At 35.6% G+C, this 72,089-nt stretch overlaps 2 long non-coding RNA genes across 6 annotated transcripts; one reads left to right on the forward strand and one right to left on the reverse strand.

Moving 5' to 3' along the window:
- Positions 1 to 5,860: 5,860 nt before the first annotated feature.
- LOC131934730 (uncharacterized) lies at positions 5,861 to 24,912 on the reverse strand. 3 transcript variants are annotated; one of them, XR_009385828.1, is made up of 5 exons: positions 24,854 to 24,903; positions 11,911 to 11,938; positions 9,354 to 9,461; positions 7,423 to 7,491; positions 5,861 to 6,009 (listed from the first exon to the last, which is right to left on the reverse strand). It is a non-coding gene; the product is annotated as an uncharacterized LOC131934730 (long non-coding RNA). The 3 variants fall into 3 exon arrangements; XR_009385829.1 differs by lacking the exon at positions 11,911 to 11,938 and having other exon boundaries at positions 24,854 to 24,912; XR_009385830.1 differs by lacking the exon at positions 11,911 to 11,938 and having other exon boundaries at positions 9,354 to 9,465; positions 24,854 to 24,895.
- A 29,846-nt stretch (positions 24,913 to 54,758) lies between these two features.
- Positions 54,759 to 66,867, forward strand: LOC131934727 (uncharacterized). Of its 3 annotated transcripts, none has more exons than XR_009385822.1 (5): positions 54,759 to 54,797; positions 60,280 to 60,359; positions 61,299 to 61,388; positions 64,675 to 64,703; positions 66,755 to 66,867. It is a non-coding gene; the product is annotated as an uncharacterized LOC131934727 (long non-coding RNA). The 3 variants fall into 3 exon arrangements; XR_009385823.1 differs by lacking the exon at positions 54,759 to 54,797 and adding an exon at positions 58,367 to 58,409; XR_009385821.1 differs by lacking the exon at positions 54,759 to 54,797 and having other exon boundaries at positions 60,206 to 60,359.
- Positions 66,868 to 72,089: the final 5,222 nt, after the last annotated feature.

A 72,089-nucleotide genomic window follows, 5' to 3' on the forward strand; every position in this document is an offset into this window, starting at 1 on the left:
AAACAAAGCTTCCATGAAAATTTCAGCGTGCTAGCTAACTGGGAAGTGCCCGAAATTTCGATCGCAAGATTTGATTGGAAAAACAGACGCGAAAGCAATTTAAAGAAACGTGGGTACCGCCCGGAGATTTATGGCTTTTCTCGTGCTGAGGAGTAGAGGGGGAGTGGTGGTGGTGGTGGTGGCCACAGGTAAGGGTCACCCGGTAAGTTGGTACGCGAGCGCGTCTCTGGAATTTCGAGTAGAGGGTGAGTGGTGGTGGTGGTGGTGGTGGTGGTGGTGGCCGCAGGTAAAGGTCACTTAGTTCATTGGTACGTGAGCACGTCTCTGGAATTTCGGCCTCGTATTTTATCGGTCATAAAACTAATTACGTTTTATCGCCGTAGAATGTCTATGTGTGGTAAACTAAGTGCTTCTCCGCGAAGTTCAGACGGCGTTTATTTGAATACCACCTGGCGAGTACGAGACATGCTGGCGCCACACTTAACGGATGCTCTAGGGCTTTTTTCAAAGTCATAACATTTATTGTCCATGATAAATATGGACAAGGTGATCCAAGAAAACAAAATGGCGAACAAGGAAATATTTTCAGTTCGATTCAGGCTTTCAAAATTCGTTTGTATCCCTTTTCATTATAGTTGGCTTATTTTGTTATGACTGTTATGCTCAGATTACTAATATCTAACATTATTCTTATTAATTGTTACCAATGTTTTTGTAGAATGTTGTTAACGCACGTTTCATTATTTTTGTTAGGCCTGTGACACACTCAGTGACTACTCACTGTGACTAGGGTTGCCAGGTGTCCAGTTTTGAACTGGGCAGTCCAGTATTAAAGCAGACTGTCCAGGATAAAATAAATATAAATACTGGACAAGTATATGAATAATACTCTGTTACCCCCCCCCCCCCCTCTTCTGCTTTGCGACATACCTGAGAAGGGAAGGATGGAAAGGTGTCCAGTATTTTCGGAAAAGATATCGGCAACCCTAACTGTGACTGTGAGTTCTGTGAGTGCTCTAAGCTAGAGATCTAGCTATAAGTTTCTAGATCTAGACTAGATCTAATCTAGACCTAGATTATCTAGATTAGATATATTTATATCGAGAATCAAGAATCTAGTTTTAGATTCTAGAAGGAGTACTATAGAGATCTAGATTCTAGATCTAGAATCTGTATTATCTAGATCTAGTCTACAATGTAGATCAGAGTTTCTTCCAGGCATCTCTTCGGGGGGGGGGGGGGGGGGGGAAAACCCCCCCCCCCCCCCCGAAATTTTTTTACCGCCCCCCCCCCCTCGAACGAAATGAAATTTATATCGTTTATATAGAAAATATATACTTTTCAAAGTGTCCGCCCCCCAAAGAAAATCTACCGCTCCCCCCCCCCCCACGAAAATTTCAAGTGCCCCCCCCCCCCCTCCCCGGAGAAAAAAGTCTGGAAGAAACACTGATCTAGATTTCTAGATCTAGATCTAGATTCAAAGATTCTAGACGTCTAGATCTAGATCTAGTCTAGTAGTAGATCTGGTATTTTACGGCTTTTTAATATGTTTAATTATTTTTTATTAAATATTAAAATACTAGATCTAGATCTAGATCTATTCTAATTTATAAACTTAATACTCAATAATTAAATAATACTAATACTAACTACTAACTAGATCTATAGATCTTATAGTTAGTTAAGTAACTTTATTTGTAAGACAGTAGAAGTATTAAGTATAAGTCAAGTAGTAGAGATCTACTCTAGTCTAGATCTAGAAGTTACATATTTTATAAAAATCTATATTAAATAATTCAATAAGTAGATCTAGGCCTATATTCTATAATGATTGTACTAATAAATATTAGTAAATAGTAGTAAATATATTTACTATAGTAGTAGTATTAGTAAGTATATAGTTACTAGGTATATTTTAATACACACAACCTCATAATTGCAAAATCATGACATTAGTGAATAAATTATTTAGTAGGCCAAAAATTTCTATATTAATTTAATTTTAATAGTTAATACTTACGAAATTACTAGATCTTTACAAAATACATTTTATTTAGGATAATATAGGCTATGGTACAGATGACAGTCCTAATACTTCAATTACATTGTTATTATGATAAGGGCCTAGTTAGAGGTAATTACTAATTAGACTTATGATGACTTATGTTAGTCTAATAACTTATAGATTCATATTTAATAGCAGTAGGTCTATAGGCTTAAAATAGTATTGTAAAAAAATAAAGTATGCTTAATTATTACAGTTGTCATATTAGTTTTAGTTACAGTAGGCTTATCTAGACTGTAGATTTAGATGTAGTAGCTTAGTAGTAGTGTAGTAGGCCTGTGATAGCGTAGGTAGTTAGTTTTAGTATGTAAGTTAAACAAAGTCAACTAGGCTTAATAAGGCTACAATTTTAAACTGTAAAAATTACATGTAGCCGAAATAAAAGGTTACAGACTAGTACATTAAATAATATCCAAAATTTAAGTTTAATCTAGATTAGTAGTCTAACAGTAATTTTAATTTTAGACCTCTAATAATAATTGTAAAAAATTACTGAATAGAAGAGTAGGCGTACTAGTAAAGAGCTTATTTTAGTTCTACTTTATTTACTTAATATATGACTTAGTCTACTCTTAGTCTTATGTAGTGATCTTTAGAACTTAAAATGCAGAATAGTTGATAAAGCCAACAGGTGTCAATTGTCATAGATGGATTAACTTACTAATCAAATTAATATAATTATCCTAATATTTATTCTAGTATGTGCATGAATTAATGATAGTTATAGTAACCTAGTTTGAATATCAATTTTCAACTAATTCCTGAGGTGGCTAAACATAAGTGGTAGATCTTTATTGATACCTTTTTCTCTTTTTTAATGATATATACATGACGTTTGGACTTTAATGACAAACTCCTTACATTAAAATATTAAACGTAAACTATTAGACCTATATTTTTAATGAATGGTAATGGTTAGATAGCCCATACAATCCAATACATAAATACACATCATTGCTTTAAGATCTTTATAAGACAGACACATATTTTTATTTATAACATTTTAAGAGTTGAAAGTATGTAAACATAATGAGTTTAATATAACAGTTTATGACATTTATTTATGTTTTTTTAGATACTGTGGATCATACAACTGCATACAGAGAAGACAAAAGTCAAGATGAAGTTCAATTTAAAAACTGATCCAAGGATACATGTTGGACCCAAGAAAACTTGTTCATATTGAACAACTATTTTTTATATTAGTTCTGAATGAATATGGTAATTAAAAAAAGAAAATTATAAACTTTGTTATGTTTATTTTTTTTTCAGCACTGCTTGTGTGTGCTATGTTTGTGGAAAGTAATTATTGCTACCTTAATTCAATAAACTTAAACTGGTGAACTATAAATAGTTTTTAAAAATATGGTGCTGAAGTAGATTTCAAATAGTTTCTATATATTAATAAATTGTATGATCAGCAAAATGTCAAGCAGCTTTTACTGTCCATAACCAGTCAGGTTCCAGTTAAAGCTGCTTTCAATTTGAATCAGAGACAACCTAAAGGATTGAAATTTTAACTCAAGAGCTTTTGCTTTAGCAAATGTGTTCAAAAATATGTAGTCCCACTATAAGTCTTACATTTGCATATATCTATCATAGCTGTAAAACATAATGATAAGGGAAGAATCAAGAATATGGGTTTTTGTCAATTCTAGCCATACCAGCATATACATGTAGACCAGGCTTAGTGAAGCATTGCTGATAACTCACAATCAACCACAAATACAACAAACTATAATCACTGCCTGTTTCCTGGTAATGTGTTGTTATTGGCCATGCAAGTTTATGAACATGTTGTAATTGTTTATATATCACAAAAGAAAAACAAACTATAATCACTGCCTGTTTCCTGGTAATGTGTTGTTATTGGCCATGCAAGTTTATGAACATGTTGTAATTGTTTATATATCATAAAAGAAAAAGACTGTTGCTGATCAGATGCATTCCAGATTTTGAGGAAAAGATGTTTTCTATAAGGATAGGCAGCTATAGCAAATGAGGTTAGGGGAAATATTGAGTTAAAATAAATTATTTAATAATTGTAATGACAGAGATATCATCACAACAACAAATGTAATTAGGTTTGTATGACTAATTAATGAATATCCTATAAATAATAGCAAAATGCTGTAGTGGTCGTCCATCAGACTTTGAGGTGGTGGGGGAGATTTGGACCTTTGTGTCAAGGGGGGGGGGGGGGTCCAGAAAGTAAGATGACACTTTTCCATGTTCAACAAACACTCATTTTAAGAAACTGAATTTAAACGTTTATTTGCATCATTAAAAGTCGTTTTATAAAATGTTATAAAATAATTCATCAATAGGCCTACATTGAATGTTGGAAAAGCCCATAGGTCTAAATATTTTATGAAAATCGCAGCAATAGGGGGGGGGGGTTGGATTAGGTTTACTTTTTTGGGGAAGGGGGAGGTCTGGCATCGTTGTGACATCGTTAATAGATGACCCCATAGTCAGAGGTCGATCTAGGTTGATTAGGTGTATATTAAACGTTGATATTAATTACGCTTTAGTTATTATTACAATTTAATAATAGCCTAGTAGTTTATTTATATTAAATAATATAACATCCACTTGCACCACAACACCCTGACTATACTAATCCAAATTAAAATAAAAATGTTTTGTAAATTGCTATTATAATATTAGTAATTTTGTGTTCAATATTTTTAGCCTCAGTAAAACCGGAAGAGACTTTGTACTTATTTCACAAATGTTACAAATTATTCAATTTTGATTCAAAAATATGCTTTCTGGCAACACAAAGTGGAACCACTTTTGGAACCAATTTTCCATTCTATTACTTAAGTAGGGTCTATTTATATGACGAATTAGGTCTACAATTTTTGATTGATGGCAAAGTTTTTATTCTTTATTGCATTTTTCAAGGAACGGACTTGAAGAAAATATTATATACACTCACATTTAAATCATATTAAAAGGATTAATATAAAATAATATGTTCGCTTATGTGACTAGGAAAATTAATTCATTTTGGGTAGAATAAAAGTAATCAGTTCAAATATTTAATAAAATATTGTTTTCTTTTGTGTTTGCCTTTGCGTAGTTTTTGTGATTGTTTTTTTCTTTGTCGTTGTGTTTGAGTTTTGCGTCTGCGATAACGTTTGTTTTTGTGCATTCCTTTGTGGGTTTTTTTACGTTTATGTTTGCATCGTGTTTGTGTGCTTGTTTTAGTTGTGTTTATTTTTTCTTTTGTGTTTGTGGTTAGTTTTGTCCTGTTCCAACTTGGTAGGCCTACACTTAAAATCAATCCATTTTTTTTCTAGGCATATAAGCAAATGTATTATTTTACATTGATCCGTTTATTAATATGTTTTAGTACTGTGCATGTATTTAATATTGTATTCACGTTCTTTTGTTTACGTATGCAAAAGAGTTAAAATAACAGTATTAATATGACGACAATAAAATAATAAACCCTTTTCCAAAACTTATAATGAGACAATGCGATACAATGCGCAACGTAAAATTACGGCATGAGTTAATGTTTACTTTGATGGTTCTAAAATCTATAGCAATGAAGGAATAACAGGCAGAAGGAAGGACATAAAGGATCGGACCAGTCTTCTCGCAGAGGACTGAAGTGGATGGCGGAAAATTTATGTGTCCACTGTGGCGCTCCAAAGGACTGTAGTAAGGTTAAAGTGAAGATGAGGATGATTTGAAAAATATATAGCGTAATTATCGCAAATAAACATACAAAATTGATTTTCAATTTTTTATTAGATGAATTAACAAACAAAATTATCCATAAGTTTTTTCTTTTGACAGGACTCCGGGGTCATCCACAAATGACGTCACGTTTTTTTTTACCTCCACCTCTACCCTCAGTCACACGATGTCACTCATCGCCAGTCCCGTATAATCGACACTTGAATTCTGTTGAATTGGGAGCTCCGACCCTATTAAACAGAAAATGTTTTAAACATCCAGATAGGATGACCTTTGCAATATATATATATATATATATATATATATATATATATATATATATATATATATATATATATATATATATATATATATATATATATATGTATGTATTGCAAAGGTCATGTGAATGTCGAGTTGCATTATCAACAAGTTTTTGAAAGCCGCACATTCACGGTAACGCCAGGGGCGGAACAACAGTGCCGCCAGACCCCGCAATGCGGGGGAAGGGGGGGGGGCACGCCATTTAGGGGCCCAGAGCCGACCATAATAAAAAAAAATTATAGTTAAAAAAAAAGTAATTAATTTTCTTTCATTTTTGACTTGATGGTTGTTTTGTAAAAATATTACTGTAACTGCGGTTGGATTATCTTTATTCTATAGACACCACCCCACGCTCTTGTATCTTCTTTTTCCCTTTGTTTTTAACCAACTGTGAAAGACTAGTCTTTCTCCTACAATTAAACTCATCAAACATAAGCACATGTTCAAACCACTTCCATGACTTATTTCCCTTTTATTAAAAATAGTCAAATAGGGGTGATCATAAGCTCCTTTTAATAGATTTGTACTAAACAAATTCAAAAGCATTTACTTCTCTTTATTATTATTTTTTTTAAAGTAATTACTATAGAGTAATATTGTATAAAAAGGAAATGCATTGAAATATATTAAATCAACAATATTTAAAACATTAATAATATAAATCCAGAAAAATAAATAAAAATAAACATAACACTAGACACCATTACTTATACAAAGCTTTCATGTTTTATATTATTTTGACCGACATGATCCTAAGAGTAGGGCATCTATAAAAATTAATTAAAACTGATTTTCACCTAACAAACTAATGCATTTACACACATGACATGATGTTGAAAAAAAAAATTATTTGATGTTTTTCAAACCGAACAGGCCAGCAACTAGCATCCTATGTTCGTAATTTGTGATTGTTATTTTGTGATTGTATATATATATATATATATATATATATATATATATATATATATATATATATATATATACATATATATATATATATATATATATATATATATATATATATATATATATATATATATATATATATATATACATATTAATATATATATATATATATATATATATATATATGGGGGGGGGGGCCTAAAAATTTTTTTTTGCGGGGTGGTCATTTTTTTCTAATTCCGCCACTGGGTGACGCTCTCTAACTAACACATAATTTGGACAAATAGGTGCATTCAAATATTACACGAACCATAAAACACAAACAACCAATTTTACACATAAATACATTGTTCATTTGTTTTTTTAAACATATATGTTAACTAAAATGCTAATTTTATTTATGCATCAGCATACCATTAAGGATGACCTTTTACCTGCATACTCGACGATAACTCATACAGCATGGTCTTCTGGGAGAACATGATTTATGGTATCGACGGCAGCTATAACAAACACATTTTTTTTTAGAAAAACAATTTATGTAGGTATCTATAATATAAGGCTGGTGGTTGTGTTTCACTCCTTCCTTCTGCCTGTTTTCCTTCATTGCTATTGATTTTAGAACCATCAAAGTAAACATTAACTCATGCCGTGATTTTACGTAGCGCATTGTATCGCATTGTCTCATTATAAGTTTTGGAAAAGGGTTTATTTTTTATTGTTGTCATATTAATACTATTATCTTAACTCTTTTGCATACGTAAACAAAAGAACGTGAATACAATATTAAATACATGCACAGTGCTAAAACATATTAATAAACGGATCAATGTAAAATAATACATTTGCTTATATGCCTAGAAAAAAATGGATTGATTTTAAGTGAAGGCCTACCAAGTTGGAACAGGACAAAACTAACCACAAACACAAAAGAAAAATTAAACACAACTAAAACAAGCACACAAACACGATGCAAACATAAACGTAAAAACCCCACAAAGGAATGCACAAAAACAAACGTTATCGTAGACGCAAAACGCAAACACAACGACCAAAAAAAAAACAATCGCAAAAACTACGCAAAGGTAAACACAAAAGAAAAAATAAACACAACTAAAACAAGCACACAAACACGATGCAAACATAAACGTAAAAAACAAAAAACAAAGTATGCACAAAAACAAACGTTTTCGCAGACGCAAAACGCAAACACAACGACAAAAAAAAAAACAATCGCAAAGCAAAAACTACGCAAAGGCAAACACAAAAGAAAACAATATTTTACTAACTATTTGAATTGATTACTTTTATTCGACCCTAAAATGAATTAATTTTCCTAGTCACATAAGCGAAAATATTATTTGATATTAATCCTTTTAATATGTTTTAATGTGAGTGTATTTAATATTTTCTTCTAGTCCGTTTCTTGAAAAATGCAATAAAGAATAAAAACTTTGCCATCAATAAAAAACATGTAGACCTAATTCGTCATATAAATAGACCCTACTAAAGTAATTGTATAAGACAAGGCGATGCTAGTAAAGTCAAGGCATATATTGATGTTTTCTTATATGGCGCTGGATCTATAGCAGTGACGGAAAGATGGAATGACGGAAAGAAGGACTGACACACTAACAACAGCCTTGTATAATAATATAATAATATAATATATTAATAGACGTTTCTAATTCGACCCAATAGTAAACAGCTCATCAGACGGATGGGGGTGGGGGTGATTGCGATATGGTCTGTTGAGCTTACGTCTTGGTGGTGTCTCGCATGGTCCCCATTAAGATAGTTATATGGATTGAAAGATTGCTACCTAATTATGAAAATACACTTGTAAGTATGGTTTAGATAAGTTTTAAGTTGTTAAATGCACGTTTAGATTTCATCATCATTCCAGTTTGAGCCCTAGACACATGTGGCAGATGAAGTAGGGTTCATCTGCATCAGAGACCTCAGCATATGAAGCGATAACTGGCGGTCACAACATTACATATAATTTCTAAGAGCCGACTACACTAAAATGCTATCAAAAGGTCATGCAATATTATTCGAATTGATGTGAAAGCTTAGAGGTTCTCAAGACATCGCTATACACATTTAATTATGACAAACTTATTATATTTTTATTGATAATAAAATCTAAAATTAGCTGTTATTCCTAGGATAAATGGATTTAAAAATTAGTAGAGACTATGTCTAAAATTAACTGTGTTTACATGTTTGGGCCTCTACTTATGCTCACTACCACTATTACCAAACAATTTTAAAATTTACCATAACATTTTCTGTTTCTAATCTAAACTCTAAACACCAAGGTAATAAAAAAAACAAAAATATATGGCTAATAAAAACATACGCTCTTTTCTCAAAGGTTTCTGTTAAGTTACATGCCACCAAAGAAACTGTGCATAATAGCAACAACAGTAAGATCAAATTGCTCATCCTGAGTTAGGTCTCGATCTGTCTATCTCATGAGAAAATTTGTTCATAATAAAAGCAACACATTTGTTTGTTTTTTAAATTCATGACAAGCGTTTTAATAACAATATTTTATATAATAATGCATTTAAAAAAATAAAAGATTTTCTTGAAATATATAATAATACACTAACTTTAAAATTAATATAAACAAAAGCGTTGGTCACTATAATTTCGATTTGATACCTTTACTTATATTTAGGAAGAGACCCACACTTTTATTTAAAGGATTTTAAATATTAGTTTATCATTATATATTTCATTAAACTCCGATTTCAGCCTGCTTTTCTTTTTGGATTTTGCTTCCATAGCCTTTGTCCAACCAAGAACACACTACAAGGTAGCAGTAGTGTAATTTTGGAGTTGTTCTACTAGAAGAGTAGCTGTCCCCAGCTAACGAGCCTCATCTGCCAGATGGTTCGAACTCGAGACTTTTCGGCAATTTTTTTTTTAAAATGGTCATTTCTTCATATTCTAAAATTAGAAGATGACGCCATTAGTTTTGTGCACTTTCCGTATTTTAAGCTCGTGAAATGTGAAGTCATTGTTTTCTGTGTTCTTGTCACAACAATAAACACTTTTCCGGTTGGATAATTAAAAGTGTGTTTCTTTATTCGAGTGTGCCTTCATTTTTATTTTCTTTCTTTAAATAAAATATAGTTTCCACATTTAAAGCACCCAGTATATTATTTTCAAGAAAAGTCCATATCAAATTCTCCATATATCGATTAAGATACTGATCTGATATCCTGTGAAAATATTTTGCGGACAGAGAGAGAAGTGCGCGAATGGGCTTTTCTATATTAGCACTAGCCGTTGGTACCCATTACACGAGAATTATCGGTCTATATATATTTTAATGGTATACATATTTTAGAAGAATATTTTATAAAATAGTTATTGGTCAAAACGCAATGTGCTTTACTACAGGTTTAAGGATATTAGTGACAAAGCAAAGAGATAACTAAATAGCTAAAAGTCCGACACATTTAAAATAACATGGGCTACTTATACTTATTAGAAAAAATAAAACCAAATTATATACATAATTAGTCAACACAAAACCATATTAAATGCACACAAGTAGTATATAAGGTCCCTTTTGGGTCGCATGGTAGAGCAGGTAGGGGCGAAGGCGCAGCCTGGTACAACGAGATATAGTAAAATACTCCACCACCTGGTGGAGGGTGGTGGAGCAGGTGGCGCAGCCTGGTACAACGAGATATAGTAAAATACTCCACCACCTGGTGGAGAGTGGAGCAGGTGGAGGTGGCGGATGCGGAGTAGGTCAGTAGGTCACCAACGGTGACCTTGTGACGTAATCACCATCGGTGACCTAGTGACGTAATCACCATCGGTGACCTAGTTACATGTACTTACGTTGGGGAAAGTAAACTCGGTTGATTTAAAAAAATGTATTTAAATATATAGAGTTATAGAACCTTAAAGTTAACAGATAATGAAAAAAAAATTAAAATTAAAATTAACATCCACCTCCTCACCCACCTCACTTAGGTGGTGGAATCTGTTACTATATATCCTTTACTCCTACTCCTGTCCCCCCTCCCTTCACCTACCTGCTCCCCCCTTCACCCAACTGTTCACCTTTCGCCCACCTGCTCACCCACCTCACCCATGTTACTATAATCGAGTATGTATTGATCGATTGTTAAGTTTACAGCATGATATTTTAAAAGCCTTTGATGTCTTGGAAAAACGTTAATAAATAAATAAATATAAGAAGACTTTTGTTCTAATTTTAGTGTGCGTTTGAATGTGTATACGTGTATCTCAAAAATGGTGTAGACTCGTAGTACCAGAAAACCTAAAAACAAGGTAATGAAAAAAGCCCTGGAGCATCCGTTAAGTGAGGCGCCAGCATGTCTCGTACTCGCCAGGTGGTCTTCAAATAAACGCCGTCTGAACTTCGCGGAGAAGCACTTAGTTTATCCCACAAAGACATTCTACGGCGATGAAACGTAATTGGTTTTATGACCGATAAAATACGAGGCCGAAACTCCAGAGACGTGCTCACGTACCAATGCACTAAGCGACCTTTACCTGCGGCCACCACCACCACCACCACCACCACCACCACCATCACTCCCCCTTTAATCGAAATTCCAGAGACGCGCTCACGTACCATCGTACAAGGTGACCCTTACCTGCGGCCACCACCACCACCACCACCACCACCACTCCCCCTCTACTCCTCAGCACAAGAAAAGCCGTAAATCTCCGGGCGGTACCTGTCAAAAGGAAAACTTCGCTGGCGGATTGATGCGTGCTAGTAGAAGGTGTGGCGCCAGACTGTCTCGCGCTGGCCAGGTCATAAAAAAAGCACGCCTGTGAACGCCGGGTGGCAATGAGTATATTCCCATTAATCAGCATACCACCTATCGTGTTCGCGTTTCACACGCACTAAGTGAACTCACCTGTCGCCTATAAATCTCTGGGCGGTACCTGTCAAAAGGAAAGCTTCGCTGGCGGATTGATGCGTGGGATAATTTGAAACAGGTGTCGTTAATGGTTGTTGGAAGTCGAGAAAAAGAACTTTCTATTTTTGAACACGTTAGCGTTAGTCAGTTATTTAAAAAAACAACAAATAAAATGAAATAAACCGAACAAATAAACAACAAATAAACAACAATTAAACAAATTAAAAATTAAAAATTAAAAAAAAATAAAAATTTTCAAATTTTAAATATTAAAATCAAATTAATTAAAAAATCAAAATTAAAGTAATTAAATTTAAATTTAAAAAATAATAATTAAACTAATTAATAATTAACAAACAAAATATAAACAAAGAAATTAAAATAAAATTAGAATCAAATTAATTAAAAACAAACTAACTTAAAAAAATCAAATTTAAATTAAAAAATAATAATTAAACTAATTAAAAAAAAAAAAACAACAAATATAAACAAATATTTAAAATCAAATTAATTAAAATCAAAATAATTAAAAAATCAAATCAAATTTAAATTAAAAAATAATAATTAAACTAATTAAAAAATAAACAAATTAAATATAAACAAATTAATTAACATTAAAATTAATTAAAATCAAACAAATTAAAAACTAATTTAAAAATCAAATTTAAATTAAAAAATAATAATTAAACTAATTAAAAATTAAACTTATTAAAAATTAAAATCAAATTAATTAAAATCAAACAAATAATCAAAACTCCCGTTTTATTTTATTAACAACTAGCGTACCCGACCCCCGCGCGTTGCCGCGGGAATAGACGAAAGTTTGACGAAATATATTAGGATTTCACCAACGCGTTATCAATTATAATTATATGTTCTTAGACGCGTGAACTTCTTTTCTAAAAATGAGTTATGTACATGTAATTAATGCCTGTTCTTGGATCATAAATATTGGGAAAACCGCATGAAAACCTTGAGTGTATATTAATCACTCACCGAAATAATATGGTAGAACACACTTCGGTGACCGCTTCTATGTCAGAGACGTAGAGGGGCGCTCTCAGGGCCCCCAACCCCCGATTACACTACGTCATAGGCGCGGCCTACGACCCCTGGCTCATTGAAACTAACAGGCGCCATCGGCCAAATCGCATCCTGTTAATAATGATGCAGATTTTGTCATTCGCTAAAGTGACACAAATCGCAGCCCCCCCCCCCCCTGGCGCCGCCCTTGCGAAATTAAAAAAGGAATTTTTTTACAGAACCCTTTCCTGAATTGTTCTAATCAACTCCCCCAAAGTCTCATGGCTATCGGATAACGGTGTCACAACAAAATCGACTTATTTTTATAAACCGTATATAGAGAAAAATCCGTAAATGTAGAAAAATCGGACCCTCCCGTGGCGCCGCCCTTGCGAAATTAAAAATTATTTTTTTATAAAACCCTTCCCTAGAGTGGTTTAATGAACTCCCCAAAGTCTCATGGCTTTCGGATGAACGATGCTAAACCAAAATCGACTTTTATTTTTATATACCGTATATGGAAAAAAATAATCGCGCCGTGTCGGGGCGCCACCCCTGCGAATTTGAAATATTTTGTTTTCGCAGAAACCTCCCCAGGAGTATTCTCAACAACTTCCTAAAGTTTCATTGCGATCATGGGAACGGTGTCACGGCAATTCACTTTTATTATTTTTATATACCGTATATTGAGAACAATCGCACCCTCCCGTGGCGCCGCCCTTGCGAAATTAAAAATGCTTTTTGTACAGAACCCTTCCCTATAGTGTTTTAATCAAACCTCCCCAGGAATATTCTCAACAACTTCCCAAAGTTTCACGGCGATGTGTTAAGAGGTGTGGTAATGCATAAAAGACACACACACACAGACACACACATACATTGCTTTTTATATATATAGATAGAGTTGCATGACTAAAAACTAATTTAGACAACATTTTCATTAATTCATTAAAAAAATAATTTGGCATCCAATTAAGTCAAATTTAATGTTAGATTGCATTGTCTTCATGTCTTGACCAATGTGCCAATTTTTCGCACCCCAGTTTCGATCCCTGATGAGGACGGTATACAAACTGTCGACAGGAAGCAAGTTAAATAAGAGCTTGTAAATACGTTTTCTTACCGAAGTATATTTTTTGAACATTTTGAGTTTAAATTTTCACCGGAAATAAACGTTCTAAAATGGCAAAATATATAGAACTAGCGAAAGAGCTAGACATTAAAAAGGAAGACAGGTTGGCATTTGCAAAACAAAAGAAAGCTGAAGACGATATAAGAAAAGAAAAAGAAGAGAAGGCTAGAAAAGAAGAAGAGAAGTCTAAAAAGGAAGTAGATGACAAGTAAAGGACTAAATGGTTAGAATATAGAAATTGGGAAAAATAAGCATTTGAAAGAAAGGAAAAAGAAGATGCAAGACAGCTAAAAGCAGAATCTGAGAAAATACGGCTTCAGAGAGAAGCAGAAGAAGCAAAGCTTAAGCTAGAAATAGAGCTCAATAGATCTGAAATTACTACAGGCAGTGTTGTTGTTTACTTAAGTGCATCAGAGAATGGCAGTCTACGTAAATCTAGTCCATCGAAGAATGGCAGTAATCAGGATAAAATAATACTATCGGATGATAGCAAACCAATTATGATGAACAAGTCGGTAAACGAAATAAGCAACACTGGAGATAACATACCTATATAAAAACTATTACGAAAGTTGAAGTCAAACGATAAAGATGATATACTGGACCTTAAGAATAAATTTGACAGAGAATAGGAGAACTTAACAAAGAAATTTTTGAATGAATTGGAATTAATAAAGAACAACTAGTTAGTCAAGAAATATGAGACAAGAACTAGAAGCTACAATGTAAGTAAAGCACAAACTAAAAGTAGAAGACGTGTATACATTTGTGGATACAGTAACCATAATTATAAAAAACCCAAAATCTAATAGATGTTTTTACATCGGAAACACAGTTCACTACCAAGACCACTGCTAATGTAGATTGGCAGATCAAACAAGAAAAAGTCATGTACAAGAAACTACATATCATTCAAAATACTGCACTAACAATAATTTAAGAAATAACGTATCTTATTAGGCCAACAAAGACCTAGATGACAGGTATCCCCTACATGGTCTTAGTGAGCTGTAGTTCACGCTATATTTACCTTCGTGGAGTCGGGTTTAGTGACGGCTATTAGCGGCAGATAATTTAGTTTGAAACGATTTTAAACGTTGGGGGGGGGGGGGTGGAGGGAAGGAAGGGGGGGGGGGGGTTATGGTCCTTAACGAGCTACTTATAGTGTTTTAAAGAAATATTTTCAGTGTCAGCGTTGGTACTGTCGAATTCACAAATTATGAATTACTGAAAAGTAGAAAAAACAACAACTAAATAGCGGCGTATGTTATACGAGCGGGCCGGCTCGTAGTGAGAAAAATACTAAAGTAGATCAGAAGCTAGATAAGCAAGAAATAATACAGATACCCAAATAGAAGAAAGATAATGGTCAAGAAAACCTAATAGTAATACAAATTAAAATAAATCAAGGGAATTATTATAGTAGCAAAGCTAGAAGCCACACCCACAATTTAAGGAAGAGATGTCAGACAGGTGATCAACTATATAAAGGTTAAAACAAACATGATTTAATGAATTTATTGTTACACATTATGCCAAGTATAGTATGTTATTATGTTATATAGTGTTTAATGTACAATGTCTATGGTGGACAAATAAAAGTTAAGGACTATATATACATCACATGATTATAAGCAGGACGTCTAAATCATGACTCATGTATTGGTCAGATCTTACTGAAGGCAGGAATGTTATTGATGTGCCGTGACCTAGATGTAACTTAAATGGGTCAACTAGGGGAGACAACAAGAAAATTACGCAAGCGTGGTAAGAAAATGCCTTGTGGATAAGGAAGGCTACCACTGAATATAATGCAAAATGTAATTTATGAGTTTATTTTACTCTTGAGTATTAAAATTGTGTGATATACAAATGCAGATAAGTCGTATAACAAATATGTTTCTTGATATTCTTACTCAGTTGATGTAATGGGTTTAGTACCAGGGTCACTCAATGATTAAAATGTTTTTTTTCTATTTAGACATATGTATGTACTAACTATTAAACATAATGCTTATACATGTCAAAGCTTTTTTCAAACACTGACACTGTATATTAAAATGTATGAACATTTTCTACACACTTATTGATCTAAATATATTGTCATAATATTTTGCAATTTTTATAATCTAAAAATTATCTTTTGAGTGATATAATCCCCACACATTGTGGTCTATTCTGCTTGTAAACTTGTGACTACGAATGTTTAGTCTATATTGAATTTATTTTCACTCTACTTTTTTGTGTCTGGCACATCATCCTGCAATACTAGCATTGTACTTACAAAATTTTGTTGCACAGAGTTTTATTTGAAAGGGGGACGTGTAACAGACTGTATTTTTGGTATCGTTTATCTATATTGTATTTACCATGAACTTGTACAAAAGGAGAATACCTGGCCAACAGAAGGACTATGTGAGCGAATAATCATGTTTGTCTATACTTTTGTAAGATCGTTCACAGACTTTAGGGGAGAGAATGAAGGATACAAAAGGGGAGCATAAGGTGGGGGATCCCGTGTCATGTTGTTGAAGCTACATATATTCTATGTAATGATTGAAACAACCACATATGTCCTCTAAATGGTGGAACTAGAGCTCTGTTTTCCATCACAAATAGTAGTGCTTGGTTATATATTTATAATAGCTACTGATGAGAAGAGATGGGCAATGCTAAATGTGATGATGAGAGATTTGTAGAATAAACCAAGAACCAACAATACCTTGTCGGATGGACATTTATAACAGAGCAAACGGTTAAAATTAGTTGAATGTCAGTTGTTTGAAATAAAGTTGTGTGTCAGTAAAACTACATGATTTAATATGTGAACTAATTGGGATTTGAAAATATAAGGACATTTCATGTATATATGATCTAGTTGATTTTGGGTAAGTTGAATAATATACTCGAGTATGGTATAATATAAGCTAGAAGGTAGTAGTGGAGGGGGCGATGTTATGATACATGTTCCATGTATAGATTGGCGGGAGTGAATGTTGGTGCCAAGGGTAATGTTGAACACATTGGAATGATGATGCGGAGGGAGAGACAGTGACGTTTTTGGGGTAGAAATTTGGTTGCTGAGCATTATGTGTGAGTTAGTGCTATCTCGATTATCTAGGTTAAAGGGTGGATACTGACCGGTGTGACTCAGAAATGAAGTACTCTGTATACGAGAAAGTAAAAATTAAGGCACTATATAATAGACCGCAATCTTTAACTTGTATTAGTAAGCTAAGTTGCTATACCGATGACGGAAAAGAGGAAAGACGGAAGAGCGAAATGACAATGTCGCTCTCTCTCTCTCTCTCTCTCTCTCTCTCTCTCTCTCTCTCTCTCTCTCTCTCTCTCTCTCTCTCTCTCTTTGTCTCTCTCTCTTACTAGAAATAGCTAAAAAGTTGATATAAAACTACACAATTCATATTACTATTGTTTAGGAAATTCGGTCAGTTTTTGGTTGGTCGTTCGGTCTGTTAGTGGGTAGGTATGTAGGTCGGTCGATCGGTCGATATGTCGGTCCATCAATGTGTCCGTCTATTCGTCGGACGTTTGTTTGGTCAGTATGTCCGCCAGTCTGTTAGGCCATCCGCTGGTCGGTCGATCGGTATGTCGTTTCATGTCTTTAGTTTCTCAGTCGGTCTTACTGTCGGTCGGTCGGTCAGTCTGTTGGTCGGTCGGTCGGTTGGTCGGTCGGTCGGTCTGTCGGTCGGTTGGTCGGTCGGTCGGTCAGTCGGTCGGTCGGTCGGTCGGTCGGTCGGTCGGTCGGTCGGTCGGTCGGTCGGTCGGTCGGTCGGTCGGTCGGTCGGTCGGTCGGTCGGTCGGTCGGTCGGTCGGTCAGTCGGTCGGTCGGTCGGTCAGTCGGTCGGTCGGTTGGTAGGTCGTTCGGTCGGTCGATCAGTCGGTCGGTCGGTCGGTCGGTCGGTCGGTCTTTCGGTCGGTCGGTCAGTCGGTCGGTCGGTTGGTCGGTCGTTCGGTCGGTCGGTCAGTCGGTCGGTCGGTCTTTCGGTCGTTCGGTCGGTGGGTGGGTCGATTGGTCGGTCATTAGGTCTTTCGGTCGGTCGGTGGTTTATTCTGACAGTCTGTCGGGCGGTCGGTCGGTTAGTCAGTCAGTTAGTTTGTCCATCGGTCAGTCGGTCGATCAGTTGGTCAGTCGTTCAATCGGTAGGTCGGTCGATCGGTCGATATATCGGTCCGTCATATAATCCATCAATTCGTCGGACGTTTGTTAGGTTGGTATATCCGTCTGTCTGTTAGGACATCAGTATGTCGGTCGAGCGGCATGTCGTTTCATCTGTTTTTAGTTTCTCAGTCGGTCTTTCTGTCGGTCGGTCGGTCTGTCGATTGATCTATTGGTCGGTCGGTCGGTCAGTAGGTCGATCGATTAAGAGGTCGGTCGGTAAGTTTGTCTTTCGGTCGGTCAGTCGGTGGGTCCTTCGTCGGTTGTTCTGTCTGTCGGTCTGACGGTCTGTCTATTGGTTCGTCAGTCGGTCGGTCGATTGTTCGGTCGGTTGGTCTTTTGAACTGTCGGTTGGTCGGTGGGTTGGCCTGTCGGTCGATCAGTCTGTCGATCTTTCGGTCGGTCGGTAGTTCTCACAATCTGTCGATTGGTCGATTGTTCGGTCGGTCAGTAGGTCAGTCGGCCGGAAGATGTTTGGTCGGTCGGTCGGTCAGTAAGTCGGTCTGTCCTTCAATATGTACGGCGATCCATCAGTTTGTTCTTCGAGCGATGGGTACAATAAGTCTTTTTATATCTTTGTCTCTCAATCTCTCTCTTGCTATCACTATCTCTTTTCTGTTGATCTATCCTGTCTCTGTGTCGCTCACTGTCTCTATGTATCGTTTTTATATTTGTCTCTCTGTAGGTCTGTCTATCTGTCGGATTCTGTGTCTATATAATTCTCGATTTATCGGTCTCCTTTTCAACCCACTGCTATTGTAGAGCTTGTATACAGTAGTCAACACAACTAAATATAAATTTCAATGTAATTCAATCTTAAACTATCTATCTATATACTACTAAAAATCAAATGTTTGTATATTTTTTAATTGATTTTTTGTTTTCATTTTTTTTATTTGTTTGTCTCTTTTTTTAGCTGAGAGCATCTGCTCTTTGTGTAGAAATGTAAAATACGAATTTGTATAGAGATTTTTTTTTCTCGAAAAATATACACAAATGTAAAAACGGTACATAATTTATTAATATGTTTGTTTGTAGAAATACCCCTTTAATTATAAAAGTTCAGAACAAATACTTTATTAACAACAAACATGGCGACGTTCATTGAAGACCATGGTACCCATTAAAAACGCATTATAAAGCTTAATGATCTAGCAAATATATTTTAGAATAGGCATATTAACACTTTTACTAATTTAAATTAACAGTTCTTCTAATTTGAGTATGCAATCAATGTATCTAGATCTATCTATAAGCTGTCAAAAGAAACGTATTCAAAGTAGGTAGAAACAAAAATTAATTAGTTAAAATGAAAAACAAGCATGCAAACACAATAAATAAATTCGACAAAACAAGGAATTCATCTGGAGTTACCACTAATTAGATTAGAGCAATTTTTCGTCTGTCTTTAAATTCTATCTAGATCTAGATCGAGATTCTAGATATACAATCTAATTTAGGCCAAATAACACAGTGAATAATTTAGTTTCCTCACTAAACTATTTGAGGCCTTAATTATTATATTTAAATCTTTGTATTTTAACAAAGGACTCGTCTAAAGTAGGATATGAGCTGGCTTAAGTAAAATAACCACATATATATTTTGACCAAATGATAACTGCCTAACTGGACACGATGATAGCGTAATAGACACCATGTAGGTGGTACAGGTACAAAACACATCGCGTCAGTGTTAAGTTTTTAGGTTTGAAATTTCCCTAATTGAAAATGCAACGTACGTGATCACAACGCTCGCGATTGGTTCTAATGCGTGTGGACAATTGAATGCGGTGTCAAATATTTTAAGTGCATTATAAACTTTTTACCCCTAACTGTAACTTTTTTAACTTTCGTACTGCAACTTAATTTTTTCCTGTACAAACCGGCTTTACAGTAAACAAAAAAAAAGTGAACATTAGTCCAACTGATTCTGGTTCTTTACCAAATGAAGTGATAGTGTGACCAACATAGTGCCCAGACTCCTTGTACCCTTGAGACCCCGGTGACCCAGAGGCAGAGTTTCTTCCAGGCGTCTCTTCGAAAAAATTTTATCGCCCCCCCCCCCCCCCGAACGAAATGAAATTTATATAATTTATATAGAAAATATATACTTTTAACGGTGTCCGCCCCCCCCCCGAAAATTTCAAGTGCCCCTTCCACCACCCCCCCCCCCCCCGGAGAAAAAAGTCTGGAAGAAACACTGCCCAGAGGGCGTCCTATAGAAACAGGTCCGAGCTACGAACTCACTTGGGTTTGCAGTCAAGCGCGCTACAGTCCGTTCATTCAACCCATACATAAAAATAAATCAAATACATTAAATTAAGTAGGAAATTTCATGAGCGACAGAGGCGTATCCAGGTTTTCGTTGTAGGGGGAGCGAAAAAAGCAAAAAAAGGCGCCGAATTTTTAACACGTTCTATTTACATGTATTATATATATATATATATATATATATATATATATATATATATATATATATATATATATATATATATATATATAAAGCTCATTTCTGTAACGTGTGGCAAACAAAAAGTTTGTCGTTGACAGTTCTATGGATTTAAGTGTTAGATTTTTTATCGTGCTCACAGTCTAAATGTACGAGTCAAAAAATTACCATTGAAAGTCTTTAAAAACAATTTTCATTCTATTTACTTAGAAGAATAATTTTCAATTATGAACGCGACATAAAATTTTTAAAAAGTGTATCGACGTTTATAAAATTTCTAAAATTGTGTCGGAAATGTATTGACTGCACAGTTACTTCCCTTTAATAAAAAAAAATTCTTAAAAAGAAAGAATTTACATTTTATTACTTTGTTTTTGGTGTTAAGAAATAAAAAAAAAAATTACATAATTAGCGGGGATTGATTAAGTGCAATGTCGTTAGGTATTTTTAACACTGCCTTTTATTTATTCTATAATACTGTTCAATAATTTTTTTTTTTTAAATCAATAACATTTAATAAGCCAGGTCCTACAAATCATATATGTTTATTTCTTTCCATTTACGGATAAGCTTGGAGTATTATCATTTTTGTTCACTAAATTGAAACAGGCGCGTCCGCCGGCGCCCTTGCACGGTTCGATTTGGCACCCTGGGCTATCATGTGAGCGCTATGCTGCATAATTTTGTTTTTAACAGTGCGATAGACTATGGGTAAGAAAGGTTACTATAGTCTTTAAGTGAATCAAATCCGGGCGTCCTCCGGCACCCCGACAGGGTGCTATTTGGCGCCCCGGGCCTTCCGGTGTACGCTATGGTATCTACGTTCGCGTGAGTTCAAAAGACTATGAATAAGTTATGTACTATAGTCGTTTACTAAGTTCAATCAGGCGGTGACGTCATGGTGCGTCCTCTGGCGCCCAGACAGGGTGCTATTTGGGGTCCCGGGCCTCCCGTGTTCGGTTTCGCGCCTACGTTCATTAAAGTGAGTGCAAAAGACTATGAATAAGTTGGGGTACTATAGTCGTTTATTAAGCTGAAACAGGAGATTCTGCCCCGGGCTAGACTCTGAGCACTGTGCGTTTATGTTCGCGTTAGTGTTTTCTTTGTGTTTAGGTTGGGTTTGCGTTAGTGGTTGCGTTTTGATTTGGTTCGTTTTTGTTCTTTCTTTTTTCGTTTTCGTTTGTGTTTTATTTTCATTGGGTTTGTGTTTGTATTTGTGTTTGAGGTTGGTTTTGCGTTTGGATTTGGTTTGTTTTCGTTTGTTTTTTTCTTTTGTGTTTTTTTCTTTGGGTTTGTGGTTGGTTTTGCGTTTGGATTTGGTTTGTTTTCGTTTGCTTTTTTCTTTGTGTTCGTATTGGTGTTTGTGGTTGTGGTTGGTTTGTTGTAAGTTTTTGTTTTCGTTTGTATTTGTAATTGTGTTAGCGTTATGTTTGCGTTTTGTTGTTTTGGTTTTGGTTGGTTGTGGTTTGGGTGGGCAATGCCGGGTTTATGATGATTACTAAACACACAGGTGATGGTCTTTAACAGAAAGGTTTTTCACAGAAGCCAGAGCAGGGCCTGGCCGGGACGGCTAGTATATATATATATATATATATATATATATATATATATATATATATATATATATATATATATATATATATATATATATATAATTACTAGCTGTATGTCATTACTTCGCTATGATGTAAAATAAATTGAAAGTAGCACTCTGAAGAAATAAGAAAAAACACAATGTAGGCCGACAAAACAAAAATTGTATCAATCTAAACAAAAAAAAATATACACACACTACAACCAAAAACAATGAACGTAACACAATCTGTTTTGTAATTCTTGTAAAAAAAATTTCTTACATAATAATTCCTGGAAAATTATTTAAGACAAGTGAAATAGGGGAAATAATCACTCTCTTAATATAAATATGTATATATCTACACATTTAATTATAAATGTCAACACAAATAAATAATTACTTTAGAATATAATGAAATTGTTTAACACTATTCGTGTAAACAAAATGTTTTTGTCTATAATCAATATTTAATATATAGTCATCATAAATGCTAAAGTATTACAGCATAATGAAAGTTTTTAAAATCAGAGTTAGTATAAAACCACGCTTTTCGATAGAATGGAAAACATGCGGAATAACAGTCTACACTTAACTCATTAGCGGTCATTTAGTTCAGATCATATATTTTTAATTAACTACTGCTTCTTTGTGTTCTTAAGGATCATTTTAACATAGTGATAGGTATGGGTTAGATCACTGTATTGATCACACACTTTTTTTACTGGTAATTGCAAAAACAATATTCACAGAGTTTTACATTTAAAAAGCTAGTTTTCTGGCGGCATGGTACTTTGGTACATCATTACGCGTTTTTCTACATGTACTTAACAGATCAGTTTGGGGTGGGTTGGGGGGGGGGGTTCAACTTCATTCACCACTGTCCGATCACTTTAGGTCAATTATCCAACCCAGCGTATACCTAGGTGTGACATTAATGTCGCTCTACACAATTGTGGTGGTGAGGTGTGTGGGGGGGGGGGGATAACCAACTCAGAGTGAACATAGCGTCAGTTTTTAGATGACTGTTCTAAACATACATATATATATATATTACACAAATATATATTACAGAAATAGATTTAAATAAGTAGCAGTGGTATTATGACAATATTTTTTTTACAGAGGGGTCCATGGGGGAGGGGGTTGTAACTGTTTCATATAATTTGTAATCGTAATCACTATCGCCCAAACTGTTATACTACTAATTCATCGTGAGACGTTGAAGACCTTGTCAAAATTTCCCCACCACTACGCACTTTGCTCATAAGTAAATTTAAATAGAGGTGCCACGTCAGTTGTATTTGTTTCTGTATTGTAATTTTTTTTAAATTAATCACACGATTCAAACTGTATATATAAAGTAATTATGTGTGAAGTTTTATGTATAACATTTTCTAATTCAATTATTCGTAAGCAAATACATTATACAGTTACCTTAAACTTAACACCGCTCTTACCAAGTGGTACTACCGGTAGAGGTTTTTTAAACATTGCAATGCATCGTAATTGTTATTTTTAGAATGGCAAACTGATGCAGCTGTTAATACGTATTGTAAACGTAGACACTACTAGACTAGTACAAAAATGCTTGATTGCTGAAGGAGAAGAAATCTTGTGATTTACGTAGATGTGCCGACCAAAAATATTTTTTAACAAATATTGTTTAAAACTTTGACTTTAAAAAGTTTCCAAAATGGCGCCACTTTGCTGAAAATGGCCAGAGGGGGAGCGGCCGCTCCCCCTGCTCCCCCCCTGCGTACGCTACTGATGAGCGACCAATGTTTTAGTAAAAAAGCACATTTTTTCTTGTTTAATTTATTTTATTTTCTGGTTTTTAAATTATTTTTGTTTAATTCCCTTTTGTTTTTTATTTTAGTAATTTTTTAATTAAGATTTAATCAGACATCTAATGTATAGTAAGATACAAAATTAAATATATTCTTGCAATTTCATCAGAGAAAATTGTAAACATAACAACTCGTAATTATATTATATATTTCTAATTAACCATAAAGCATAATACACGTAATAAGCTATTTTTTAAAAAAAATTATAATGATATTTGTTTTCAGTCAAACTTTTAATGGCTTTTGCTTTCATAACATTTAGCTTTATCAAGTGCAAACTGTACATTTGAGAGTGCAGCCTTCGCTACTTGCCCAAAGCATTTGCTAAACATTAGAATCATATATATCCATGCCGATACAATATACATTGATTTAATGAAACTCCTAATAAAGGCACATGCTCTACATTCTTATCTTACACATCTGAATCCTATATTGGTTTTTTGCATTTTATTGTAAAATCTTTCTATCTCATTAATAAAATAAATATAAAATATAAAGTAAAATATAAAAAAATATGAAATAAAATATAAAATAAAATATAAAATAAGATATAAAATAAAATAAAATATAAAATAAAATATAAAATAAAATATGAAATAAAATATAAAATAAAATATAAAATAAAATAAAATATAAAATAAATATAAAATAAAATAAAATAAAATAAATAAACACCCTTCATTAGTTAGCAATTTAAAACTCACGATAAAACACGAACATATTACGAACTTACAATTTGCAACGTTGGTTCTGTGTAAATTTACTGCAATCAATCAACGGTCGCCTCTGAGAGTAGCTAGGTGTGGCCAAACGAATGTTTTATAGAATATCACAGACAACCTAGGAGGCTGGGCGTGTTGGATCCTCATCCAATAGAAATGTCTCATTAATCCATTAACGAATAAACCGATCGCTACACTGTAAGACACGTACACTGTAGGCGTATCATGGCTGTTAGATATATTTTTTGGTAAACCTATCAAAAAAAGAATAAATGTATGTTAACTTTACAAGTATTTGCTATACCATATTCTTAAAGTGGACTATTAATTGGATGTTATAGGTTGGGGGTCATCCATAAATGATGTCACTCTTTTTTTGACGATTTTTACCTCCCCCCTCCCCTCCGTCACACGTCATCAAAAAAAAGCCAGACCCCCCCCCTAAAATGACGTCACACCTCAGCCTACAACCCCCCCCCTCAAAATTGAAGTTGAATTTTTTAAAACAGCTATACTTTTCCAAAATCTTGTCTGAACTCTGTCAAAATAGAGTATTTTAATCCATTTTTATTAAAATTTGTTAAAACAGTTTTCGAAAACGCAAAATAACGTCTAAAAATCGTTTTCTAACATTGCTTTTCTATAATGCAAAAGTGTGACGTCGCACCATCTAAGCCTCCCCCTCATCACACACCGTCACAAACTTGCAGACCCCCCTCCCCCTACAAGTTTGACGTCATTTATGAACGACCCCTTGGTGGTAAATGATAGTATTGTATAAAATGGTAGTTTGAGGATAACGTTATTCATAGTTCAAGTTTTAAACAACCGAAAATGTATGTGTTTGGAGTGGAGACTTGGAGGACAAAAAGGTGACCATTGACAAAGTTCAGACATAAACATACACATAAGCATAAGCATAAACATAAGCATAAGCATTAACATAAGCATAAGCATAAGCAAAAGCATGAGCATGAGCATGAGCATGAGCATGAGCATGAGCATGAGCATGAGCATGAGCAAGAGCATGAGCATGAGCACGAGCACGAGCACGAGCACGAGCACGAGCATGAGCACGAGCATGAGCATGAGCATGAGCATGAGCATGAGCATGAGCATGAGCATGAGCATGAGCATGAGCATGAGCATGAGAATGAGCATGAGCATGAGCATGAGCATGAGCATGAGCAAGAGCATGGGCATGAGCACGAGCACGAGCACGAGCACGAGCACGAGCACATGCACGAGCACGAGCACGAGCACGCACGAGCATGAGCATGAGCATGAGCATGAGCATGAGCATGAGCATGAGCATGAGCATGAGCATGAGCATGAGCATGAGCATGAGTATGAGCATGAGCATGAGCATGAGCATGGGCATGGGCATGGGCATGGGCATGGGCATGGGCATGGGCATGTGCATGAGCATGAGCATGAGCATGAGCATGAGCATGAGCATGAGCATGAGCATGAGCATGAGCATGAGCATGAGCATGAGCATGAGCATGAGCATGAGCAGGAGCAGGAGCAGGAGCATGAGCATGAGCATGAGCATGAGCATGAGCATGAGCATGAGCATGAGCTTGAGCTTGAGCTTGAGCTTAAACAGATCCGTATACTGTGTCTTAAACCTTAAAACCGCTATGGTGTTTTACGTGTGCGTGTGTGAGCATGCGATTGTGTTCACAATTCATTTCATTATGAATTTTTAAATCATCGTAAGTTCTTAAGGGATTAAATTAGTAAACTTTTAAATTCTTTGTTTATTACCCACATACCAGTGCATGGGATTAATACAGGCCTTAATTGTTTGTAGCAACGTGCTATCATCCACTGTTTTCAGTGGTTATCGACCAGGCCAACCGTTTTATTAAAAATTCCTACCACTTCCACAGACAATTGGTAAAACTAGTTCAAGTATTTGTTAATACAATAACTAATAGTTCAAAACATGCGGTAGAAATTTTGTTATGGCGTGCGGCGTCAAATGGCCAATGAAAAAACGGCCCAATCTAAACGACTTTTTCAAAACGGCTCCGACATAAAAGCCACGCCCAATCGACCGAGTCAAAATGCCCATCGACAAATGAACCCCGTAATATAAGCTTCAGATAAATAGGCTCCTGTCATTTTGGCTCCGGACAAAAAAGCCCCTGTCTATACGGTTTCCGTAGGGATTAAGTCTTCCGGCGAAACGTCGTTTTTGAATATGACAAAAGCCCGTGGGATCCATTCATCAATAATCATATCGTATGCATCTCATGTTCAGCAGCCCTTAATTGCATATTTTATCTAGTATCAGAAAGAGTGCTTTTTTTATTTAAAGTCATCTGTGAGTCGGTTGTGGGCTACTCCAACTCAGTGTGCGGGAAGAGAGAGGTCCACGTTGTACATTACTACCTGCAGGATGCCTGTAAGCTAGCAAAAGAAAATGTTGTTTTCCTGTAAACATTATGAATATGAACAGATCTTTACAGGTGTAGATTAAACATTATCAAATGTAAGGTTTTTTTAACTTTAGCTGTTAAGGGCTCGATTTGTTTGTGAATTGCTGTTGATTCATTAAAAAAATATCATTTATGAATTTAAAAGAGGTATTATGGTAGTAGAGTTAGGACAAAATGGTTACTATTATGCCAGTAGTGGTCATATGATTTATATGTCTATAGCCAATAAGTCGGGAGTCATTTTCTCGGGAGACAAAATGGCGGGAGCCCCTTTATCGGCAGAAATTATGCCAAAATGACGGGGCGGTTTTAACGGGCCGTTTTGTTCTGGGCCGTTTTGTTTTGGGCCGTTTTGACGGCGCACCGGGTTATGTCTAAGGTTGGGTTTAGGTTAAAGTGAATTTTTAGATGTAAGAGTAAAGAAGTTGATATTTTCTCCACCTAACTCATAGTGAAACCCATCAATGTTGTTTCAGCGACAGTGTCCCTTCTTGTGGTGTTTCTGGGTTGACTTCTTCTGCACCTCAATTTCTGCCTGGTGATATTGGTTGGCGGTGTGCACATTGTGTGCCTTATCAAACTCCATCTTCTTCTCCCAATTTCTAATTCAGCGTCAAGTTGACCTGACGTTTCCCATAAGTAAACGTTGGTGATGGAATCTGGCCATCGCATCCCAAGAATTCGTCTATAACAGCTGTTTACAAATGCCTTACTTTATCAATGGTCGCCTTTTGTCGTCCAAGTCTCCGCTCCATACACCTACAATGGTTTTACGCTCGAGTTCAACAGACACCCCTTGGTGGTCAAGAAAACTCATGAAACTCCAGATATTCTTTAGCTGTGTTAAAGCTGCTCTTGTTTTACCTATCTTTGTTTAACACCTGTCTCTTTCCTCCCCGGTGGTATATAATAGGGTGTTGCAGTAATATTTTGCTATATAACATGCTATTTTTCAAAAAATTATATAAATTAATTGGCAAGCGCTAAAATTATGTTTTAGCTGTCAAAAATTAAAACAAAATATTAAGTATCGATTTTTACGTGTTTTGAATTTTTTAATTCAAGGTAAACTATTGAAAATAATGTTTGAATTAATTAATAGTATTAATTCATTAATCCATTCAAAGTTTTGGAAAAACTTCCGCCTGGGAGAGATAAAATTTTTCAAACTAAATGAATTTTTGTGATCGTGATTCCAATTGATAAAAAAAACATGGCGGCTGCTTGTTTCTTGACTTCGCTTCAAGATTTTAAACTCATCATGAACTCCCAATATGCAACAAATATACAAAATTTCAAGTCTATTGTGTACGTACGGTTGGGAAGTAATGTATTTGCATTCAATTCTGACAGAAAAGTTTTGTGGCGGTAAGTAAATTAATTATTTTTAAAAGTTAAATGTAAGACCTAGCAAGCCTAACCCCAGGGGACATTACTCCTACTAACGATTTGGTAAACAGTAAACAAACGCTCATCAAGTTCGACTTTACATTTTACTTCAGCATATTGCAACTAGTCTAGATCTACTAATCTAGATATCTAATAGTAATTAGTAATAGATCTAGATCTCAATCTACCTGATCCTAAATCTGTTCTTTATACTTCCTTAACTAGATTCTAGATCTATACTGATCCCTCTAAATAAAAAATGACAGGGATTAGATTTAGTTGTGTGTTTGTTTGTAGAGATCTGATTGTAAGTACTTAGTAAATAGTATTACTATTTACTAGTAAGTACTACTAAGTAGGCTACTTCTAAGTAGTGACTACGACTAGTCTAAGTGCAGACTGTAGACTACTGAGGATGTTAGTGTAGTTCAGTTGAGCATAGTTACTGAAGTAGAGAGTGAATGCAACATTGTGAGTGTAATAAATTAAAATATTAATAATATTAAAAAAAAATTAGGTAGGCCCCCTATAGGACCTAATGATAATTATTAATTAATAACGAAGTGACTAGTCGGAATAAGATTTTTCTATAATTCTAGATCCAGTGAGTAGGTCTCTGAGTCTATATATTTTTTTTCTAGATGTAGCTAGTTAACAACAGTGCTAAATCTAGTTAGTAACTTGTCTAGAGAAATTTAGATCTAGAATTATTTAGTAATTTAGTAGGCAATAATTATAAATAATATTAATAAAATTAAAATGTTGACATCTGTTGCTACTGCGAACCTATCTAGATTTGATTTAAGAAGTAGATTTAAAGTTTAGTTGACTGCTAAAGATTAAGAAAGTCTGCTACTAACTAGAGTAGTAGGCATATGCTTACTTAGAAATCTAGATGTAGGAAGTATATGTGTAAATCTAGCAAGACCCAGTTCTTTTAGTAGGCATTGAATTATGGTTATTAGATCTAGAGTTTAGATTTAGTAATAGATTTGTCAATATTGACCTGAAGTTATAGATTTAATTGCTAGTTTTAATTGCAATTTTATTTATATTTTTGATACACTTATCATGTATAAAAATGTAAACTATGATTATAAGGCAAAATTTTAAGTATACATATTGTGTGTATTTTTCAGAATACCTGAATTAAATCAGTGCAAATAGACCTGTAGTAAACACAGAAGAAAGTACCCTACACATGTTCCAGACAACCTTACCTAAGACTATCAACAAAACATAGGAAATCAAAATGTGTTCTAGAATGAAGACTTCATCTGAGTCTGCAATTTGTGAATAACAATATTTGATGCAAGAAAAACATTAAATTCCCTGAAATTATGGGACAAATATTACATTAAATAAAATGCCTTTATCTTTAAATACTTAATAAATTATTAATTTATTTAATAAAAATTGAACTTGTCTTAATCATTGAATTTGTTTATTGATTGTAGTTGTTAATGTTATTGTTAGTGTAAGAAAATATTGTAAACAACAGTGAGAGTTGTAAAGTTCCTGTTTCTAGCCTGTTTGTCCATGGATCAGACTGCAAAGAGTTGAACTGTTTCTGTGAACTAGGCAGTCGAAGCCATGATGTGGTCAGCACTATGACAATGCCATTACTTTCACTGATGTGAGTTTGGTACCCCTCATTGCTGGGTGCACTCAGGGACTTTTTACTGACTTAAACCTCAATTCAACTTGAGACTGGGTTAGTAGTAATGGCAGTCTAGCGCCAGTGTGTTTTGCTTTAAATAAAATTTGCAAGTTAAACACTGTTTAGTTTCCTCAATCACTACAGCTTTCCAAAATCACTGAACTAACACACACAAACACAAAGAACGTATTAAAACAAAACTCAATACAAATAACATAAATCTTAACACTTGATAAAAGATTTATTTAGGATATATCAATATATATTTTTACAATGACCTACAAATACTAAATTGGGATTCATTTGTCAAGCAGTAGAGCACACAATTGATAATCCAGAGAAGTGGTTTGAGGGCTTGAGTACATTACGGGTAACTGGCTTTAGATACTGACTTTAAGTGTAAACCACACAACTGTTTTATTAGCCTAAGTCAAAAAAAAAAACAAGACATTATTATTAAAAGTGGAACATGCTTCATATGTGGAATAATACTTTCATTAACAGTAAAAATAAATATTAAATAGTGTACACAGACACTAAAAATACATGCTTACTGTAAAGCAAAAGTAATTCTTCTAAAACAATGTAATATACATTAGGCCTATTTAGTCATATCTGTTAATTCTGAGTGATATAGTCAAAATTCTGTAATTACAGCATATTTAATTTCTACTAAGTAGGCATTGTACAACAGTATGAATATCTAGTATCCAGCTATATAGATTAATTGAAGTTGCTGATTTTTTTTTTAAATCTTGGAATTAAATTTTCAATGTTAAATTAAAAGCTCAATGACAGTAACACAAAGCCAAACAAAGCTTATTACAATTAAACTAATTAGGCCCTAATGTTAGTAATTATTAGATTAATCCAATTTTTAGGCCCACTTTGGGCTCAAATCAAATTTGGAATTTCTAGAGCTATTACTAGATATAGAATTTTATCAAGATCTAGTAATACTGGTACACTATAACTTGTCTATATATATAACTATAACTATCTCTATTGAGGACTAACTACTAAGCAGACGACTAATTAGTAATTACGGTTTTTAGGTCTAGCCTACTGTCACCGTGTAATATCTAGTTTATCTACTTCTAGATCTAGATCTAGTACTAAAAGAAAAAGTACTAGGAAAAGGAATTATTTTTAAAAATATTGCATTGATTTAAAATATGGGCCTATTTATTAAAATTAATAAAGGCAAAGTCTTTATTACTAAAGTAAATAGGCCTAATTTAAATTATGGGCCTATAATTAACTATAATATGATTAATACATAGGGCCTAATTACTAAGTTAATCAGGCCTAAACTTTCTAAGCAAAAGAAAGTCTAAAGAAAAATTTATAGGCCTAAATTCAAAAGTTAGGTCTAAAGGCCAAAGGTTTCTGTTTTACAAAATGTTTGTAGATCTGTTATAGTTATAGAGACTTGTCACTAGTGACTAAAAGTACAGCACTAGTCTAGCCAATCATAAATCTAGCAAATTATTCTATTATTACTAAATCTAGCTTAAATACTAGCTAGCTATTAAGTACTAAACTAATACTAACACCTATTATATTAATAAAAGTATTCATATAGATCTAGGCCTAGTTCACTATAAAAGAAAATACTCTAGTCTATATACTACTACAGTATTATACAGGCCTGTACTTAGGGGCCTAATACTATTTATTTAGATTTAGATCTAGGTCTAACTAAAATAAGGCAGAGATCTAGATCTAGATCTAAATATTTACTAAATAATAAAATACTTAGGCCCTAGATCTAGTAATACTATTTGACAATTTGTTACTGTTATAATATATTATTATATATAGTATTATATTATAGGCCCTATATCTACTGTTTAGTGTTTATTGTTTATAACTTAGACTTTTTACTTAAGTCATTACACTACACTGTATGATCATAGTATGATGAGTCAGTGAGTGTATGACGGATCATTAATATTAATTAGTACTTACTACTTACTTAGTACTAGGTAACTAGGTTAGTACACTAAAGTAGAATCTAATTACTAAAGTTCTTTAATCTTTAATTCTTTAGACTTGGTCACTTGACTTTACGTCTTCTTTACACTTACTTAATCTTTAGACTACGGTCCCTAGAGTAGATCTAGAATCTGGATCTAGACTTCTACTTCTACCTCTAAAAACTAAATCTAACGAGTCGGTTGTATTCTAAATAAAATTCTAGATCTAGAATCTAGATTCTATATTAAAATCTGAAAAGTCAATTCTTTATCTAGATATAGATTCAGGATCTAGATTAGATTTTATCTCGATTTCTAGATCTAAATTCATGAAATTCTGATTCTAAATTCTTGAATTTGTTTTGAAGCCAAAAGCGAAAGTAGCTTTCCTAACTTAAAAAAAAAGATTTAATAAAAATATTCAGATTTGGTTTAAAAAAACGCCAACCGGCAGGACTCCATTTGGACTCCACTGCAACACCCTATAGAATAGTACCTACATATTTAAATGACTAGCATTCTTGTTAGGTGACCTCATCAAGTGTGACCCGTGCAGTGCAGGCAGCGATACTTTTTTAGTACTTTTGTCTAGTGAATGTTAAGTCCAACCTGCGGGGACTTTTTCTTAAACAATGTCTGTTTTCTCCTGTATCTGCTGTTTTGTTCTGGTAGAGGAGTGCGAGGTCGCCTGCAAAGCCCAAGTCGTCAAGTTTTTTTCCACAGAGATAATGAATCCGATTTTTACGTTCTCTGGCTGCTGTTTTCATTATCCAGTCGATGGTAAGAAAAAAGTGGATAGGTGACAACAGGAATCCATTACAGACTCCTATTCGCACCTAAAACAAATTGTAATTAGCAAGCTTGCGTCGGAGAGGTCAGATAGATAGCAGAAACAGGCTAAAGCTAGTTGGTTGGAGAGACCAATGAAAGTACTGGAACTAAACGGTCTCGTGTGACGGTCAGCTGACCAAGGAAAATTGGGTCTGCAGTTGAAACAGAAGTTGGTGATATGTCGTATTAGGGAGCAGACGTAATTATTCCGAACTAGGTAGAAAGTTAGAATGTAGCATGTTAAGATGTGTCAAGGGAGCGCGTAGTTGGTAGTAGTAGTAGTTGTAGTAATAAAGATTAGTTATGTTAGATAGGAGGTTGATTTTGTAAATTTTAATAAATAACGTTATATTTTGACATTAACCTGTGTTTTGGATATTTCATCATTGTCTAATTCATTCCCCCCCCCCCCCTCACAGGCTCCATAGACTAAACAATAACAGTAACGAAAAAGGTAGTTCAAAATCACATGTAATTACAACTTCCATACTGGTAACTTGCTTCACAAAGATTTGAAGGGATTAAAATACAGCATTGTCTGAGCGTGATGTGTCTAATATAAAAGCTGACTTAAAATATGTAGCGATGTATCAAGTCACCGGTGTTGTATTGAAATTATTATTATTGAATACGTCGGCAATGAGTACAATGCCTGAAATGGGTTGTTAAAGTATACAATACTTCAATATTTCTATCATATATAATACATTTCCTAATTCTTATTATAGAATACCCAGTAACAAACTGACAAAGATTAAAATACTCTTTGTTGCCAGAGTTATGTTTAGATATAGTTTTTGGGGTAGAGGTAGGGATAGCGCTAAGGTTAGGTTAAGGGTTAGGGATTAGTTAGGGTACGGGTTAGAAAGAAAATAAAGGGCTACTCAAAATGCCATTCTAGCCTTCAATGCTGCATCAAATATCACGTGATAGCATTTCTAATATACTTGTTCATAAAAAAAAATATTTGCTATTGTTGATTTTGCATTTAGCAACTCACTCAGGATCTATAGCTAAATGTGAAGTAATGTACGGCCGTTGTACTTAGACAAATAAGTAAGGTAGTAGACAGCCATCACAACTAGATTAGTTTGTGAGACTACTGCGTCATAATTAAAATATATTATTTTAGGCACATACGCTTTGAATAAACCACATGCAAGCTGAAAATAATTACATCTTGTTTGTTTTTAAATGTTCTATGATTTTAGGTGATTTTTGGTTTGTAATTTTTTTAAATTGCTTTTACCTTTCCATGACCATTTACCTTGTAAAAACAGATTACATTATACTCATTTTATTTATTATAATCTAAAATAGAAATTGTGGGACCCCAAAATAATCGGGGTCTCAGGGCTGCTGATTTATTAGAGCCACTCCCCCCCCTGCCACACACACAATATCCTTTAATCCATCGTTTGCATTTGTGTTTGATTGCAAGTGTGACTGAGGAAAATATTGCAGTATGATTTTCCGTATCAGTGAGGTGTAAAAGGTCGAGATTTGTAAAAATCTCGATTTTTGTTTTTTTGCACGATTACAAGACTTTCTCTATACTTCGTATATACGAGAAAGTAAAAAGGAACACCTTAACATAACGCTCTTTCTAACAATAAACTGGTTTATATGTAATGCTGCTCACTAGCACATTAGCAATGTAGCTATAAGCCAAAAGAGTTAAGTTATGAAAAATATTGAAATTTAATAAAAACACTGCACTGGAATTTATTTAATAATATTTTATTAGAACAAATGGAGGTATTACTGTTATTTCGCAAATTACAAAACAAATATTATTTTCAAGGATTTACAAGCAACAATAATTATTTACTTGATAACCTAGGAATAAAGGTCATTTATTACGGCACTGATTTAAATAGCTCTAACGGCCGTCCATTTCGCCACTTAGCAGAAAAGCTATAACGGCCGTCCATTTCGTCATTTGGTAATAAAGGCCGTCCACTATTTCTATAGTGAACCTAGTAGTAAAAACCGTCCATTACGGCACTGTTTAAATTAGAAATATCAGCCGTCTACTACGTCACTTGTTAAAACTAGCAACGACGGCCATCTACTACGTCACTAGTGAACCTGGCTGTAATGGCCGTCCAACACGTCAAAATATAACCTACCTAAACTGGTCGTCCACTTCGTTATTTGCAAATAACAGTTAATAAATCTTCTGTGTAATATAGTATTATAGGATGTAACATTAAAAAAAGGACAATTAATCCACATATTTAATTAAACTACTGAGTAATTAATTAAAGTTCAAGAGCGAGAAAATATCAAAATGAGCAAGTATTACAAAGTTCTAACCCGTCAATACATGATACGTGTCGTACTACCATTGGTATCTTTTAAATGTAAGTTTGAGATACATAGGCGGATCCAAATGATAAGTAAGTGGGTGTCTTGGCGAATAACCGTCTCCATGTGCTCGCCCGGTATGACCCATACACACATGCAGACAGACAGAGTAAGCAAGTTAAATAAAAGATTGTAAAAGTACCCTGTTAAAACAAAAAACTCTTCGGGTAGGGGCGAAGCCCCCTCCGCCTCCATAATAGAAAGTCTTGCCCTTCCCCCCTCAAACTAAATATAATTTGTATAGAAAATATATAATTTTACCAGTGTCGGCCTCCCCCGCCCCGGAGAACTGTATTCAAGTGCCACATACCGAAAAAAGGTCTGAAAGAAACACTTTCTGCGTGAGTGAGGCTTATCGGTCATAAGTAGGAAACAGGTCTATATTATAGAAGTAGGCTCTACCTTTAGTCTGTATAATCTAGAAATGCGATCAGACTTTTACCTCCCCGGAGGGAGGGGGGTACTTGAAATATTCGGGGGTGGGGTGGACTAAATTTTTGGGAGGGTTTGTACCGTGGTAAAAATATATATTTTATATATACGTTGTATTTCATTGAAGGGGACTTGCTTCAGGGTGGGTGGTGGTGGTGGGGGGGGGGGGGGGTAATGTAAGAGGGTTGATGTGGTGATTTTCGTTTTGGTTTAGATAAAAAGACATCACTATCCAACTAGTGCCCGTTCTATCTCTCCCTCAACGGGCCATTTATCTCGTCTATACTAATAGTTTCGCTGTCTGTTTATCTATATATCTATGTATCTTTCTGTTGAGAACGCTTTTACTATAGAGAAAACAAAAGGAAAGTAAAAACATGTACATTAATACGAAAAACGAAACATGACCTCACATAGAGCATATAGTAGGAAATAGTCTAAAGCCGGGAAAGTACACTCAGTAAAATGACGTCATTAATTCTCGAGTAAACAATGAATATAAAAGCCAATTTATTCTAATTTTAAAAATGGTTTATGTGAAGAGTTTCTTTCATGCATTTTTCGGATAGAGGTGTAGCCCCACCCCGGAAGAACGTCTAAGCCGTCACCCCCTCAAAAGAAATGAAGTCATCGATACCCTTGTTATAAAAAATACCGGCATTACAGCTTAATACATGTGTCTAAATCTTAAACGAGGTTTGCGTGACGAATTTCTTTCGTGCATCTCTTAGGTAGAGCGTCTAACCACCAACCCCCCCCCCCCCCCCCCACAATAAAATATAATTTATATAGCAAATATATTCTTTTACCGGTGTCCGCCAAAAGTAAAAATCGAGTCAATATTATAGACGTAAGCTCTATCTTTAGTTTGTATCTACAAATGCGACCAGTGTTTTTTCAGACATTTCTTCGGCGGAGGGGAGGGGGGTACTTGAAATTTTCGGGGGAGGGGTGGACTAAATTTTCTGAGAGGGTGCGAACACTGCTAAAAGTATATGATTATATTTTATTTTTATTCAACCACCCGCCCACCCGCCATATCACCCACCCACAGTTGCAATATCTTCATATTGTAAAGGTATTCGCGTACGGTATTGGTTCAAGTAGTTTAATCCTCCCACTGCATAATATCGGGTTACATGATTGCCATGTAGCTATAGCATGTAGGCCTTAACCACGACATGTATGATTGACATGTGACTACACTTTACTAAGGCGGAGCTATTCTCTCAGACAGAAAGGTCTACAAATTGAGCTGAATTTGCGAAGCAATTAAATCGTTAATTAAAACTGCATCAATCCACATAAGCCTTATACTGGCTGTCATAATTTATTAGTTTATATTACATAGCATAACGTGCATAACGGTGGTCTAAATAGATCGGAATTTAATTTATTGTGCGTGTTCAATTACAAAATATATTTTATTTTATCATAGTTTATGGGATGAGGGGGTGTCTAAATTACAACTCAGACTAAAATACTTGCATGCAAGCGTTCATTATAATTATTAAGGATGAGCTAGAACAAAACATGACGACTAGCCAGATGTCAATTTTACAACATTAAAATTTTCAACATTGTTTCAAGGTATGCTATAGCGTCCCATGTTTCTCCTTATAGTTGTATACCTACTGTACATAATTATACTTAAGGGTATGGCGGGAGTACTTTTCTTCATAAATCGAACAAATCATCAATGTCTCACTTTTTTTTATCTATACTGAAAAACCAAGGTTTAATCTAAAAATGACATATTATGACCCTAAAAGCATTATCTATTTACAAAAAAAACCTGGTTCAAAATAGATTGTACAGCGTCATTTGTTTACAGTGTTTCTTCCAGACTTTTTTCTTCGAGGGGGGGGGGTGGCGGATACTGTTAAAAGTTTATATTTTCTATATAAATTATATAAATTTTATTTCGTTCGGGGTGGGGGGAGATGCCTGGAAGAAACTCTGTTTACTTATTTGGTAAAATTAGCAATTTTTTAACCTAGAAAAATACTATTAATCTGCGTTGAAGTCTAATGTGTTTCATATCAATGGAGAGACCGTGACCCACTTTCTTTATAGTTGTATACCAACTGTACATGGTTATACATAAATAACATCATTTTAATTATTTCTAATAATCAAAATGAGGGACACAACAGTTGAGAACCGGTACAGGAGTTTATTGGCGACTGTTGACACGTGACAGTTCAGCAACCCGACACAAAGTAATATTTCAGCGGTGTATTCATAGGCTTGTTCATCGATAGCTCCCTTATACATCCTTTAACATAGGCTTGTTCATTGATAGCTCCCTTATACATCCTTTAACATAGGCTTGTTCATTGATAGCCCCCTTATACATCCTTTAACATAGGCGTGTTCATTGAAAGCTCCCTTATACATCCTTTAACATAGGCTTGTTCATTGATAGCTTCCTTATACATCCTTTAACATAGGCTTGTTCATTGATAGCTTCCTTATACATCCTTTAACATAGGCTTGTTCATTGATAGCTCCCTTATACATCCTTTAACATAGGCTTGTTCATTGATAGCTTCCTTATACATCATTTAAACTGGCCTACCAGGTCCTACAATAAAACACAACACCTGGTTAACGTTAGATCATAAGAGCCTGGATATGTTTACCTGTCTTATACATCCTTAAACTAGCCGGCCTTGTCTTAACTATGTATCATTTTATAAACTTTGTATCAATGTCTTAAATCTTAGTGTAAATAAAGCTCCCCTTACAAATCTGAAGGTCTATGGGTCAGGTGAAGTAGACTCACGTGTTTCTGTGACCTCGACTTATGAAGGGATAGTGTGGTCAGCACTATGCCCAGCCGCATTTACTTTCCATACCGTGAGTTAGGTAGTCTTAAGGGTTGGCAGTATATCTCTACCTCTAGGCCATTCCGTCCGTAAATCTTGTGTAACCACACTAAACATATAAACTAGTTAGGTACCTATAGTTGATAGGTGTGGTTAACATCATAGAGGGAGTGCCCTCCCATTTCTAGCGTTGTTAGATGCAAACAACCGACAGCTATATGTCTAGATAAATGGGTGTAATCATCAATGCTCAGAAATCTTTGCTCATGTCGAAGCAAATGTGACGACTAATCAGCAAGATGAATATAAGTTTCCTCTTCTTATATTTATTTTGGTACTGGACTCATGTGCACCCTTTCACTAAGACGAAAACAATCAGACCCACTCACACAATACACAGCAACCTGTCTCTACACAAAACGTCACTCTCATACTATACGTTTAACATCATCCATCCGTTCAACATTCGCGCGCACCAATATTCCCTTGCACCAACCTATGTAAAGGACATACGTCAAAAAAACAACAGAATATTTAGTGACTTCAAGAACACAATTGAAATATTTACGCATGTATTTTCAGACCATGGTCAGATGTTTCACAATACCATGTTTGTTAGCTACAGCAGATTTGTAGGACATTCACCAGTGTGTGTACATGCATCAGAAGAATCACATTTAAAAAAATAAAATAAAACTAGCAGCATGTACCCGGCGCTTCCCGGAGCGTGTCTAATAGATGAAATGTTACTTTTACAAGCTATTATGTGTTTAGTTACTAGAAGGGGTTAAATAATATACATTGTTGTATATTAGCTAAGGGGGGATTTGTAGTACGAATGTAATGACAGCCTATGGTAAAACGATCCGTGTACTAGACACTTACATCGTCTCTATTTTTACCTTAACAAAAAGTCATGTAAATGTTTAATTACGACTACGGGAAGGTTGAAAAATACGGGCTGGCCTACTGTTAATTATAATAAACTAAACAGCTAATTTTTATGAACAGCTAGGCGGATATTTCAATACTCTTCAAGGGGAAGAGGGCTAGATTCGATGAAAAGGCTACTCTGCCTGTTCGAGGCTTTGTACCCATCAACAAAATGATCCTCGCGAAATCGTTCAAAGCCGTTTACCTGACCTTAAAGCAGGGTAAACCACAAACCATTGGGGAAACACCTATAACACAAGCTGTTTTCATGATGGGGAATAGTGTGCAGGAAAAGCGGCTGGGTAGATTGATAGATGGGATTTGATGAATGGAATGGATAGGAAGGATGTGATGGGATGTGATGTATGAAATGGGATGGGATGAATGGGATGGGTTGAATGTGTTGGGATAAGGCGAATGGGTTGGGATGAATGGGATGAGATAGGATGAATGGGATGGGATGTGATGAATGAGATGGAATGGGATGAATGGGATAAAATGGAATGAATGAGATGGGATGAATGGAATTGGATGAATGGGATGGGATAAATGAAATGGGATGAATGGGATTGGATGAATGGGTTGGAATAAATGGGATGGAAGGGATAAAAGAGATGGAAGGGATAGGATGGATGGAATGGGATGGGATGGATTTATGGGAAGGAAGAGGTGGGATGAGTAGGATGGGATGAATGGCATGGGCTGAATGGGATGGGATGAATGAAATGGGATGAATAGGATTGGATGAATGGGTTGGAATAAATGGGATGGAAGGGATAAAAGAGATCAAAGGGATAGGATGGATGGAATGGGATGGGATGGATTGATGGGAAGGAAGAGGTGGGATGAGTAGGATGGGATGAATGGCATGGGCTGAATGGGATGTAATGAATGGGATGTAATGAATGAGATGGAATGAATGGGATGGGCTGAATGGGATGGAATGAATGGGATGGCATGAATGGGATGGCATGGATGGATGGATGGATGGATAGATTGATGGATAGATGGATAGATTGATAGATGGATAGATGGATAGATGGATAGATGGATGGATGGATGGATGGATGGATGGATGGATGGATGGATGGATGGATGGATGAATGGATAGATAGATTGATGGATAGATGGATAGATGGTTGGATGGATGGATGGATGGATGGATGGATGGATGGATGGATGGATGGATGGATGGATGGATGGATGGATGGATGGATGGATGGATGGATGGATGGATGGAAGGATGGATGGATGGATGGATGGATGGATGGATGGATGGATGGATGGATGGATGGATGGATGGATGGATGGATGGATGGATGGATGGATGGATGGATGGATGGATGGATGGATGGATGGATGGATGGATGGATGGATGGATGGATGGATGGATGGATGGATGGATGGATGGATGGATGGATGGATGGATGGATGGATGGATGGATGGATGGATGGATGGATGGATGGATGGATGGATGGATGGATGGATGGATGGATGGATGGATGGATGGATGGATGGATGGATGGATGGATGGATGGATGGATGGATGGATGGATGGATGGATGGATGGATGGATGGATGGATGGATGGATGGATGGATGGATGGATGGATGGATGGATGGATGGATGGATGGATGGATGGATGGATGGATGGATGGATGGATATACAGCAAAAATATTATATGCGTGATAAATGGCCCGTTGAGGGATAGATACAACGAGCGCTAGGTTGATATTGTTTTCTCTTTTCACAAAACCAAAACTAAAAACATCACCTTAACTTCAAATGGAACCGGGAACGAAAAATGACATTAAACACGTAATTTTATCCAGAATCGGCATTTTAATCCGATTAAAGTATATCTACACGTAGTTACTGCCCATTGATTCTAAATAAAGTCGTAGCCATACCCTAAATTATGCACATAATGTAAATCATGACAAAATTCGCATTTAGACATTTAGAGTTTCTTTCAAAAAAATCCACTTGGGACGAGGGGGTTTCTGCCACACATACCAGAAAGCACTTTTACAGTCCCATTAAACAAAATATAATTTATAATTTAATACACGCCACACCCGAAAATTTCAAGTACCCCCCTTCCCCTCCCGGGGTTTAAAAGTCTGAAAGGAACACTGGCCGCATCTGTAGATTAAACAAACTACAGATAAAGCTTACGTCCATAATATAAACCCGTTTTCTACCTTTGGCCGACACTGGTAAAAAATATATATTTGCTATTTAAATTTTAATCAGATTTAAATTGATCTACACGTAGTTACTGCACATTGATACTAAATAAAGTCGTAACCATACCCCTAATCCAAGGGTATCCAAACTACGGCCCGCGAGGTCCTCTCATCCGGCTCTCGGAGAAAGTTTTGTCCACGGAAAAAGAAATATTTGTTGGAGGTGGCTGGGGAAAAAATTCTTATACAAATTGAAAATTTAGCATTGGGAGCAAATGCCACGGAAGCAAATGTGGCCAGTCGCCCAGCAGATGATCTCCTTAAAGACAATTTCAAATAAAGGCGGGTGGGTGGGTTTAATAAGTATTTGCCCACGGAAGACTTTCCTAATATTACAACTTTTGCATCAAAGTACCTATCAATGTTCGGAAAAAACATACAAACATTTTTAATAACGAAGTAGGCCTATGTGAAGAACAATTTGAGAACAATTTGGATCTCGAGTGTGTTGTCAGTCCCCAAAAGTGTTTCTCTCAGTCTTTTTTTCTCGGGGGGGGGGGCACATGATATATATATATATATATATATATATATATATATATATATATATATATATATATATATATATATATATATATATATATATATATATATTGTGACCTGCTTAGGTCTAGTAATGTTTTATTTTTAGTTTGACATTGTTATAAAACCATATATGGTTGATGGTGCAGCAACCGGGTTTTTTCCACTGTCTTACTAAGAGAGTCTAAGACTCAGAAATTTTCCATCAAGATCTGATTGATTGATTCAGATCAGATGACCACCCCAACCAATGGCCACATGAGTTGAGGATAACCTCCCCTGTTGCCTAAGTCTATAACTAGATCGCACACAGGCAGCACGAGGCAGTCCATCTTGACCAGGCCGTCCATTTTGTCCGGCAGTCCATTCTGACCATTTGAACGTGAGAGAGCTTAAGTCCTGAGTGTGCTATGCATTCTTAAGTTGTTTAAGTATTCTAGTATTATATTACTTCAGGGCCAAGTGATTCTTGATGCTATAGCAGTGTTATGTGACATGTGGCTATTTTTATACAGTGCTAGAATCTGTGATAGTATTTTTTCTTACGCTTTGTAAGTTGGGTTTTGTTATTTTCTAAATTAAATATTTTATCTTGTTTAACCGTGTGTTCTGCCACAACTGTGTTCGCTTATTAAAGGTTGTATGCAGATTGGATGAGTTGTTAACTTCAATAGTATCACTAGTTTTCCCTAGACATCGAAATCGAGCCCTAGTGTGTTGTTGAGTTAGTGTCCATTCATTTAGGCTTTAGGTCATTTGCATATAACCCCAAGAAAGAATCCGGGGGCGTTCACCATCTATCTGGCTGGTAGATAGGTGTCCGTTACAAAGTGGGGACTCGCCGGCATTTAATCTGTCGTTCCAGTTGTTGGTTGTATCAGTTAAACACTAAGTTTAGTTTGATTTAGTTGTTTTTCTATCCAGTGGAGCCGTGTTATTAAAACGCGCGCAAGGCTAGAGTTATCTAGGTCAAAAGCCAGACGTGTCACGTCCTAGATTGAATGTCAAGTTCATAACGCAGCGTTGGGCCGTGTTAATTTAGAGAATCTAGGCTTGTTGTGATTTTGAAGTTAGTGAAATGGAATCTTTTTTGTCTAATCCCACTGTTGAGGAGGTAGAGAAGTTGAGTAGGAAAGTTTTGATTAGTGTTGTTAAGGAATTGAAATTGGATTATTCTGTTACGCAGAAATCAGAGGTGTTGAGAGATAAAATTGTTGTTCATTTTATCAATGAAGGGGTATTTGATGAAAGTTTGTTGGCTGGTGTGATTCTCCGTGAGGAGAAACCTCTAGAAGAGAGGGAGCTTTTATTAAAAGAAAATGAGTTAGAGGCTAAAATTGCTTTAGATAAGAGGAGGTTGGAATTAGAATTTGGTCAAGTTAGTGGAGATGTTACTTCTCTGGTAGATCCAAAAAAGTTGTCGGTGGGGCAAGTGATTGCCAAATTTGGGAAATTAGTTTCTAAATTTGATGAAACAGATTTGGTCGTTTTCTTTAACTCATTTGAGAGTTAAGCGAAGACATGTGAATGGCCCGAAACTTCCATTACTGCTTTATTGAGCATGGTCCTTACAGGGAAAGCTGCAAAAACATACCAGGCACTCTCTCACGACGTTCAAAATAACTATAGTTTGGTCAAGACTGCCATTTTGAAGGCCTACGAACTGACGCCCGAGGCCTATCGGATAAAATTCCGAGCACTCCGCAAGTTACCCACTCAATCATATGTGGAATTTCTCTTTGAAAAAGAGAAAATTTTCTCAAGGTGGCTACACTCTGAGGAAGTTTCTGAGTTTGAGAAGCTCAGATCACTTATCCTAAGGGAAGAATTCCTAAAGTCCCTGCCTGAAGACATACGACTACACATACTGGATAACAAGATAATTGACATCCAGAAGGCTGCTGAGTCGGCTGACACATATATGTTGGTGCATAAGAAACCACCAGTGTCAGGAAACCGCCTCAACCCCGTGCTTCCCCTTTTTGGCAGCAATCATCCTGTTGGCCAACACTTGAAGGCATCACAGTCCAGAGAGAAACCAAGATCAACTCTCAATCGTCGAACAGTATGCCAGTTCTGCAAAAGACCTGGTCACCATGTCAAGGACTGCTACAAACGTCTTCAATTTAACAGAGAGGCGGTGCGTACCTCTGCGCACTATGCTCTATCCCCTCAAGCAGCCAGTTCAAATATGAACTCTAGAATTCTAAGGGACGCTAACCCTAAGTGTCCGCAAGAAGGCAGTCAAGTCTCCACACATTATGTTCAGTCACATTTTGATTGTTCACGCCACCATCCAATTTCTTCCGAGTCTACCGATCTCGAGGGATCGAGAAAGGTTGACTTTTCATCTTTCATTACCGAAGCTATCATTAGCAAACCAGGTGATCCGTTGTCTCAGCGGAATATCACCGTCCTAAGAGAAACAGGAGCGTCACAGTCACTTCTTTTGAAAAGTTCAATGGACATTACACCGGAGACGAACACCGGAAATGTTTCCATTATCCAGGGAGTGGGGACAAAATCTACTGTAGTCCCTCTACACAAGTTTGCCCTGAAACATCATCTCGTCGAAGGCGAAGTCATTTTAGGTGTGATAGATAGTATTCCTGTCCCAGGAGTACACCTACTTTTAGGGAATGACCTTGCGGGAAGCAAAGTATACCCCTGTACTGTTCAAAACCCTTTGTCAACAGTTCCAGATAATGATAATGAACTGTATCCTGCATGTGTGGTGACAAGAAGCCAGACCAAACAATTGGCTGACACAACGTCTGAACCACACCTACCATCATCGTCAAGAAATTCGACTCCCAAACTGGAGTCTATGCTTCCAGAGAACACAAGCCTGGGCTTACCCCTGAGGATATCTCAGGAAGACATCATTAAAGCTCAACAAGTCGACGCGGAACTCAAAGCAATGGTCGAAAAATCTCTCTCATCTGACGATGGGGAATATTTCTCCGAGAACGGCCTCTTCTTTCGTCGCTCTGTACCAGTGGATGCCTCACCTGCCGAACCATGGTTGGGTAAAAACCAGCTGTGGGTCCCTCCACCTTATCGGCATGAAATACTGAAACTGGCACATGACCATCCAATGTCAGCGCACCCAGGAGTCACTAAAACGACGGCGAAGATCAAAGAACTGTTCTTTTGGCCCAAAATGAGAAATGATGTGTCGCGTTACTGCAAAAGTTGCACGAACTGTCAGTTGGCCGGAAAGCCAAACCAGAAAATTCCTAAGGCCCCTTTGAGTCCGATTCCTGTATTAGAAGAACCCTTTTCTAAAATCATCATGGACTGTGTAGGTCCCTTGCCTAAAACCAAGGCGGGCAACGAGTACCTACTTACCTTTATGTGTTTAAGTACCCGTTTTCCCGAGGCGTTCCCCTTACGGAACATTAAGGCAAAGACTGTAGTCAAAGCCATGACCCGGTTCTTCACTACCTTTGGATTACCTAGAATCGTTCAAACAGATCAAGGCAGCAACTTCACCAGTCACCATTTTCAGGAAGCGCTAGCCAAGCTAGGCGTTACCCACATCACTAGCTCAGCCTACCACCCTCAGTCTCAAGGCGTACTTGAGAGGTTCCACCAGACCCTAAAAACCATGCTAAGAACATTCGCTAAAAGTAACACCCAATGGGATGAGACTGTTCCATGGATTATTTTCGCCGCGAGAGACTGCACCCAGGAAGCTTTAGGTTACTCTCCTTTTCAACTTGTGTTTGGACATTCTGTCCGTGGTCCCCTGAAGCTGATACACGAGCGTTGGACAGGTACCAGTGATCATCCAGTGGAAAACTTTGACGATTTTCACGTTCGACTGAAAGCCGTGTGCGAAATGGCTCACAAGAACTTAAGAAAGGCCCAAGTGAGAATGAAAGGACTGTATGATAAGAGTTCTCGTAAACGAACATTCAATCCAGGCGAGAAAGTTCTTGTGCTAGTGCCTAATCTGAACAATGCGTTATCCTTAAGATATTGTGGACCCTTTACTGTGCATTCAAAATTAAGTGATTTGAACTATGTTGTCAATACGCCATTCAGAAGAAAGAAACAGACAGTGTATCATGTTAACTCACTGAAAAAGTATTATGATAATTGTAACAATTTTCATTCCACAGCTAAAATTACTTTACCTGTATGTTCAAATGTTTCTGATGATGTGATACATGATAAATTGAAACCCCCAAAATTGGTAAATTCTTCCTTTTTAGATCATCTAAATGACCACCATATGCATTTGTCCACAGAGGAAAGCCATAAATTTTCTCAGTTATTTGAGACATTTCCCTCTATTTTTTGGGATGTCCCCAAAGAAGCGAAGGTACCACCTCATGATGTAGACGTAGGTGATGCAAAACCCATCAAACAACACCCCTATAGAGTTAACCCGGAAAAAGCTGTTTTGATAAAAGATGAAATTGATTATATGCTCAGGAATGATATCATTGAACCCAGTTTCAGCAACTGGAGTTCCCCATGTCTTCTAGTCCCGAAAGACGGTGGATCTTTCAGGTTTGTGACCGACTTTAGGAAGGTAAATGCGCTCACTAAAGCTGATTCCTATCCATTACCTCGAATAGAAGACGTTATTGAAAAAGTTGGTCAAGCTAAGATAATTTCCAAAATTGATTTACTTTCAGGATACTGGCAAATCCCCTTATCTGACCGTGCAAAAGAAATATCTGCTTTTGTAACCCCTAATGGTTTTTATAGATACAATCGTATGCCCTTTGGTATGCGAAATGCTGGTCAAACTTTCCAGCGGGTCATTAACTCTGTCATTGCTGACATAGACCAATGTGAGGCCTACATAGATGATATAGTTGTATTTTCCAATACTTTTGAAGAACATATTGTTCAGTTGACTAACCTTTTTAGAAAATTGTCTGAAGTTAATTTTACTGTAAACCTGCATAAAAGTGATTTCTGTAAAGGTTCAATTACCTATTTGGGTTATCAAGTGGGAACGAACCAAGTTAGGCCCATTGAAGCTAAAGTAGATGTTATTGTAAAGTTGCCTCCTCCCAAAAATTGTAAAGAAATCAAAAAGTTCCTTGGGATGGCTGGTTACTATAGGCGGTTCTGTCAAAACTTTTCAGCTGTTGCTGAACCTCTTACTGCATTATTGAAAAAGGGTGTTGAGTTTGAATGGTCAAATAAATGTCATGAAGCTTTTTTAACCATTAAGTCATTTTTATCTAATGCTCCTGTTATGGCTGCACCAGATTTCAGCAAGCCCTTTAAACTTGCCATTGATGCTAGCAACTTAGCCATTGGCTCAGTCTTATTTCAAGAAGACAACATGGGGATTGACCATCCAATTGCTTTTTTTCCAGGAAGTTAAATGAGAACCAAAAGAATTACTCTACTATTGAAAAAGAAGCTTTAGCTTTGGTTTTGTCCTTACAACATTTTGAAGTCTATGTCACTTCTTCAACCAATCCGGTCAGAGTGTTTTCTGACCATGATCCCCTGAAATTTACCTCTAAGTTAGGACAGAAGAATCAAAGAATATTGAGATGGTGTTTATATTTCCAAAATTTTAATCTGGAAATTTCCCACATTAAGGGTATTGATAATGTTGTGGCTGATTGTTTGTCAAGGTTGTAAAATCTTATTACACACATTGATCATGTGACATGTTTTGTGGTTCATTAGGACCATACACAAGTGTTTTGTTTAGGTGACACTCACATGAAAGTGAGTGGTATGAGTTTTGAATTTTTTCAAAATGACAAAAATGTTGCATATTTTGTTTATTTTCAGGTGAACCTTAATTAAAGGTGGTTTTTGATTATATGTAATCTTCTATGATAATATGTCTCATATGATTCAGTTGATATTGTAGCTAGTCATTGAAATAAAGGTTTTACCCTGTCGGGTTTACCACTTTTAATATCCACATGGAAATATTGTAATACCCCTTTCTGAGGGATTTTGGTGTATTATTATTTTTTGAAAGGGTTACTCCCCTTTCACACATTGTAAAAGTTTGAGTTACTTCCCTTTTGTTTCCAGGGATGTTTTTCATCTGGTATTAAGATTTTGATTGGCTACATTTGTAGAACATTTTTTTTTATTTTCATTGCCAGATTGGTTCCTTATGTATGTTTTTGTGGAACCTATCTGTCACTTCCAAAAAGGGAGGGGATGTGACCTGCTTAGGTCTAGTAATGTTTTATTTTTAGTTTGACATTGTTATAATACCATATATGGTTGATGGTGCAACAACCGGGTTTTTTTCACTGTCTTACTAAGAGAGTCTAAGACTCAGAAATTTTCCATCAAGATCTGATTGATTGATTCAGATCAGATGACCACCCCAACCAATGGCCACATGAGTTGAGGATAACCTCCCCTGTTGCCTAAGTCTATAACTAGATCGCACACAGGCAGCACGAGGCAGTCCATCTTGACCAGGCCGCCCATTTTGTCCGGCAGTCCATTCTGACAATTTGAACGTGAGAGAGCTTAAATCCTGAGTGTGCTATGCATTCTTAAGTTGTTTAAGTATTCTAGTATTATATTACTTGGGGCCAAGTGATTCTTGATGCTATAGCAGTGTTATGTGACCTGTGGCTATTTTTATACAGTGCTAGAATCTGTGATAGTATTTTTTCTTACGCTTTGTAAGTTGGGTTTTGTTATTTTCTAAATTAAATATTTTATCTTGTTTAACCGTGTGTTCTGCCACAACTGTGTTCGCTTATTAAAGGTTGTATGCAGATTGGATGAGTTGTTAACTTCAATAGTATCACTAGTTTTCCCTAGACATCGAAATCGAGCCCTAGTGTGTTGTTGAGTTAGTGTCCATTCATTTAGGCTTTAGGTCATTTGCATATAACCCCAAGAAAGAATCCGGGGGCGTTCACCATCTATCTGGCTGGTAGATAGGTGTCCGTTACAATATATATATATATATATATATATATATATATATATATATATATATATATATATATATATATATATAATTCTAACTACCGAAGAGATGCAAGGAAATTCGTCACTGGTAGAAGTATATGTTTTCTATACAAATCGTATTTCGTACAAATCCTCCCAGAAAATTTAGTCCACCCCCACCCTCGAATATTTCAAGTACCCCCTCCCTCCGGGGAGGAAAAAGTCTGATCGCATTTGTAGATTATACAGACTAAAGGTAAAGCCTACTTCTATAATATAGACCTGTTTCCTACTTATGGCCGACAAACCTCACTCACGCAGACAGTGTTTCATTTCAGACCTTTTGTCCATGGTGTGGCACTTGAATACAATGCTCCGGGGCGGGGAAGGTCGACACTGGTAAAAGTATAAATTTTCTATACAAATTATATTCCGTTTGGGGGGGGGGGGGGATGGGGCAAGACTTTCTTCTATGGAAGCGGAGGGGGCTTAACCCCTACCCGAAGAGATTTTTGTTTTAACAGGGTATTTTTACAAGCTTTTAATTAACTTGCTTACTCTGTCTGTATGGGTCTTAACGGGCGAGCCCCTGCGCACGATTATTCGCCAAGACACCTACTTACTTATCATTTGGATCCGCCTCAGTATGTCAAGCTTAAACAGATACCAATGGTAGTACGACACGTATCATTTAGCGACCGGTTAGACCTTTGTCATACTTGCTCATTTCGAAATGTTCTCGCTTGTGAATTTTAATTAATTTCTCTAGTTTTATTAAATGTGTGGATTAATTGTAGAACTTATATTACTTGCTTATTTCGAAATGTTCTCGCTCTTGAATTTTAATTAATTTATGTAGCTTAATTAAATGTGTGGATTAATTGTAGAATGTTCTATTCAATGTTAAATCCCATATTACTTGTTACACAGAAGATTTGTTAACTGTGATTTGCAAATGACGAAGTTGACGGCCATTTTAGGTAGGTTATAATGTAACGTAGTGGACGGCCATTACAGCCAGGTTCACTAGTGACGGAGTAGATGGCCGTCGTTAAGAGTTTTAACAGTGACTTAGTAGACGGGCGATATTTCTTGTTTAAACAGTGCCGCAATGGACGGTCTTTACAACTAGGTACACTGTAGAATTAGTGGACTGCCGTTGTAGCTATTCTAACAACTGACGAAATGGACGGCCGTTTTAGCTATTTAATCAGTGCCTTAATAAATTACTTCTATTCCTAGGTCAATAAGTAAACTAATTAATTAGGGTTGCTTCTAAATCATCGAAAATAATATTTGTTTTGTCAGTTGCGAAATATCAGTAATACCTCCATTTGTTCTAATAAAACATTATTAAACATATTCCTGTGCTGTGTTATTAGTAAATTTCAATATATTTCATAACCTAACTCTTGTTGGCTTATAGTTACATTGCTAATGAAGAAGTGAGCATTAACTATAAACCAGTTTATTGTTGGAAAGAACGTTATAATAAGGTGTTCCCCTTGAATCCAGTTTGCGATATAAAGGAAATAACCTGCATACTTGTGTAATTAAAACAATAGGATTTATAGTTTTATAGGGACTGAGCTTTACTTATAACAAAATGTGTTTCCTGTCTAATCCCTGTTTGATTAAATACAGACGTAAATATTTTTCTGGCGAATAAAATATTTGTACCTGACTCAACTGATTCACGAGCAAATACAAACACACACACACACACACACACACACACACATACTGCAATCTTGCCCTCAGACACAAATACAAATTATGGATTAAAGAATAGTGTGTGTGAGGGGGGGGGGGGGCTAATAAAACAGCAGTCTGGAGATCCCGATTATTTTTGGGCCCCACAATTTCTTTTACAGAATATATAAATTAAATGAGTATAATGTATTCTTGTTTTACAAGGTAAATGGTCATTGAAAGGTAAAAGCAATTTTAAAAAAAATTACAAACAAAAATCACATAAAATCACAGAACATTTAAAAACAAACAAGATGTAATTATTTTCATTTTGCATAAGGTTTATTTAAACCGTATGTGTCTAAAATAATATTTTGTTTAATTATGACGCAGCAATCTCACTAATTAATCTAGCTGTGATGGCTGTTTACAACCTTACTAATTTGTCTAACTGTAGCGGCCATCCATTACTTCATATTTAGCTATAGATCACGAGTGAGTTTTTTTACAATGCATTTGATTTCCACATTGGCTTAGAATATTAAAACACGTTTTATCGCTGCTGTTCTGCATTTGTTGTTGAATACGTGCACGGAGGCAGCACACATCTGTGAAATCCAAGACTTTGAGCTGTTGTGTCCGTTTATTCCTAGTTTGTTTCTTCTAGCTTGTTTCATTATACAATCAACCAGTCAACGAAATATCCGTGTCATATTCCAATGTGTTCAAGAAATGTTTCTGATAATTTGCTATTGTAGATCAACTGTATGACCTTATTCTAACAAACGTATAATCCAACTATGTACCAGATCATACCAGAGACTGTTCCAAAGATAGAATATATAAAGACTGGCCTAAACGAATACACGCCTAGACGCCTACTACAAACTTCCCTCTAAACAGATCTTTTTCTGACAATTCTAATCTTTTTACCGCATCATAAAGGGAATTTAATTACTGTCGAGTGAAGTGTTAGCGCACACAAATAATACAACCAAATTATAAAATGTTTTCCGGAATTTCGGCGGCAGAATTGAAAGTTCGCCCCGGTCGCCGGGAGGGGTCGCTACGCTTCTGATGAAAAAATGCAAAATAAACAAAAGGAAATCTTTTTTTAAGAACAAGTGAATCAGAAATATTTGATGCAACACTGAAGTCTAGAATGGCATTTTGAGTAGCCATTTATTTTCTTTCTAACCCGTACCCTAACTAATCCCTAACCCTAAACCTAAACTTAGCCCTATCCCTACCTCTAACCCAAATGGAATCCCTAAACATAACTCTGGCAAGAAAGCGGACTCTAAACTTTGTGAGTTTGTTACTTGGAATTCTATATAATGACTAGGAAATGTATTATATATGATAGAAATATTGATGTATGTCATACTTTAACAACCCATTTCAGGCATTGTATTCATTGCCGACGTATTCAAAAGAATTTAGGTTTTTAACTTTGCCGGTAATATGCATAATTTAATTTCCATACAACAACAGTGACTTGATACATCGCTACATATTTTTAAAGTCAGCGTTTATATTAGATACATCACGCTCAGACCATGCTGTATTTTAATCCCTTCAAATCTTTGTGAAGCAAATTACCCGTATGGAATCTGTAATTACATGTTATTTTGAGCTACCTTTTTCGTTACTGGTAATTGTTTAGTCTATGGAGCTAAATTGTTTTAGGTGAGAATAGGAGTCTAGGATGCATGTTGTCACCGATCCCCTTTCTTCTTACCATCGGCTGGATAATAAAAACAGCAGCCAGATAACCTAAAAATCGGATTCAGTGAACTCTGTAAAAAAAAACTTTACAACTTGGGCTTTGCAGGCGACCTCGCGCTCCTCTCCCAAAACAAACAGCAGATACAGGAGAAAACAGACATGGTTTAAGAAAAGACAGCGAAGTATGGAGTTAACATTCACAACTAAAAGACAAAAGTACTAAAAAAAAGTATCGCTGCCTGCACTTCACGTGTCACACGTGATGAGGTCACCTAACAAGAATGCTAGTCATTTAAATATTTAGGTAATATTGTGAATCACTAGCGAAAAAAGAGTACGATGTTAAACAAAGATAGGTAAAATAAGGACAGCTTTCACTCAGCTAAGAATATCTGGACTTCCATTGAGCTTTATTTGTCCACCAAGGGTCGTCTGTTGAACTCGAACGTAAAACCATTGTAGGTGTATGCAGCGGCATTTGTCATATTTAAAAGGATTTTTCGCCGGGAGACTTAGTCACTACGAAAAATATATTGACAGGTGCCAACATAAGAGGACATTAATTGTCGGGAGACGAAATGGCGGAAGCCGTTTTGTAGTGAGTCGTAAAGACGGGGACTGTTTTATTGGGAGCCAAACTGACGGGAGCCTATTTTCCTCTAGCCTATTTTCCTCGCTAGCCCTTTTGACGGGGTCGATTAGGCGGGGCTTTTATGTCGGGGCCGTTTTGTCGGGGTCGTCTTGACCGGGCCGATTTGTCAATGGCCGTTTTGATCCCCCCACGCCATTTACAAATTAGTTTTACCAATTGTTTGTGGAAATTGTAGGAATTTTTTTAATAAAACGGTTGGCCTGGTCGATAGCACGTTCTACATGTAATTAAGGCATGCATTAATCCCACGCACTGGTATGTGGGTAATAAACAAATAAATAAGTTTACTAATTTTTAATACAATACTCATTATTCAGATCGCTTGATGTTAGGTGATGGCCTAATTAAATATGTTCTGCCTTAGGCAGACTTCAATAATAACATAAGATCACATAACCCATGCGCAAACTTCCCAACTTGTTCGACATTCTAATCAACCCATTCCACCTTTTTCTTTAGTTGAAAATTAAAGTCGAGGTCTACAAATGGACTAGATGCCCTCCCCAGACTTTTCTCCGACACGTGAAATATAGCACGCTTTGGGTGGAAGTCGATCAATGTGTAATAAATTTAGTTGGGGGGGGGGGGTCGGTTGGATTTGGGCTTTGGGGTTTCAAGGAGTGTATGTGTGGGTCATTCCATATTGTTTCCATGAAATTTTAATAACTTTATCCTCTGGTAACAGGGCTAGACAACAATAATTCTAACAAAGCAAGTTTCCGGGGAGATGACTCGGATAAAAGTATATTTTTGTTCTAATCAAATTTTATTTTTGAGGGTGGGAAGGGGTGGTGGGACTGTGCCACGCCCCCCCCCCCCTTCCAAGACATGCCTGAAAGTGTAACTCAACTTTTACCATTGTGCTAACGCACAAAGAGGTCAGAAAGATAATCCAACAAACAGTAGTCTAGGATAGAGAATTCAGTATCCAATAAAACATTGTACGTGGCCAATGACACGTCACCATTGCACGTGTTCAGAGACAAGCCACGATTTGTTTAATCACTTCGTACGTAAAATGTGTCCATTGGTTGATGGGTACAGTGACCTAGATTCCTGGCTTGTGTTAACAGAAAATAACTCTTGGTTTGTTTGTTTGTTTGTTTGTTACGAAAACAGTTTCCTTAGCTCATTGGCTTATGGTCCAGATTGGCAAGTTATGTTCTCCTGTGCTCATAGAGGTGCGATGATTGGTTAATTCATTTGTTACGTAAAATGTGTTCATTGGCTGATGGTGCAGCTAGTCAAGCCCCACAAGCTGTCTGGTATGATTTGAAAGGTATATAATGGGAAGATCTTCAACACTCATGAACTGATTACAGCGCGGTAAGTCTGATACATTAAACTATGTTGTTTTTTTATTGTTGCTGAACGATTTTTTGTGAATAGCTTCACTCTCAGTGTAGGTGCAGGTGAAGACGTGTGGCGAGGGGGATATTGATTGCTCGATTTAATAGATTTTTGAAATGTGTAACACGCATTGATCAATATACATAAAATTGATACACGTCAGTTTTAATTATATATTTTTTTTTGTAAACAATCGGCTTCAAAATAGCTAAATAATTGTATTTAATGTGGGAACGAATCGTAGACTTACTGTCGTTTATTGAAACAGGAGGATGAGGGCGCAGGAGGGGGGGGGTTGACCAGCTGTGATGATGTGTGCGTAATTTCTTGGCAAACTTTTGTATTTTATAAATCGCATATACAATAAAGACCGGCTTATAAGATTGAATTAAATGCATCATAACACAATGTGCCCCAAAGTCTTATGTTAAAGCTTTTAAAGTTATAAGGTCTTTAGAACACCCACCTTCTCGAAACAAGTCAAATATAAATTACCGCAAATAGGTGCACCACAAAAGACAATGCACAAGATGGCATATTTGTTAATTAAGTCTAATTTCCCCAAATAAGACCTATTAACTCGTTTGCTTAAATTAAGGAAGCACCATATCGATATATATGAAGCCTCTCCGACGTAGATGAGTAAACTAGGGCCGATTTGAGCAAACAAAAATTAGAGACAAGAGCTAGATAAACTCTAGCGGGCCTAACTCTTCTTATCGGCGCTTATATGAGCGTTACTTAAGAAATCCCAAGATCTTATACAAAGCCCATAGTATCAGAGTTAGGTACCTAAGACGGCCCGTCGACTACAGCCATGCACAATCGGTGCCCGTTGAAAGCCCACTATCTCAAACCATAGCCTATTATTAAATTTACAAATAAGTATTAGATCCTATAACAGGTGTCGTTTAACATTTTAACGACTTTCAGAAACAGGAAATTCCCCTCCAACATAATTAAGAGTGCCTGTCCTCACCTAATGAGCCACATCTGCCCGAGAGTTCGAACTCGAGACTGTTAGCAACCATGAGCTTTACCGACCACGCCGACCCCTAACAGTAATCTAATATTCATTTTTTTCTCTTCTAAGAGGGTTGGTGCCCTTACATTTGTCTGTACATATAGAAAATTTTCAAAACGAAACGAAATATGTACAGTTGTAAAGCCGGAAAAGTACACACAATAAAATGACGTCATTGAATGACATAATTGAAAGTTTAATGCCGAAAAACTAAACAAAAAACATTACCGCCTAATTTATTTGCCTAATCTTAAAACTGGAAAGCGTGCAGAGTTTCTTTCCGCCATTTCTTCGTCGAGAGGTGACGCCCCCCCCCCCCCTACACACACTCCATGATAACGTCTACCCCCCCCCCCTCCCCCTGGAAACAAAATATAATTTATATACAAAATATATACTTTTTTACCTATGATCAGTACCCCTCCCCCAATGAGAATTTAATCAACTGTAAAAGTTCAAAATGCGTCCCGCCCCTCCCGGAAAACAATAAATCTGAAAGAAACACTGCATAATTGAGGTTTAGCAGCCATGAGTAGGAAATGGTTCTAGATGAAGAATGGCGGGTCTGTACGATCAAACATGCGACCAGTGTTTCTTTCAGTGATCCATGCATGCAACTTTTGTTAAGTTTAAGATTAGATGCATGGCTTAGGGGTATGACTACGACTAAATTTAGTATCAACTAGACTTACACGGTCATCCCTTGGATAACTGGGGGTTTCGTGGGTCATCCATAAATGACATCACGTCTATCACTTATTACAAAATTACCAGACCCCACATTCAAAAAGACGTTTTTTATCTTTTAAAATCACCGATTTCAGCTGAGCATAGGTCTGACCACACTATCCCTTCATATACTGACGTCACAGGTGGCCTACTAAACTCTACTTCACCTGCGCAGTGTCCCGCCAAGTTCAGATAGGCAACTTTATCATTCACATCTAAAAAAATTAATTGATTTTTTTTTTAACATTGACGTGATGTGTCTAGAACCCGTGCTACCTGCATGAAAGCCTATTACAATTACAACTTAAATATCAATATTCGTGACGTCACTGATGTTTTTTGTGCTATATAATAATACGTTGAGTCTCCTTACGCAACTTGATTTAAGCGCATAGGCCCTATCTCTAGATCTATATCTAAGTCTAGTAACTTTCAATTTAAATGTTATCTTTAGTTAACCAATTCCACAGCTAAACAAATAAAGATTATATAAAATAATAAAGGTCTGAAATAGTTTAGTATATAGAAACTCATTATTATCTAAATCTAGATAGAATTATCTATATTATACGACTGGTTTGCTTAAGTCTAGTATTTAAGGACTAAAGTAGTTTAATAAAGAAACTCAAAAATGTATTATGATTTTAAAATGTTTTTTTTTAACTAAACTAATTAATCTTTGGTTTGATCTAGATCCTAGATCTAGATCTATAAATAACTTTCTTGGCCACCTGATATTTAGATCTATAAATAACTTTCTTGGACAGATTGTAGAGCTAGAGAAATTTATTGTAAAGTTAAATGAAAAAGACAGTTGAAAATTGATATAAGTGTTTGAACATAATAAATACAGCAAACGTACGTATTGTTAAAGTTATAGCCGACAGAAAATTAACTTTAGAACGCGTTAAACATTGGAATGGGAACACAATCTTCTTTGATAGAAGCCGCCATTTATAAATTATTGTACTAAAAAGTAAAAAAAAAGTATGTGACGTCACTATTCCCTCAAAGTAAAATCGTTTTTCTAAACTTTTAATTTCCAAACTTTTAAAATTAATGTGGTTAATCTACCAATGAATAAATCAATACATTCATTAACTTCTTTAAATAAATTTGTGATTAACAGTCTGTCTGAAAATAAAAATTGTTCTCTACCTACATACTATTTTACAGCCCTACACATAGAGCAGATTCTCTCCATTACCAAATCAGACAAACAAAAAAACAAACAAACAAACAAACAAAAATATTCAAACATGTAAACAAACTTGAGTTTTAGTAGTATATACATGTGCAAAAACTGCGTGTGGATCAATTTTACTAGATAAAGTTATGCAGAAATGTCTAGGTACTAGGTATTATTTTTGAGAAAAAGAAAACACTATCAATCTAGCGCCCGTTGAATATTTAATATGAATGTGCAGTAGCTACGTGCGAAATCAAGGTTAAAATCGGTTAAAATGCCAATTCTGGATAAAATTGGATTTCAATGATATTTTTCGTTTATGGTTAAATTTGAAGTTGAGGTGGAGATGTTGGTTTTAGTTTAGAGAAAAATACATCAATACATCACCATCAACCTAGCGCCTGTTGTATTTCTCCCACAACGCGCCATTTACCTCGCAATTAATATTTTTATATCCCGTGAGTCACCGGTAGGTACCGGATTAATGTTTTTTAACCTCCGGTTCAGCTATTTTTAATCTCTTCCTGTATTTGTAGTTCACAATCGTTTTGTATAGATCTCAAACATGTCTTACTTTTTCTTTGTTCTTACCTTACTACTAAAGTTTTCAAGCCCAAACATTTTAATTGGCATCTTCAACAGTCAGGTAAGTGTGTTTAGCTTCGGTTTAAACAATTTTCATCCAACTGTTTTTTTATTAGATTAATGTTTACACGCATACTTTTGAATACTGTCAGTAGACACGGTCATTTTTTTGTGGATTTCTTAGAAATGGCAGGTTTTTTTAAAATGTGGATTGACATAAATTATATTTTGATAATAAGTTATTGAAATTTACTCCAAACATGGTATGTATATATTAAAAAGAAGGTTAGAATGTGGTTAGCACATATTGTAATTAAATTTTGATTTGTATTGGTTAAAGTAAACCTAAAAAAAGATAGCAGTTGCACGCTCGGTTTACTAAGTTTAGTAAAGTTTATTTGTATGCCTTAGTCTAGTTCTAGTAGTAAGATGTATAAATGTAGACTGGTAATATTCCCTACTTTTCAATAATTATAATATAGACAGTATTGTAAGTTTAAGCTTAGCTTTAATTAGTTAATCTTAAGTTTGCTTGGCTAAACTTAGCATAGTCATTTCAGTGTCGGTTTAGATCTGATAATATCAATTTAAATTAGGTCTCATAAAATTGGGATAGGTTTAGGGTTGGGCTAGATTAGCTATAAAAATATGCATTTCAATTCAAGATTAACTTGTCATTAAAACATTTACAACCGGGTTTTAAATGTCTGTCTATATGTCGTGCTTCCACATGGATCGAATTTCCAGACTTAAATTTCTATCAGACCAATTCGTTTCAGAACCAAGTTTTATGCAGCATGACATCAAATTTGACTTAATTGGATTTCTACTTATATATATATATATATATGATGCTGGTTATTTAATATGCATTTCAATTTTGTGTATGTGGGCCTGATGCGTATATAAAAACGTAGAGATTATCTACCTGTTGTGTTAATATAAAATACTATATCAAATCCGTTTTTATGATTTATTTGAAAACAAATCATTAAAAGTATAGGGTTACAAAAATACAATATGATAAACTAAGTGCTACTTACCTAATATACATCTATATACCCATCATCCAATTCTAAACGTTCTCAATAGTCTTGTCGATCATTAGATGATTGCGCATTACAAATCCAAGCACAATGCCTGGTTGGTAAGGTGAGAAAAGACAGATGTTGCCCACGTATCAGTCGACCTCTGCCTTTGAACTTTTAATTCTTTTTACTCTAGAATCAATGACGTCTTTTTATTGTGTGTACTTTTCAAGCTATACAACTGTACATATTTCGTTTCGTTATTTTTTTTGTTGAAAAAATCATATCTATATCCCGAGTTACCACCCCTCTTAGTATTATATAAGAATATTCGAGAAAGTTTAGGAAAAATCACTCCCGGTTTATTACTTAGTTAAACTTTTAAAAATAGAATAGAATCTTGTAGAAAAAAGAATTGCGCACCAACAAAACGCCAAACAATATGTGTATAATAGTGCGGAATATTATTTGTACTTTATAAATTCACATGCGGTTTTTTTTTAGAAATTTGAAATAGCATGATTTACTACTTCCGTCAACGGAAATTGGAATAAAGGCAGAAAAATAAATCTTTTACTTACATGTGAATTTTCATTAATCTTTTTGAAACAGTGCTCAAGTTACAGGTTTTTGAAAAAAATTACAGTAAACACGTTCCATTTCCGGCGACTTAGCTGTAACGGTACTCAAGTTATCGTGTTCACACACACACACACACACACACAGAAATACGGACAAGATTGCAAAACTATGTTTTTTTCGACTCAGGGAGGTGTAAAACTTCGAGATTTGAAAACAATCTCTATTCTTTTTTTTTTGCACTATTACAATAATTCCTTTATACTTTGTATACCAGAAAGTAGAAAGAGCAAAAACTATTTTCAAATCTGTTTATGTTTTAAGCATTTCCGCACACACTTGATGAAAATGAAGATGATAGTTGTTCTGGTAATCCTGGCGAGTCTTGCAGTGCACTCGGACAGGTAGGTACTCATTTTTTAGCAACTAGTGTAATAGCCTGGTTAATAGTTATTCAATTCATTCCATGTTTTAGTTTTAAGTATGCGGGGACTGAGTGGTCGGATAATGTACGGAAGCTTATGTGAAAATCTTTGAGTTCGGATCACGGGCTCGAGTACTTAGGACGTCCCTGAATCAACAAAGCTCTAATGGATACCTGGCTCATGTTAGAGAAGGTTAAGGCGACTGGGCATAGTGTTGATTACACTTCGCCTTTAATTATCGGGGTCCCTGAAACATGTGTACTTCATCTGTCCACTGGACTGGCTGTTTCGAAAGTGTAGGCTGCTTTCCTTAATCTTACAGCAGAAAGTTGCTTAATATAGTAAACTGAAAGTATTGCAAACATAAAACTAAAAATTGGATTTTAATAGTAGTATCAAATTGAAAATGTACACAAAAATTGATACGTTACAACAACATAAATCATACAAGGTTAATACAAATTATTTTCTTTTATTTTTATACAATTGAATACACTTTCTCGGTGTTTATTACCTTATTGTAAGCCAAATGCATCATACACCCGAATATTGACTTACCAAGGTGCAGCCTGAACGGTCTTATATAAATAATACACGCCACTTAACATGCATTCTTCCCAACCAGTGCTTTTTTTCCCTCCAGAAATTGTTGTACCCGGTGGATGGGATTGCACCTGAAAATTAAATTTCATTTTGTGTGTGTGTGTTGTGGGGGGGGGGGGGGGGACGGCTGTGGTATACACTATTAAAATTATTTATTTTCTATATGAATTATATTACAATTTAAAGTAGAGGGAGTGGACGACCTTTCAAAAAGATGTGACGGGGGGGGGGGGGGGAGGGGAGGGTGGGGGGGGGGGGGCATAAGCTCTTACGAAGACGTGCATGAAAGAGACTATTTTTTTTTCAATCCGACAGTTGCCCATGCGTTAAAAGGAACCGTCGTTGTAATTTGGGCATCTGGGAACCACAGTGCTGTGATTCCATGACTTGTGTGCGACCAGATGAGTAAGAAAGTAATATATATATATATGTATGTATATATATATATATATATATATATATATATATATATATATATATATATATATATATATATATATTATATATATATATATATATATATATATATATATATATATATATATATATATATATATATATATATAAACCAATATTGGAATATGGCAGCACGATTTAATTAATTATAATACGCGATCACTTTTACACTTAGGCTCCTGTACAATTACATTTGGCCCTACGTCAATCCGGCTTGGACGCCACGGCATTTTTACCAAGATGCTAATACAATCCCACTAGGCGACACGACAATCCTACCAAGACGCCACGACATTCTTACTTAGTATTAAATAATTAATCCGAAAACGTAGTCTAGTTTAAAAAAAAATATATATATATATATATTTACCTATCCACCACTTCACCCAACGTCACATAAAAATTATGTCAATGAAAATTATTTTACTCTTTCAAATTAACGTTTTTTTTTCTTATTTTAAAACTATCTACTGAGCTCGGTCAAAGTTGAGTATAATAATATCAAATTTCTTTCTTCTACTTCATTTTTTAATTCTAGAGTCGAAAAAAATTAAGTATCACGTGTAAAATTGCCTTGCGCTATATAGGCCAATGACTCCGATTTTATCCCGCTCATCCTTTTGTCCATCCAAGAACAAACTACAAGGTAGTAGTTTATTGATATTGGAATTATCTTTCCTTGATGTTTTTGTCCCCAGCTATGAAACCTTTTCAGCCGGGTGTTAGAACAATAGGACTTCAGCAAACATGAGCATAACCGAAATATGGATCTCTTTTTTAATATAATTTCTAATCAATTTCCATAGCTTGAAATGGATGATTAAATTATGTTTCTAGCGCATATTTGTAAAATGCAAAAAATAATGTGGTTACTATTTCTGACCAGCATCAAGCATCTTCACAAAAGGCAGATTATCCCTCTTCGTCCCCAGGTGTGCCGTCGTTTAGGAGCACTCCTTGTTTAGCTTTTTTTTATTTAAATTATTATTACATATTAACGTACCCGTCTAAAAATTCTAAGAAGGTTACAAATAATATATTCTAAGAGGTGTGGCCTTGTTTTCTAAAACTGAATCGCCCGTGCTTGTATCCAGTGGCGTAGCGAGGTCGAGTGTCACCCGGTGTGGTACTTAATGGTGTCACCCCCCAGAGGCGTAGTGACCATTCTCAGGGACAAACTTTCAAAATTTCGAGATTTGCATCCCCCCCTTTAAACTTTCGATTTTCACCCCCCCCCCCCCCACCCCCTCAAACTTTCGATTTGCACCCCCCCCCTCAAGTTTTGCTCTATATATTTTTTCTATTTTTTGCCTTGGTGTCTCCTCCCTAAATGGTGTCACCCGGTGAGATCCGCACCCCCGCCCCTCCCCCTCGCTACGCCTCTGCTTGTATCATTTTTATCGGGGCTCGGGTTCACCTACAATGTAAGCATTAAGTGTATTTTAATCACTCACGGTAATTGTGAGGTGGTACACATTTCGGTGACCGCCCAGATGTCAAGGAGTAGAGGGGCGCTCTTGGGAGTCCCCGAATACACTACCGAAAAGGCGCCCAGTAGGGCCCCTGGCTCATTAAAAACTGTGTCGCTCATAGGTTAATCTAGTATGCCTTATAGTACCCAGTTCAATTTATTGAACGACTTTAATGTCCCATTTTATCCATAGCCTAACGCACACCAAAAATAAAACAAAACGTAAGCGATAGCGATAGCGCTCAAGGGATAAACTGGGGAGTCAAATTTTACCCTGACGGCGTGACGGCGAATGCGTCTGATTCGATTTAGTGAACGACAATAACGCCCCATCTTATCTACAGTCTTTCCCACGGTTTAATATGAACGTAGGATTCAACATAGCGCTCGTGGGATAGACAGGAGCGCCTAAACGCAACTTGCCGGGGGGCGCCTGTGTGAAATTGAATTTTTAAAAGCAGAAACCATCTCCAGGGTATTTTCATTAGCCTCCAGAAATTAATTGCTATTGGGTTAGTATGGTTTGTATTCTATTTGTAGCTCCACGCCTTCCCGTGAGCACTATGGCGTCTACGTTTGTTTTAAACAGTGCGATAGGTTATGGATAAGAAAGGTTAATAAAGTCCAGCACTAAATAGAATCAGGTGCTTCTTCCGGCTCAAAGTTCTATTTTGCGCCAAGGGCTTCACCGTGAGCGCTATGGCAATTAATTTATTTATAGTTATCGCAATAAGCTATCAATAAGTAAGGGTATTATAGTAGTTTACTAAATTGAATCAAGTGGTTCCACCGGTGCCCCGGTGGGGTGCGATTTGGCGACGAGGGCTAGACTGCGAGCCCTATGCGTTTATGTTTCCATTTAAACTTGTGTTTATTTTATGCGTTATTGTTTGCGTTTAGGTTGGCGTTTGCATTTGTGTTTGTGTTTGCGTGTTGCGTTTGGGGTTTTTTTTGTGTTTGCATTTATGTTTGTGTTTGCTTTTGCTTTGTGTTTGTGTATTCGTTTGTGTTTGTGTTAGCGTGTTTGTGTTTGCGTTTGCTTTGTGCTTGTTTTAGCTTTTGTGTTTGTATTGCGTTGTGTTTGATTTTAGTTTTGTTCTGTTCCGAAATAGGTACATTTAAAAAATTCTCCAAGGCCTCGCTCAAGTATGTAGCCTGTGTATATAACATATATATTTCCTTCCCCCCCCCCCCTCTCTCTCTCTCTCTCTCTCTCTCTCTCTCTCTCTCTCTATATATATATATATATATATATATATATATATATATATATATATATATATATATCGAGAGAGATAGTATTACATGGAATTTTAAAAGATTTAACAGTTTAACCAGTTGATTTAGAGTTAAATTGCAGATAGGCTGACTACAGTTATAATTTACATTCAGCAATGTGCTTAATTAACATAAATCAGAACCAAAAGGGGTTGGGGGTTGTGTGGTAGGGAGGTTAAAGCTCATGGGTACTAAACCGTAAAGTCCCAAGTAAAGATAGCTGGGGCTCGCTAAGTAGGGATAATAAAACATCTAAGAGAGAAAAGTTGATTTAGTTCTAAATTGTAGTTTGTTCTTAGATGGATAAAGGCTATATAAGATCACCCAGACAGAAAAGTTGGATGATATCGGAGTAAGCAGGCCAGTTGGCACATGACCGTTTGATACGTAATCATCAATTCTGATAGTTGTAATCTTTTCCACCTTTACAATTGAGAACTAAAAAGAAGCCAAACATACACCTTAGTTATTTTTTTCTTTATTTAGATGGGCATTGTCTGGGAGATGCGATAATGGTAAGTTATTTAATTATAAAGAGCTTTTTAAATATATCATATTTATTATCATACGTTATGATACTCATATTTTAATGTGTATTTGTAAATTTGTCTTTAAAGTTTGAAAATATTCAAATTTTACTAAGAAGATTTATGTAAAAATTATATTTTTACAAGAGCAATGTGAAATAACTTTTCCGAACATGACGGTCCGTGTTTCCGTGATATTAACATATGCAAGGATAACGTGATGAGCTATCCCCATCCACTTTCTTATTTTAAGTCAAGAACGACTCAGAGTTGGGTGTACACAATAGCGATTTACTAACACGAACTCTGGATTCGAATTCGAGACTTTTGGGTTAGCAGTCGTATGCTCTACCTTCCGACAATAATTCTCCCACAGACAGATAAATCTCTAAGACACCATATTTAAACCGACATGGACGTTTTCGACAGCACCGTGTTTAGACATACCTTTGCATTTTCATAATTTTGTTGGGATAAAATATAATTAAAATTAATTCTAAATTGAATGGTATTTCACCATACAAATATTTTTAAATTCGTAAAGAAACATATTTCTCTAGTGTTTTTGTATTTGTTGCAAAAACTCGCCTACTGAGACTATACGATTTCGTAAAAGAATTATAAACTAGTTATTATATGAGCAAGGTAAATGCTATTTTTTTAACCGTGAGACCTCAACAAAAACTTTTTTTTTCAAAATGGGGGCCTTTTTTCCGTGGCTATAATATTTTTAAAGGATTCCCTGCTGCATGAAAATATTTTCCCTCAAGTACCTTAACTAAGATACACACAAATAAATACATTATTTTTATTAATTAAAAAAGGTTTTGTTTTTACCAGTTATTTTTTTGAGCCTACCCTTTTTTATGACTACCTCCCCGTTAACAACAATGCAATATTTAAACCTACCTACAATGCAACTATATTTAATTAAACCTACATCTCTGATTACGTCGCTTCAATTTTTATACCTATCTGCGTGATTTAGATTCGGCTACATTTAAACATACCTCTATGGATACGATGTCGCATTTTTATTACCAGCTCCCTAAAGACAGAGCCGTTTATTTAAACTCACCTTCCTATTTAGAAAACAGTCATATTTATATCTACTTCCTTGATCGCAACGGCACATACTTAAACCTACTAGTCTGATGCTAAAGCCACCAGCTTTAACTTCAACTCGTGAACGCCCAGTTATCATATCTCCCTCCGGTAACAGCTTACACCCAATCGCTGTAAGGAGAACTGATCATGACATGTTTCAATCTTTATGTACAATTATCATATAATTGTGATTTTAATATTCAATTGCTACACAGTTTATATTTTTAGACTTCGTGACACCGTTTATAAATTGAAATAACATGACTTTCTTATTCTGGTATAGCAGTTTATTGCATTAGAAAAGTTACTTTAGAAAAAAAAAACAGACTTTGAGTGCACGTCGAACAACATCCGCAAAGGTTAGGATGACCACACTCCTCATAGACAGCTCAGGTGTAAGCGGTGGAGCGGGACTATCGTAGGGTCAACAGAATAAGCAACAGCATGGGGACAGAGAGGTCTAGCGGTATAGAGCTTGACTGCTAACCCGTAAGTCTCGAGTTCGAGACCACACTATCTCTCCATAATCAGAGGTCACAGAAGCATGTGAACTCTCCTTCACTTGACCGTCAGGTTTGAAAAGGGATTTTTACTTTATGTGTTTAAGTTTGATCATAGATGGTATTATTTCACTGTATCCTTAGTGTTGGGCGCTGTTTAAAATAAGTGAAAATATACTTATTTATATATACTTATACTAAGTATATATGAATATACTTATATATATATATATATATATATATATATATATATATATATATATATATATATATATATATATATATATATATATATATATATAATGGAATATATGACCAAGGAAATATTACATATGGAGATGCTATATTTAATACTATTTAAAAACATTGTATTTGTTATTTAAGTTGTGTATTGATGTCAATCATAATTAATTATTTTGATTTCATTGCAAGCTGACTGACACTATGGAGCCTGTGAATAAAGGGAACAAAACAGCACCTAAGCAAGCAAAGTGAACAGAATATTAATATATATCTACCCAAAATGTTAAAAAAATAAAAATCAATTTCCCTTTAATAAATTCGTTTTTTTTTGTATTTAGATTACTTAAAATTTTATTAACCCTTTGAGCCCTGGCCTCCCTGACCTAATTTTTCCTATTTCCTGAGCTCCCAGGCCCAAACCGATTTTCACTTATCTGCTTCTAACTTTGCCTATAACTTTTGAACCGTTTGAAATAATCAAGCCAAATTTGGTATCTAGACTCAGGATCAAACAACAATGCAGCAAGATTCTGAAATTCTTTATTTTTTTTACAATGTTTGAACAGAACAATGTATATAAAACGAACATATTATTATTGTTTTGATAGAACACAGAAGAAACGAATTTACATTTAGTAATTGTTTTGTTATTATTGATACCTGGCCACACTAGTTGATCGCCAGAAGTCCACTTTTGTGTGATAACTTTCAAAACAGTCATCACTGCCGGATGCGATGCAAAGAAAAAAATTCGCATTTTTTGCACCAGTAAACATTTTTTGTTTCGTTTCGGCAAGTCTTTGTCCTTGACACCACGTGCATCAGAACGTACTTGAACAGTTTCATAGTCACTGTCAATTTCAATGTCACTGTGTTCAGTCTCAAATTCAACGTCACTATCATCACGATATAGACCAGGAATATTATATTCTTCATCAGAATCAATAAGTAGTTGTATTGCTTGAGATGCAGTCATTCTACTTCTTTTGTTGATATTTCGGTCTTTTACTTCATCTTTTGCACCAACGGTGAAGTCGACGGCTGTAGCTCAGCTTTTTGTTTTGGCGGTATTACTACGTAATGAAAATACTTTCACTTTTCCTAAAAATCAATTTTTAAAATCATAATCCCGCACTCAAAAGACATATGCGAAGTTTTAGTCAGTCTTCCGCTAATTATATTTAATTAGACGGTATACCGGCCGCTAGGAATATGACGCTAGATCATCGGGCCGGAAAACCGGCTTTTCGGACATATATGCCTAATGTTGAAAAGGGTTAATATGCATTACAGAATAATGTCGACCACTGACGTAGTTTTAAATTGTATATACATAACTACGTTTGAGTTCGACATATTAAAAATATATAATTTATACAGAAAATATTAAACATACTTTAAGCAGAGTTTACCCCCCCCCCCCCCCCCCCCCCCACTCCTCTCAGTCTTCAAAAGTCTGGAAAAACAGCCACTAGATGCATTGGGCACATTTTACAAAATTCCAAATTAGTTTATAAAAAAAAACTTCTTTTTTTCCCGCCCAGTCTATTACCCGTGGCTTAAAATAAAATCATTGCCCTATAAAATGAAAGTGTTGTGTGTTTGTAAAGGGAAAAACATGTTATACTTAATGGCATAGTAAGCACACTGGCTATGTTTTATAAGGCTTACTTCACTTCTACGTATAAGGCTTCACTTCTACTTCACTTGCCCCATACACCATAAGGTTTGAAAAGGAAATTTTACTTTACTTGTTAATTTAACCAAAAGCTGAAACACATGCAGCTGATCTACAGAGCTCAATGTTTAATACACGTGATCATGTGTCATTGTTTAGCGCCTAATGTTAGCTAAACCGAAAAATCTCGAGTTCGAACCCTCTGGCAGATGAGGCTCGTTAGCTGGGGACCGCAACACTTCTCGGAGAAACAACTCCAAAATAAAACAACTGCTGCCTTGTAGTTGTCCTTGGTTGGACAAAGACTTTGGAAGCAAATCCAAAAAGAAAAGCAGGCTAAAATCGGAGTCAATGGCCTCAATGGCGCATAAACAGTTGACACGTACACTTAATTGTGTTTGATTGATCCCTTCCAAATTAAAGAACTAAAATTAAAAACGGAGAAGAAGACTTTCAATGAGATTACCGAAAATAAAAAAAAAATAAATAAAGGGTATAAACAATTGTGTTAAAAAATTAGAGATTCAAGCAATGAAATTGATAGCTGCATTGAGGTTTAAGCAAATAGTAATACAATGAAATATAATGTGTATATTCAAAAATTAAGAAAAAGTATAACTACAATTAGCTTTTCGTTACAAGAAATTTGTCCTCGAACATCAGTGTAGTTCAAGTCACAACAAAAACGATAAACATTGACGAATCTTTGTACTTATACAGTGAAATTACGTCTAGTCTAAAAGCAAATACTTAAAAATGAATTAAAGCAAATTACGGACAACTGATCAATGTATTGCGGTAGGTGTGTGAAGAGTTGTGTCATGTAGGGTTGGATGAAATATAATTGTTCATTAAAACGGTAAGACGCTCGCTCGGCAAAACTTAATATACCGCTTGTGCTTGTTCGCCAGCATTTGAAGATTATGACGCTAAAATCTACTTCATTTTTATGTTTTGTCTACTGAAAGTGATTAAACAAGAGAACGCCACTTCATCTACCCACTGCGTTTTGGCATAAACGGGAAATGAAGACGAAACACAGGATGGCTGTATTTACATTTTGTGGATCTAAGACGTTGGTTCCCCCTATGTGTTAGATAACTTTTTTTTTACAGCTGCTACTTTAACTTACGCAAAACATTTTACTGCTGACGATACGTATATCAATTGTACGGGTTATTGTTATAGATTTCCATCGAACACTTGATTGTAGATAGTGAGGCCCATACTTTGTACCGTGGACTAGAAGCTGCATAACTGAAGTGGTACATAAGGGTAGTAAATATAACAAAGATTTTAAAAAAATATATTTTATATAATGTTACACGAATGTAGTATTGCAGGTAACAATAATTTAGAAAAGAAATATCAGAAATGTTCAAAACCAAACATTGCTATTACATGATAGCAATTGTCTATTAATTCTGCTCGATAGAGATCAGATATATATATATATATATATATATATATATATATATATATATATATATATATATATATATATATATATATATATATTTAAAATTCTTAAATACAATAAAGGTAAAATACTTAGTATTAAATAAAGTTTTATTACTAGAAATATTAATTAATCAGTTGATTACTATATTTTTTGAGATAGTGTTCAAACAACGCAGCGCCCTTTTAAACCAAATTTTCTATTGTCTGTGCCGACTTTGCCGAAGATGTCTTTAACCATCTCTTTCAGGAGGGGGGGGGGGGGCTAAATTTTCAGGAGGGGGGCCGACACTGGTAAAAGTATATAATTCTTATATGTCTAAGGTGAGATTAGGTTTTAGTAATATTGGCGAAATAATATGAATAGGGAATATTTCAAATTTGTAGTTTTATTTCAATTTTTAACGACTTTCTCTGGTAACCGGACGTGATACTAACTCAAGTACCGGTTTATTTCACGTTCATTAGGTGCGCAATGGTTTTAGTTATGAAACTTTTTGTAAATTTTTAAAATTTAAAGTACTGGAAAAAAAATGCGTGAATGGATAAAGTGAAATAGTGTAGGTAAAACACGGTATTTTAAATACTGCCTATTATTTATACTGTTTTCTAATTATTATTCTATCTTTCGGGTTTTATAGGAGAGGCGTAGCGAGGGGGGGGGGGGGCATATGTCCCCGGGTGCCGACCTTAAGGGGCGCCAAAGTGGGTTGGAAAAAATTTGCGAGGGGGGGGTGGAAATCGAAAGTTTTAGGGCGGGTGGGTGGAAGGGGTGCAAATCGAAAGTTTGAGGGGGTTGCAAATCACCGGAAAGGGCGCGATTTGGCGCTACGGGCTAGACTGTGAGCAATTTGCCTTTATGATTGCATTTAAATTGTGTTTATGTTATGAGTGTTGTGTTTGTTTTTTCGTTGTTTTTTTGCGTTCGTTTGTGTTGTGTTTAGTTTTGTTCTTTTCCCAAGTTGGTACATTTAAAAAAGATTTATCGTGGCGGAGCACGGGATGCAGCTAGTCTATAATATAAGCGGGCTGAGCGTGTGTCAGTCCTTCCTTCTTTCCTTCCTTCCTTCCTTCTGTCATCGCTATAGCTTTTGGAACCATAAACGTAAACATTCGCACCACGCGAATATAAGTATTAGAGTAGAGTTTGTTTATATAGTGGCATAGAGCTATTTTATAATTTCCACTGTTTGTACAATTTTGCATAACGTAAAGATAATATTAAATACACGCACATTGCTAAAACATATTAAAAGGATCAATGTCAAATATAGTTTTCGTTAATATTCCTAGAAAAAGTGGATACATTTTAATAACATAATAACTGTAGGTTAGAAAAATCTAATTAAACTGTTTAGTAATTTTGCCAAGGGAGGTAAAAATAAATTGAACTCACGCTAAAAACGTAAATGCAAAATCTGCAAGACGGAATAATTGTTGGAATAATATAATTAGCAAAATGTGAATGCAAATTATGCAGACGTGTAAGAGTACATTATTGTTGGAATATTATAATTAGCATTGATTGATAAAAGGCTATCTTTTATTTATTTTATTCACTGAATGTACTGTTTACTAATTATAATTTTTAATAAACTATTCTCCATTATTATATTAATTATCACGTTCATTAGGTGCGCAATGGTTTTAGTCATGAAACTTTATTGTAAATTTTAAAAAGTACTGAAAAAAATGCATGAATTTATAATGTGCAATATGGTCTGTAAAACACGGATATTCTAAATAATGCCTTAATTTAATTTATACACTGAACGTATTATTTACTAATTATTATTATATCTTTCGGTTTGCGGACAAGCTAGGGGTTTTATAGCAGATGGGTTGCAAGGAGGGGGGGGCATATGTCCCCTGGCGCCGACCTTAGGGGGCGCCAAAATGGGTTGGAAAAACAAATTGAAAATTTGCGGGGGGGGGGGGGGGTGCAAAGCTAAAGTTTAAGGGAGTGGGGTGGAAATTGAAAGTTTGAGGGGAAGGGGTGCAAATCAAAAGTTTGAGGGGGGGGGGGGGTAGAGGGGTCTATGGGGGAGTTCTACCTCCCCTAACCCCTACCCCCTGCCTACGCCACTGCCCAACCCCCAAACCTAGAAACTCACTTCATAAAATAGGCACATCCAGTGTTTTCCCCTTGTAGAAAATAAACAGTTATTGCAATAGGAAGTAAACTCGTTTATCTCACAATAGCCCAGTCATTTGACAAAACCGTCACATTTAATTTTTCATGTCATTTAATTCATTAGTAGAGTAACAACTTTCTTTGACATAATATTTTACTCTTATATTATTTCATGTAATGATTTTGTTTTTCTTTAGCTCAATATGAGACAACGAAATAAAAAGTTTATAAGTTAAAAGGTGCGCGGACCTTTT

The sequence above is a fragment of the Physella acuta genome, unplaced genomic scaffold, assembly GCF_028476545.2.
Source record: "Physella acuta isolate Inbredline_101_S28 unplaced genomic scaffold, ASM2847654v3 ptg000116l, whole genome shotgun sequence".
Classification (NCBI taxonomy): domain Eukaryota; kingdom Metazoa; phylum Mollusca; class Gastropoda; family Physidae; genus Physella; species Physella acuta.